This window comes from Daphnia pulicaria, chromosome 8 (genome assembly GCF_021234035.1).
Source record: "Daphnia pulicaria isolate SC F1-1A chromosome 8, SC_F0-13Bv2, whole genome shotgun sequence".
Taxonomy (NCBI): Eukaryota; Metazoa; Arthropoda; class Branchiopoda; order Diplostraca; family Daphniidae; genus Daphnia; species Daphnia pulicaria.
Window position 1 is genome coordinate 15,529,316 of NC_060920.1, and position 69,934 is coordinate 15,599,249.

A 69,934-nucleotide genomic window follows, 5' to 3' on the forward strand; every position below is an offset into this window, starting at 1 on the left:
CGAATTCTACCACGCTATGGAGTGAATACTCGGTACTCCTTACATCGGATCAAATACACCGGATGGACCTCAAAACCTCAAAGAACTCAATGAAACAAAATATCGAGTTCGATTTTAATTCTCGATTTTGATGATGGCACCATCTGCTTTTAAGAAGATGAAATAAAAAGTGCCATCTATTATATAATCGACACAGTTTCACAAAATCTCCAATAAAAAATCCGGTTTCCTCAAATTCCAATGTTAGATAGTAATTTGAATTAAATTTATTAAATTATATATTTTACGGTATGCCTAGTTCCTTTGATACATCATGATATAGAAATTATGAGCATTGGAATTTACTTATAAAACTACTGCATGATTTCCGTGCTATCCGTCAAAACTAATTTTGAGGACCGACATAATTTTTCACTCCTTATTGGATTTCAAGAAATTCAAACAGTAACTCTAGAAGTGGACGTTGGGTTAAAAAGAGGCTTTTTTTAAAAGACTACCGCAGCCAGCAAATCGCAACAGATTGCCAAAATGTGAAATACAGATTAAAAAAATCGGAAATACTACCATTCATACCGATACCGTAAGGTCGGAATGCGATGCATCAAAATGTAATGTGAAAGTGGGTTAAAGTAGACCTCAAATTCAAGTTAGAAATTGTTACGGGAATTCAGCAATGAGCTCTGCTAAATTGGATACATTACATTAATCACGACTTACCGAAAAGGAAAATTGATCCCAGCACAGTCCGCGAAGTTAGAGCTTGATTTGAAGTAACATCCTCCGTCCATGGTATAGTGAACTCAGTTCACCCGAATGTTTACACACTCCACCCAACATACAAGGAAGCAGTAAGAATGCACTCACTGATTTTACTACCGCAATTTAAAAAACACTTGCAAAATTCAAAAGGTAATCATTTACGAATGATGCTTTTTGGAGAGATAAACTTGCACCGCTGCACGCACTAGATTACGAGACAAACTGATGGATTTGTTTTTCAAACTTTTAATGTACTTTTCTCTTTTCTATTCCCTTTCCCAAATTTTTTCTTTTTTGCCAACCTTTGTGATTACTTTTTCTTCATTACACAAGGAAATAACAACGCCCATCATAATGGAGGGGTGGCAGGAAACCGTTGGCGCCCTATACTTTTACCCTTGCTTTTACCTTGCTTTAATTTAATCGACTTAAAGGTAATTCCGTAGCGAATTCGACCACAGCACTTGCTTTATTTAAACTGAATTTGAGAATTCTACCAGCAACCAGAAGATTTACCTGATCATTTCCCGAAAACTAAGACTTAAAATGATCTTGTATATCCAATTTCTTCTCTATTTTCTTCTTCCAAATTCTTTTTCGAATCGCGCAACTATCAAGCAATCCTTAACGCTAATACAAAATCACCGTTTGATTGTTATCAGACCTATAGCGGATATGGGGAAACGCGGCAACTACTGCTGGACTCTGGGAGAACACAATATACGTTATGTTCCGTATTTTCTTTTTCCGTTCCCTAACTATTTATAAGCACAGGAAGTATTACACGTAGTAATTTTATTGACACACTTCATATGATGCCATTCAACCCACATGAACCCCAGTTTCCATATGTATATTCTTATTCTCCCATATATTTGAAGTTACAATAATTGGCAGTAGCATCAAGAATAACGCAACTCAGCCACAATTAATAGCATGAAATAAATTAAAGTCATTTGCAAAACTGTTCAAAGTATTTTGGCGTAGGATGGAAAACGAGAGTTTATGATCGCGATATTTCAGTTTTCAGACTTCCTACGGTAGCCATAGTATACTGGTGCCATGGCGTTCAAATAATATTTCAGATACTTTGTTCGATCGAGAAAGTGTTCAAAAACTTTGTCATCGACATCTTCAGCTTCAACACTGATTGACTTGGTAGCATCGATCTCTTTGGGATAATGATCGCTATTGATCCTGTGGCCAACTGCCGCTATAGCGTCTTCAATTTCGTAGTGCCATTTCAGTTCCATGAAAAAGACGAAGACCTCGAAGAATTCCCCAAAATGACTCGGCAGTAGGTTCCTCCAACTGTTGACCGAGTTGTTGGAATTCGTCGAAGAAGTGTACGCTCTGTTGGATACATGTGCTTCAGTCACCGCAATAAAAAAAAAAGAAAAGATTAATGATTATGGAATTTTTAATTATGAAGAATCTTGTGTACCTTCAGGGGAAGTCTCCTTGTCCGAATTGTTATTTTCCGTTTTATCAGATGGAGTTTCAGATATTGCGGGATGTGATGCAACAGAGCTGCTCAAAATCAAGATAACCAACATGAAAGTCGATAGATAATTTATCGACAGTATCATCTTATTCAGCATCATGCCTGAAAGGAGGTTACATATATAAATAACATTAATAATTTTCTTCACGGAAAGTTGACAACTGAAAATTGGAAGATTATGAAGCTGTTGTCGAGTATACCTGTTATCTGAGTTCCAGTATCCGTCAGGTCAAGAACTGTCGTGCAAAGAAGTGTGCGTACTGGCGTTGCCTTCAGCTTATATAACCAGCGGACCGCGAGAATTATTTATAAATGAATAACGCGGCAATACCAAAGGTGTAAAACACTAATCGCTATTCACATTTCCCTTAGTTGTAAAACCAACGATTACAACACAGATTTGAACAGACTCTCAACTTTTACGCAAATAGCCAATAATAGTGTTCCTTAAATAGCCATTCCTTCGTCTTGGAAGTTCAGAAACTTCCGGTGTTCTTAACGGTGTAAATTTCAAATTGTTCCGTTCGTAACGAGAATGTCAGATTTTAGAAAATGGGGATTTCTTATGTTTTGTTTCCGCAGGGTTCTGTTGCAAACAATAACTGCCACACTTAACAATCAGCCTCTTCACCTTGCGTCTATCACTAACCGTTGAACAGTGAACTACTCTTTACAATTGCGAACAAAAATCAAAACGAAACGGTACACGAAATATTTTGGGTTTGTTACTTTACATGCCAGGTGGATTTTCCCGCATTTCCGTTATTGAACCGAAACCATCGACCAAGCAAACATAAATTCCCTCGCTAGATGGAACATTCGTTCACTACTCACAAAAGCTTGAGAACTAGAGAGCACATCTAAAGTTCACTCCCGAATTTTCACGCGGAAAAATTACATGAATCTCAAGAAAAATCAGTTTTTAAATTGCACTTTACTAAATTTAATCGACACAAAAGATGGATGATAAAGAAAAACCCAAAGTAAACTCACGATGCTCACAAATGCATTTGGCATGAAGGTAAAACTCGATTTCAGTATCGGATGGATGCTGTTCGACATTATTAGGCAAAAAGCCCTGGAATCCCTATAGATTGTTAGTAAGCCAACATAAACCTTATCCAACTAGAAGAGAATACATGTATACTTGTATAGTCAGAGATAATGAGCTAAAATAGAAAAGAACGCCTTGATTAATGGCTCGGGGTCCTGGAATGCTCGGTGGTAAGACTGTGCATATTTCGAATTGTCGGGAAATGGGAAACGGCACGAGTTCCGACTGCTGGTTGATCGATTTCCGATCCTGGATCACGTGCGAGTTCCTTCCGGTGTGTTTTTAGTGAGAGCGTGCATTAGTACACAGCGCCGTAAGGGCGAAGAAACCATTTGAAGAATCCAGACGGGAAGACAAAGCGACGCGGATGAAAAGAGTCGCAAGTCAGCCAGCAAGTTGCCGTTCAGCATCCGCACGGCGGGGTGTCGCTCGCTACTCTTCTTGGTCCGTCTGGGCCTCCGTTTCACTCGATTTCGTCACGAAGAATAACCTGCACTTGGCGAAAACATTCCAAACATCGGCGTAAGCGAAACACAACATGACGAAAAAACAGTCCTGGTGTCGCTCAAAGCGGAAGCGATGCCTCTTGGTGACGACGGCGTGCGTCTCTAGCGAATACCACAAACAGCACAGCCAACCGAGGCAAGCGATTTCAACCCACGAAATAGACTTCCAATCGGTGCTCCTGGCCGATGGATCATCTTCGACTGACAGATCGCTACCGGAAGCTGCGTATGACGAGTTCAAATTGAACGCCAACAAAATTGGAATACCGACGCTCAGCGCAGCGTAAACGACGCCGTAAAGTCCGTGGTAGAGCAACCAGGGATTCATGAAGAAGAGCGCGTGACCCGAGTGGAAGATTCCCAACGAACCGTTCAGCAGCAAAACATCGACGAGCTGAATCTGCAATCAGGACCAAAAGTAATGCAGATGAGTGATGGGTTTATCATTCACGAAAGTATGATAATCCATTTATTAAATGTTACGCTGTTTGAGTGGTAAAGATTGGAAGCGGCTCCGGCACAAACCAGACCTTCCATGACGTTTAAGGCGATGAATCGTTTCTGATTGGACGGCTTGTCCGGTCCCAAACGGTCCGATAGCGATGTGTAACCCGATAGAATGAACTGAATTAACCAGATCATGAAGATGACAACTCCGCCGCCGGATCCCGAAAAGAAGGAACTGATTGATTCGTCGTAGATGGCGAAGCACTCTATCACCGTCAAGCACAAGATACGCAACGACAGCAAGCAGTACACCTTTCTGTGAGGAGAACCAATGCCTTGTAAGATCGTTTGAATGGCTGCGAGATATTCTAATCAGAATCTTTTGAATGAAGTCGAACCAAAAATGAAACAAACAGAAACCTGATCAACTGGGCCGTCTCTTTTCGACCGTCTTCTTCATCGACGGATAAGGATAGCAACCGGTCCTCGTTGGAGTCGTTCGTTTCGATTGCTACACTAGTCGACACTGATTAACACTCGGAAAACCGACATATGCAAATGATTCACTGTATTGATAGACGTAGTGAGCGTCTAGTTCGATACGTACCTATCCATTCTCTTGTTATTGTTTTCGTGAAATCTGTCATAGCAAAGGAATCCTCGAGTGACAAGGAACGATCAAGGGTTCACACAGAAATGACAGTTGCAAGTGTCAGTATAAAAGATTAAGACGAACGATCTGGTCGACTTCAAAACCATCAGTATTATGTACATGTATAATACATAGTCGAAAAGAGAGAATAGAGAGAAAGATAACCCTTTGGTTGCCATGGCTATTCACCGAACCTGTTGTCATCTTTCTTCTTATCGCGGTTTTAGATTTCGTTTTCACAAGATGTGGGGTCGCTCGCCAGATCTAGCAACACATAACAGATGGCTTCTGACACGGGAACTAAATATTTATCTCTACCATCTATCGGTGTAAGCCTAAATCTAATTTCAAATCTCACAATTAACCCGCGTACGTCGTATGTTATCCTTGTAGTACAGGATTAAGTTGGATTTTTCCAGTAAAAAAAAAATTTCAAACAAACTTCAAACTGGTTTCTGTACTTGCTGTTGGTTTGTTGTCAAGTGTTTTTTGTTTGAAAGTTTACGAAGAGGATGACTGCGGGAAACGACGGACGATGACGCCGCACGCGCCGCTGTTTGTCGCTCATACACAAGGAAACATGTAGCCATAACTTTCTAGTGCTCGTTGTAAGCGCGCTATTCAAACGCGGGACACTATAAGAATAACAGCAGTCATCCTCTTCAGCAGTAGCGGACAAGTAAAACTTTTTTTTTAACCCCTAGTCTTCTCGAGGATTTCGAAGACGGCCAAACTGAGTCGCTGCCGAGTCATATGTGTCGATGAATTCAGACATAACTCATGGATTATTATACAGTAAACAAGGAATTTTTCCTTACGCTAAAAACGATTGGAAGAGAACGCAGTTGGTGTCGCACAAGACCCCACGAAACTCGATGTTAAGCCGAAAATAAGTAACAGGCATGTGGTTGCAGAAAATAAAATAAAAAGCGAGCGAAAAAGAAAAAAAAGAAGGAAAAAGGAAAGATAAAAGAGTCAGATTTCCAGAGATGGAACTGGAGGAGCTATTTTTTCCCCCCTTGGAGTCTCGTCCCCTCTCTTCTTTCTTTCTGCGCCTGTTGCTATTTGTGCTGTCGCGTTTTCGCCATTTGCTGGAATAAAGAAATTGGGTCCGCTTCCGTCCGTCATGTCGTCCGACAGATTCTTTGTCAAGAATCGGACAAAATCAAGAGTGGAAGATCTCATCTGAGCACCTGATACAGGTCGGTGAGGAGACCAACACAGAAGAATCTGATGAGAGAAACGACAGGAAACTCGTCGGATGGCGTCTGTTTCTTGTCGTTTTCTTTCTCGCTGTCTTTCAGTTTGTTTATCTCCTGCATCTTTTTTCTTCTTTCTCTCTTCTCGTCTCTTTATAACATCGCTCGCCAGCCTTATTCCCTCTCTATCGGGGACTTGCGTCACGATGGAAAACTGCCATACGCGCTCTCCTATCTTCGCTTCTGTCACTCTCCACCACCTTATCTCCTTAAAAAAAGTAGAAGTCTGGACTTATAGGCTACCTGGAGTCCTCCTGTCTCGCTTCTACACAGCCGCTGTCCCATATGTATATTTACACTTTTCTGAGTTTTGACTCTCTCTCTCTCTCTGTCGTTAAGAGAATGACAAGTCCTTCAGGAGTCTCTATACACCTCTGCGCTCTTTTATATTCTCCATGATTCTGTTTTTGGACGTTTCTTTTTTCCCCTTTTTTTTGTAACAGTCTGCGCATAGATCTGCAGTGCAACGGGTTCTCTCTTGTTTTTCTACGAATATACACCACTGTGGATGATTATCATACAAAGGAGATACAATGTAAGACCTTGTCGACGACTTTGGTTATTTTTTGACGGTGTCACATAAAATGACGGATGGTGCAAACTCTTACGGGGAAAAAAAGAAAAGGAAAATGAACAACGGCGTCTTATTCTGTTTTCTTTTCGGTGGGCAGAATGAATAAGAAGAAAACATAAACTGCTGCGCTGAAACAGCTGATGAACCCGCAGACATTTGATCGTTTCTCAACTTTTTGACCCCCGGCCCCGCTGGGGGGGGGGGGGACCACGGTGGCGACGACTGGGGTTGCGTTTGGCAAACTTGGCAAGAAGTGTGATTGGCAAAAAAGAAAACAGATGATGAGAGAAAACAGCTGAATCCGTAACGGAATTCTTCTTCCAGTATTTTCTGCTTCTGTAATTTGTTGGCTATGCCTCGTATTTCTTTTCACTTTTTGTTTGTCCTTTTCTTTGTTTTGTACGGATTGTTGTCTGGCGTCACGATTGCAACCGAAATTTCGGTTCCAAATGAAAAGGAGGCGTTCCTCGATCCTTTTTTTCCCCTAAGAATGCTGTTGTTGTTGTTGTTGCTGTATGTCCATTTAGAGATTGTGCAAAGCAACGACAGCCGAAGAAGTTCTTTAAAAGAGTTACGCCGAACATTTGTCCGGCATCTACAAAAGAAGCTCTAACCTGTTGATCAAAGACTCGATGGCATCGGGTCGGCGGCTGTGAACGGACCCCTAACGATACCTGTACATGGTCGAAACCTCTAAATGCATCGGTCATGGACGTGAAATCGTACAAATGCAAATTAGGTTTTTTCTCTTTATCTTCCCGTCTCTGATTTTGTGCTCCAGAGAGAGAGAGGAATTGCGCCGTTTTTGTTTTCTTTCCAAAAATCTATCGTCGACGTCTAAAAAGCAATTGCAAGTCATTTTCCAGTGCTGCTGCTGCTGCTGCTGTTGGGTCCTCGACAGAAAAGAAAAACTATTCGACTCTTCTATACTTTTGTGGAAGCGCATCCGTTTTCTCGTCATGCTGCACTTCATTTGATTTGCTTTTCTATCAGCTCCGACACTTGCCTGACTTTTCTATTCAGACGGAACAAACAAACCAACCGAGAGACTATATGCTGACCTGTCCAGATGACGCCACACCAGCAGCAGCCACCACAAATTCAACCGTCACTGCTGCCGAGCACTGCGCGTTCCCTTCAAAGGATTATACAAGAGTATTTGTTTTGCTTTATTTGGTTTTCTAAAAAAGAAAAAGATGAAATGGAATTTTTTAAAAAACAATTTTTTTTTCTTCCCCTCCTGCTGTTCTAACCATCGTAAAGAAATGGGTGGCTGTCAGTTCCAGTTAAGATAAAAATCGACTCTCTAATCAGTTGAACAATCCAATCCATTCGTTCTGGGTCGGCTTGGCCGTAGCGGAGCGCGTGTCCGCGTCCATATCTGCGGCTCTAGTTCTTCTTCTTTCCTGCGTTCCCCGACATTTTCTTCATCTCTTATTCTTTCTATTCAAATGCTGCTCTACATATAAATATTTCGTTTCCCCTTTTGAGATGGTACCACCACAATCCGATCGGTGTAAACAAAACGCACAAGAAAAGATGATGGATTAATCTTACACGGAGAGAAGAATAAATAAAGATGAGAAGTGTCTTTCTTCCTGTTTACAAGAAATGAGAATGAAGAATGAATAAACCCGTTCCCAAGTGCAATTCTATACACACCATGGTCCATTCACTCTTTAAACATTCCGATCGGTCACCACCGATAGAACCCCAAGCCCAGGCCTTTGATGCACTCGTCATTCACTTAAAAAAATCAAAAGGATTTTTCCATTTGACGACTAACAGGATCAGACGACTAATAGAATCAAAAGAAAAGATTCATCATCTTGCCATCAGTCAAACCTCACTCCTACATCCAAGAAATCAACGTTGGCACGTCGCCATTGCAAAGCCAAACTCACAAACGAGCCCAATCTGCAATCCTGGTGGATCAACACCAGAGCCACCGCAGCATCGTCGCTGAAACACGCTAGCTTTTTAAAAAAATTGCTTAGTGATTTTCATTATGTGTTTAGGTGAGCAATCACATTCCGAAAGAGGCCTCTGGAGAATCACGACAAGACAAAAAAAAAAAAAAAAAAAGAATTCCATGGAAGAGAAATAATAAGGGCAAATGGATTATTTAAAAAAATCGGGATTTGAAATAATGGCTATACCTCGAGCAAAATGAGAACTGGAGAGTCGAAATTCTAATAATAATTTCCCAATTTGATTTACGTGAGCGAAGGCCCTCGAACCCGTCCGGCCGGATAGAGACACTTGTCTCGGTGAACTGCAAGTTGTCAGCTGCAGGGCTGCTCGATTCACACGCATCACGTCGTTACGTATAACGAATAATGGAGGGCGGATAAAAAAGAAATAAAAGTTTTTTGTTATTTCTTGTGCGTCTTGTATACAGCACGTATATACTGACAGACAAGCTCAGCAATTTTCGTCTCAATTATATACTTGTACACAACTTTGCTCTGCTCTAATACATACGCTGGGATGCGAAAGCCTGCAAGGTGGGTGGCTCCGCTATAAACACGCTATATATTGTGTGAGGAGGAAACGAGAGCGAACACACACAAACACACGGGGGCAAAAAAACAAAACACGAAAGGAAATTTGTTTTTTAAGAAAAAAAGAAGAAAATGGAGCCAGAAAGGAGACGAAAGACATTCGGTGTTATATACAGTCGGCTCTATCGGGGCCGCTGGAATAAACACACGGCTTCGAGTTCATATTGGGAGAAAAAAGGAGGTAATAATATAAGCCAAGAAAAGAAAGAGGAGAGACTATATAGGACGTTATAAAGCGCCCAGGCCATGAAACAATAAACACACAAGTTTGAGGGACGGTGCCGAGTCAAACTTGGCGCAGCAAAGTCTTATCGTTCCGGCGCTCGGCACAAACATGTGTGTGTGTGTGTGTGCTGTTGCTGTCCGTTCCGACTGGGGGTTAAAAAAACCACAGCCCCAGCAGCAACACGGCCATGCAAACACCCGATCTATGTGTTGCACTCGGTAACAAGGATGCTGCTGCTGCTGGGCCCTGGAAAAGGAAAGAGAACCACCACAACACGCTATATAATAGCTAGAAGCTTTTTTCGGCTGGGGTGTACAACAGCAGCTCTAGATGCTAGCCGCGTGTAAGAGAATCCCCGCTGTCTTCGCCTGCGTGTAAACAACGAAACGCATCGGTGCTGGCCGACACGTCAACAGTTCAGCAACACACTCCATATCCTGAGCAGTCGAGCAAACCTTATAATGTACACAGTCCTCATACAAGTCTCTCGGACATTCAAATCGAGAGAAAACACGAACGAGTTCAGTTATCTAGTGAACTGTCTGTTGTGTTCCGGATCATTTTGGGTTTTCCCAATCGAGTGGGGGAGAAAAAAAAACAATTTCAAGGCAGATGCTGAATGACCAGCGTTTTCATCTGGCATAGAGAAGAGAGCCGAAGACAGAATCGACTCAATTCGAGTCGAAAGGAGCGAGAAAAAGTTGTCTAAAAATATATAAGCCAGCGAGAGGCTCACGCTGAGCGAGTCCGCGTTTTGTTATTCTATTTGCTTGTGTTAACATCAACAAACGCCAACGACGTCAAGGTGGTGCTGGTGGAATCACACACACAGAGAGGTTATTTAGACAAGCCCTTGCCCATATCACAGACCACTGAAATTGCCTTGCCACTCTCCTCTTCCCAAGTTAAGATCTCGAACCAAAAACAGCAGATAAAGTCATTCGAGAGAAGAAAAAAAAACAAGAAAAATATTGAGTCGTCAACCATAAAGTTCTCCTGTGTATAAATATATGACCAGAACCATATAGACCTAGACCGGAATAAATCCTGTTTCTTGGGGTTCAACGGCCACACAGAAAACACATTCAACTGGGCGTCGGACCGTATGACCAAAAGGATCGGGTTGCATTTTACATTATTCCCTGGACTAGAGCAATTGAGAAATGTATAACCCCCTCCGTTGCTGTCTCTCAACGTATTTTGTTTTTTTATTAAGGCACACAACAGAAAACAGACTGAGTACACATTCAGAACAATACAGGTTTGTTAAGTGTCGTCTCTCCTTATAGCCCCAGCTCGCATTTGGATGTGTGTGTTTCTGTGGTCCGTATGTTCCCCTCGTCTGTTTGGCCTCGTCATGTCGAAACATCCCGCGGTTTCGGATTTCCCAGCGCCCAAAAACCTCAAGACCAGTTCTAATAATAATAAAATTGCGCCTTAAATAATTCCCCTGAATCAAACCAGAATAACAAGTGAGCAAGAGACTTTACGAAGAAGAGAGATGAACACAGCGGTTATTGTATAGACGCGGATGACTATAAATAACCGTCGAACGCGCGAAACATGGCCGACTATAGCTGCTACTCGGATTGACATAAACAATCGCGCGCTCGGGGGATTAGACGACGACGTCTCTTCTTTTTTAACTTTTTTCTTTTTTTTTGTTGCTCCCACCGTCGATTTATCACACGGCCGGGTTGTGCATTCATCATTTCAGCCGCGTACCCACTGCACACACTGGGCCGTTGATGCTGGGCAGTCAGATCCATCTTCGTAGACCTCTACGCGGCGGACCGGCGACCGACTATCCGCCTGTCTATTGCAGTACATGTTTTGTACACATACTTATGCAGCGCATGTGTGATGTATAAATATATTTATGTACATACATCCTACGTATATAGAGGCGAGTGTGTGTGTCTGTGTGTGCCGTGCATATCTATGGCGCATGATGGATCCGTGTGTCACAGCGATGGATGCAGCGGAGCTTACACACTTTCCAAAATGTCTTGCGCGTTTTCTCTTTCTTGTGTGTGTGTGTGTGTGTGTCATTCGATACCGCGTCTCTCGACGTCCACATCCATTCACGTGGTGAACATTTTTTGGCTTGGAACTCTTCCTTGTACATCAGCCTCGTTCACTACATTCAAATCTAGGCCGGCCGACACTCGAGAAAGACACTGGGGGAAACCTTATTATTTCTCTGTTGGGTTGCAGCTATCGCACTCTTTTCATTCTCGCCGTTTTTTAAAGGAATTCCGGCAACACAAAAAGAAGAAAAGATCCAAACTGGATCGTTTGATGATCCCGTCTCCAGGAATGCCAAAGGTGCAAGGCAAAGAAGGAGCCTATCTAGGAGAGAAAGATTCTACTAGTTTGTTGCCGATGGAACTGCGATAGAGAGAGAGGACTGCAGTACAGTGAAATCTTTCGAGTAATTCGAAACCTTATAAATACTCGCGATCGGTTCGTCTAAAATAGCGTCGATATTAGAAATATTTCCCCCTTTTCGTTTTTATTTTTTCCTGTTTTTCTTCTTCCTAGCTCGGAGAAATCGTTGGCATTCTCATCGCTTTTTTTTCCCTCTCCGCCATCCAAAAAAGATGTGATGCCATACCACAACATTTTCATGTGGATTGTGAATGCTTCTGACGAAAGAATTTTCCTTTTTTTTTTCTTCTTTCCCTCCACATTTTCTTTTTTTTTGTATTTGTCTACATACGCGTTCTGCTGGCGTCGTCTGTCCGTCCGTCCGTCCGTCCTTGTCAGCGTTGCATCATTTTATTCAAATATACGCATAAGATGTAGTCACATAAATAGGCTCGCTATATAGGTTCGTCGGGTAGTACACACACATCACCATTACAGTATATATTAAAATCTATAAATTTTGACATTAGGGTCGCGGCCGTGAGACGTCGCCGCCGGAGAGAATCATTCAAAAAGTCCATGCGGATCTGTTTGCATGTTATTAAAAAGAAAAAAAAAAGAAAAAAGGGTTGGAGCGTGTGCACACGAGAGCTACGGTAGGTTATTACTTTCGTACGTTATTATTTACAGTAGTAAGGGACCTATGACGATTCAGTTTGGGACCTATCTTATATTCGTTTCAAAGCAGAACGTGTCCAATGATTCAAACAAGTTTGAAAAAAAAAAAAAAGTTCTCTTCGGTCTCCGGGTCCAAGTTGACCGTAAAAGCTCGGAGAGGAGATTTCGTGCCTTGGCGGAACTTTTTGATTTGGACTTTTTTTGGGGGGTGTTTTTCGTTTTGTTATTTTTCGAGGCTGGACGTGCTAGTGGGAGAGTTCAGCGACGCCGACGGTCCTGCAAAAGCGGATCGGTTTATTTTTAGGCTTTTTCTTTCTTCCACCCCTAACACAAAACTGTATAGGGAGGGAGGAAAGCAAAAGACGATCGTGTGCTTTAACGTTGTTTACCGGCGTCCAACGCTCCATCGGACCGAGAAGGCCAGAACCGACACGGAAGATTTCAAAGCAGCGAAAAAGAAGAAATTAAGAAAATGAAAGAAAAGAAAAAAGAAAAAAGAAAAGGAAAAAGAAGTCAAAAACATTGACTTGTTTTCGTCGTCCTCCCACTTTATATCATCCCCGACACGCCTATTTTCTATCAACTTCTATTATCATTTCCAGCGGGGATTTCTGTCTTGTGTGATGCGTCCGCCTTGTGTTATACACAACTCAAAAATAATCTTCGCAGCGGCAACATTCGTCTCTTCTTCTCCAAAAATCGACCAAGCTGGAACACATCCAGAATGAGGACGGCCATTCTTCCTTTGCCATTTGACTTCTTCCGCTTGTATGACATGAAAGCGCCCAATTGCCGATGTTTCCGCTACTTGAATTTCCGCAGGAAACAAAAAATAACATCGCAAAAAAAAAAAACCAATCGTGCAAACTGGAAGTCTTGTAGATTTTTAAATTCCGCTCACGGTAGATGGCGTCTAACTCCTTGACGCTCCCCCCCTCGACTACTATAAGGAATGTTCAGTTCCGGAGTTCATAACATAACAAGGACAATAATCATAATCGTAACAGTAAATAGAATTTGTGTGACAAAATGACGCAGCCGACCGAAATAAATAAAAATAAAAATTCAAGAGAAAGAACGCGCGGTGGGGGCAGCCTGGAGGAGAGCCTGGGACGACTACGAAATGAGTTCGGAACTGAGAGAGAGAGAGAGAGTGGGTGGGCAGTGGGAGTGATTGAAGTGTTAGCTGCACTGCCACAGTGGCAGCGTCGAAATAAATTTTTGAGCTTGGTAGCGTTCAAAATCTATCGCGACGTCGAGGCGCCACAGTATTACTACTACACGAAACGAGCTGCTGCTGCTACTGCTGCTCCCTTCATTTCATTTTTGGCCATCGACTCACGCGAAAGTCGTCACACATGTTGTTGTTCACGGTTGTTATAAAAATGTCTGGCGGCGAGAAGTAGGAAATGAGAACCTGGCGAAGATCAGTCCAAGTTGTTTTTTTTCCCCTCGAACTGTTTGTTCACGTTAATTTTTTACATTAAAATAACAACCAAACCCACACACAAAAACCAAAAAAAAATTGGGTTGGATAACCCGGTGGACGTGGGTTGTTTTGTTTTTTTGCAGGGTCGTGAGCAAAACTCGGCTGGGCAGGTTTTTATTTAGACTGGGAGATTGTAGGCAGCTTGGCTGCTTGGCCCGTTGCTTTGTGTGTATAAACACACACACACACACACACAGCAGATGATGTTGATGCGTATAACGATGGCACAAGGAGTTTTGTTTACCATCAGAGGGCAGTTAACCGCCACACCAGTTGCCTGTGCAGCGCAAGACCCGTCATCAGCCAGCAACATTAAAAATGCGGCGATCGATTTTTAATTGCCTTTCTCATCATTTCTCTCTCTCTCTCTCTGCTGGATGTTTGGTACCGGTGGTTCCGCGTTAAGAAACAACAACTCAAAAGAAAAAGAAAAAGAACCAGAAAAAAATGAGATTGCGTGAACGAAATCAGCGTGTCGATGCGCGCCGGGCTGGTTATAATCGATGGAATTTCGAACTCATTCCAGTCACTTGCGCGCGTCTATAAATCTCGTCCATTTCTCTCTCCGTGTGCGTGGGAATTCAAGATGGCGTAAAAAGAGAGAGAGAGAAATAGAATCGAATTTGATTGTGCGTAGAAAATAAGGAGGATAGAACATTTGTTCACCCGGTGGGAGAGAATTGTCGGGTGGCGTACACACAGCGGACGCGAACGAGCGCACAGACATGAAGGATTGTTTTTCACGGACGAGAAAGGGTCGAGAGAAGCTGCACACACTGATGGGCTGTAATTTGTTTATTGTTAGCCATCAGTGCGAGAGAGAGAGAGAGAGAGAGAGAGTTGTGCCGGAGCGAAAGAAGTACACACAAGAGCAGCAGCAGCAACAGGAGGAGGAAGTAGAGCAGCGAGCACAAAAACTCCCTCGCATCTCCTATTCCCCCCGGTGTTTATAAATACACCGCCCGGCGCTCTCCTCCTTCCTGTATATGTCTTCATTGCGCCCACCAACATCACATCAGGCAGCCTCCAAAAAATAGTCGATGTTGTAATGTCATAAGCGAAGAAGAAAAAGAATAAGAAGAAAAGAAAAACCCAATCGGATATGACCCGAGTCCCTTTTTGAATGTCTTCAGCACTCGTGTCCAGAGTGCTGGTGACCCTCATCCGAATGAGAGACAAGTCGGACTGGAGGAGCCGTCTAAAGTGCTTTGGCTTGTACGAGCCATCCATGGGAGTCGATAACACTGGAAGGAGGTACGACGAAGAAAAATCCGTTGCTCAGCTTCTCTCGAGAGAGAGTCTCGACTGCCCCGATAAAAGGCCATCAGCGAGTATATATGCGCGTCCGCTCGTTGGTGAAGCTTTCTCCCGCGGCCAGTCGAATCAAAATTCCTTTCATTGGAAAAATAAAACTTTTCCTTTTTTATTTTCTTCTCCATTTTACCAGGAAACGGACCGAACGGCGCGACAAATCGGCGACGGCAGAGAAAATAAGCAAATAACAAAAACAGCGCAGTCCTTTTTTTCTTTCTTTCTTTTCTTCCCCCCCAGAAAGTAGTCATGTCATCATCATCTCTCTCTGTTCGGCCTATAGAATTTCATTGGCTTTCATCTTTTGCGTCTCTAATTTCGGCTCTTGTTTGTCTTGTTATTCTTCTGTTTTGAAATTCTAGCCGGTTTGTCTTTCTTTTTTCCGAAGATGATGTGTGTGTGTGCTGGCTGGCTTATTGACCTGCATAGAACATTAGATTGTGCTAGGCCCTCAGCCGAACTAAATACCACCTCGCAGTCAACTACAGCAGCCGAGGAACAACGAGCAAACAACAAGCAAAGAACAAAAACAAAAAACAAAAAAAACAACAATCGAAGAGAAATACCGTAATAGATTAGAATTTTATGCGGGCGTTATTTTCATGATGAAGGTCACACCGCAAATAACAACGGGCCAACAACAACACAAAAAGCAGTGGACAACTTCTGAGCCAAGCGAGCGGCTCCGATGACTTCAAAGAGCTCCTTGTCTTGTCACTCGTCTTGTCGCCAAAAGAAAAAAACCTGTCCGTCACTGGCGATTTTGTCTCTTCTCTCTCTCTCTTTCTCGTGCTACTATTAGTCAGCACTATAGTGTAGTAGTCTACATTTTTTAAATACGGCTTAGACACAATAACCGTCTCACCTTAACGAGCAAAAAGATTGGGCCATTCGACGTGATTGTGGACAGCACGCCGCCGCCGAATGACAATCGCACAATTGCTGACAACAATATCGGATAGAAGCGCATAGAAGAAGAAAGAAAAAAAGGAAATGGCAGGCATCAGCATTTGCTCTTTTTCACCGGGAATCTAAACGCAGAGCGACCGCTTGTTTGTTGACTCACGCTAGCCGTTGGGAAACGCGACCAGAATAACCAACTATATACACACACACACACACACACACATCCACTCGTTTTGAGAGAGAGAGAGAGAGAGAGAGAACTGGCTCTCCCAAATCCCACGGCTAAGATTGTCGCCTGCGATACGATTTTGGTTTGAAGAAAAGAAAAGCGCACGGCGACGAAGCTTTTTGCTGGCTGAAATACGTCACTGGCCTCACAATATAATTTTATTCTTCTCCTTATTATTGCCAAACTGATGGCTGTGGTCAATCCTCTTTTTTTCTTTTTATCCGTTCCATTGTGTCCGGCATGTCTTCTTCTTCTTCTCTCTCTCTCCTTTTTTCTCTATGCTGGCTGGATAATCATCGAATAGTTGCCGTGCGCCGACAGTTTGCTCGCCGATGAACCTCGAGTATGATCGCAATGTGTTTTCTCTAGTTGCTATGCTGTCGCCATTTGGTGCGCGCCGTACATTACACAACCCCCACGCTGGCCAAGAACGCGCGCAGCTACGTAATGAAAACAACTTCGCATGACAAAAAGAAGTCTGATCTTCCAAGCAGCCGTAGAATAATAAATAGGACTCGAAACGAAAAAACAAAATCTAGTCTATGTGACCCAAGTTTCTACATCTTAGATGACTTTCAAAAGGTTCGGTCGCTGAACTTCCCCCATTCGCCAAATGCTTTCTTCTTCTTTTTTCAGACGACAAAAGAGAATAGCAGGCGAGACAGTGGCGGTGAATTTGAAATGACCGAATCTTATTATAAAAATATTAAGTCCTAGAAGTCTCAAGTTGCTAGAAGAATCATTTTTTTTTATAAGGAGAAACCGATTGCACGGTTCACCTGTTATATTCAGAGATATCCATAAATGATGTTATTTTTGTGGGCAAGGCGAAATCCAAATGTTGATACAGGAGGAGGCGGCCTATTTTCGGCTGATTCGCTTTCCTTATTGTGTTGGCCGTTGAATGGAAACTGTCGAATCAAGCGACGACCAAGAGAAAAATGGGAATTTTTTTAATTGCGTCACGCAGCTGCCATCTTTGGATTTCGGCGTCTTGTTTTGTTTATTCAAAGTAAAAGTCCACGGGATAAAAAAAAAATAGTATGTGGTGGAAAAGTGGAGAGACAAGATGAAAAGCCAAAAAGTGGGAGACAAAAAAAAAATACAAAAAATACAAAAATCTTCAGAGGCGACCAAGTGACTAAGCAAATTCATCGTCCATGTCTTTGTTTTCCTGAACCCCCCGCCGTTTATTTTCTTTTTCTCTTTTCTTAAAAAACAAGAGAAAAAACCAAATAAATAAAAGGGACCAGCAGACAGACGACACAGGTGCTGCTGTCGCCTATCAGAGACTTGAAAGGTCAAACATAATTTCACTTCAATGTGATCAATGGACCTCAAATGAGGCGCCGGACTGCTCGATAGTTTGGCCAACCAGGTCCACCACTCTGTTTTGTCTGCCCAGTGTCAACACAACTGACAAATTGCCGCACACAGTCGGCTGAGTGCTGCTGCTGCTGGATGGTCCAGCCGCGGAGATGTTTCACACCAGGAGAAAGAGAGAGACGTCACTCGCTCTCCCTTTTCTCCCTCAACAAATTGGCGAACAACAGTTAGCCGCCAAGAAAATGTAGGGGAAAGAACGGACGGACTGAGGCCAAAAAGTCAAAAAGGGAAACAAAACAAAAAAAAACTAACACGCCACAAAACGCCACAATAAAAACGTCATTGGCGCCCGAGGGGGAGAAATGTCGGTTGCGTTATTTTGGCAAATCGATCAGCTGTCGAGCTGACGTTTTCGGTCGTGCAAACTGCCAAAAGGGGGGCACCAGAAAAGTCAACATGTTATATTATACTGTAGAGAGTCTCTATCTACTACACTCCCGCTGTGTTCGGCCAACTGTTCTGTCTGCGTCTCTCCCAATTTTTTCGCTGCTTTGCAGATTAGCAGATGCAGTTGGCGTTGAAAGATGCCAGGAGACTTCAAATATATGGTGGCAAAGTAACAGACAAGAAGAAGAAGAACAAGTCCACAGCCAACAAAAAAAGAAAGAAAAAAAAAATAGACAGAGAGCTCTCAAATATCCCAACGACTTGGCGTGCGCGCGCTGGGCGGCAGAGACTTTCAGCTGTTTGCGCTCTTCTCTCTAGAAGAACTGTGGTAGACGTTTCCCCCTTTTTTATTTTTTAAAATATTTTATTCCGCGTCGTTTTTTTATGATTGCAGCTCGTATAGCAGTTGTAATGAAACAGCTACGCATACATGTGTGTATTCATTTAATGTACGTTTGTTGTTTTAATTTGCCTCGAAGAAAAGCAAATAAAAGAGTGAAACAAAAGCAGAGAAAATGATGGGGTTAGAAATTATCTATAGACATTTCCGTTCCCTTGTCGTACTTTTTTTTTACAAATGAAACACACAAGAGTCGAATGTCTATACTGTTGCTCATCCTTTCTGGGCTTTCTTTCTACGTCCCGAAAATCAGCATATGGCTGTGCATAGACGAATGAAATGGCGCTGTAAAAACGATCGTAAAATATGAAAGAAGACGGCGAGGGCGCCTTCATTAAATCTGCTGCATCGCGTAGCCTTATTTTATTTTTACGTTATTCATATAAATAATTTGACGAGCAGGAGAGGAGGAGGAGAAGTAGATAGACAGAAAATAAAATAATAAAAAAAAAGTGAAGAAGAAGGTGAATACCTAATAGTAGTAGACAAAAGACTGACAAGATGAGGACCGTCTTTCCGACCGGTCCCGTCCGGGATAAATATACAATGCGGCTTCGTTGGGGGGGAAAAAAAATAATGATAATAAAAAGGGAAAACGCGGTTAAAGGTTTTTTCTTTTTTTTTTTTTCTCCAGCGTTCGCAGGTATTCCCGACTGCTGCTGCGTTTGGGAGCTGACTCCGTGTGTGGGCAACGGTGTGTGCCGGTGCTTCTGTACACGGCGGTGGCGGCGGCAGCGGACGAATTAGCGGACGTGGAAAAGAGATAAAAATGAATCAAGGGAAACGACGAAGAGAACAAGAATATTCATGGGAGTCGCCTAGTAAAGGGTGGCCTGGCCTCAAGCGACACGTAATATATTTTCGAGACTTGTGTGGAGAGTTGGTTACACAACTTCTTGTTACGGAGAGACGAAAAAAAAGGCCTTTCGGAGTCAAGTGCTGGCCAAGAAGAAGAAGCAGAACAGCGACACGAACGCAATGGGAATTTCAATAAAAAAAGAAGGGGGGGGGGGAAGAAGCGAAAGAAGCGACTAATGTCTGAAAAAGAGTTTCTTCTAACCGAAACTTGGGATGAGGTGAAAAGAAACAGACGTCCTCCTCCTCCCCAACGCACAGTTCCAGCAGCAGCAGACCCTTTTCTTTTTCCAGGCTCACGCAGCAGCACCGGCCGTTCTTTTTCCTCCGTTTCCCATCATTCTTTTTCAATCTCTTTTTTTCTCCTTCTGTTTCTCTGACTCTCGTATATAATGTTTCTTAGTATTCTGGTGCTGGCCAGCTCGTGAGAGACTAGACGCAACTTTCTCGGCCTCCACGGGTCCGGGTTGTATAGGAAAAGCGCAAGTCGAAATGAATTAATCTTTCTGCTGGCCAAAAAAGGGCATAAAATGTCTCTTACTGAATACCGATTTTTCCATTTGCTGTCGATTGAAAAGAATAAGAAGAAGAAAAAGAAAAAAAAGAACGAACCGATCGTCGTGCAAAATTCATTGGCAACATTTCAAACATTCAGAAAAACAGCAACGGTGACAGTCCGTCTGACGCCAGGCCAAAGTTTAGACGGTCGGTGCATCATCGCATTTAAAATATCTTCTTCTTCCTTCTTTTATTTATTTTTTTTTTTTTTCAAAAACTTCTTTCCTCGATTGAGCGAGTCAACACTTCGCCTTGCAGTAAGATTTGGTCACGTTTTGTGTGTGTGTGTGTGACAAGGATGTAGCTAGCTAGAAGAGAGTCCCTAATTCCGTTTGTACAACGACAAAAGACGACGTGACTGGAAATGGCAAATCTTATCAATCCCAAACTGTGCGTAACAGCCAATTTATACGGAATTTTTCCTTCGACTCGCCCGTTTCCCAGTTCGGAAGTCGACGAGTCGGTTCCCGTTGAATGGACGCCGGACAGACAGAAAGTCCCTCTGCCCGTCTCGCTCGATTACAAGAAACAACATCCACAGTCTACAACGCTCCAAAACGAAATCCGGAGAAGAGAGAGCTGGTCGCATCGCTAAATAGAATCGGAATCTTTTAAAAAGAAAAATGGAGGTCATCAAGAAATAAGAAGAAGAAATACAAGACACAGACCCCAAAATAAAAAAAAAGTCTCCACATCGACCTAGAAATTCGAAACTCCATTTTCTTTTATTTTCCCTTGGAAAAAAAAATCCTCCACCCTTCAGAAGACTTGACCGTTTCTTCTTGTTATCATGCGTGCTGTTTTTCCTTGGCACTATGTATCTGAAGAGAGAGAGAGAGGCAACTTGTGTCTGTTTGGCTAGTACCCACTTTGTAGTACAAACGCGTGGGTTGGTTGTGTGCTGGCTGTTGTTGTCTTGGGGGGGGAAATAATGATAATAATAAAAAAGGCCACTTGCTCAAGACGCTTGCGATTGTAGAACCCATCGGCATTGTTGTGTTGGGCTGGAGCTCGTGGAAAAATCGGCGCGTAACGTCACCTCCCTAAAACGATTGAAAACATTTTTCGATTGGCGATCGATGTGTCGCCCATTTCACGTTTATCGCCCATCTACCGCCGCCACCGTCGCATTTTGTGGCTCCGCTTTTATCCCGCGTATCGCCACAAACACTTAAAACAAAAACACAAATCCCGGCCCAAGTTGAAAAGAAAAAAGAGAATCTGTGAGAGAATCTATCCATATAGTCACACATAGTCCTGTCCACGTCTGAGAGGAACAAAAGAGGCGAAGTCAATAACAACAACAAGCGAAAACAAAAGGGAAAAGAGACGGTGTTCAATTTGGATGTGTTGTGTCCCTCTTACCAGATTCCCATAACGAGGAGATGCCGGTGTGGCGGCAGGTCCCTCTTGGGGTCATAAAATTTCCTAGCTTTGCACTTTGCATAAAGTGTTTAAAAGTTCAAATATTTTTGAATTTTATTGTTTACTCACAGACAAAGTTGTGCTGAGTTAAAAACAAGCCTGATCTAAAGTCGTTCTACAAATGAGTTATTGAGTAAAACCTGACTGAGTGAACAAAAACGGCGAGAGAAAATCAGAAAACGGTTCCAGTCAACCGCCTAGCTCAGGAATAATCGTACTCCGTACTTTAGACGATTTTTAATCAACGCCACTAAATAGTCAAAAAGGAAGAATGGAGAATGGATATTTTTCCTACCTTTAAGCCTGGGAAATACGGCCAGGCATCCACAAGTGTTCCATCCGCAGAAAAGTTGAGTCCAATAGGCAGGATAGGAAAAAAAAGGGTCCTCGTGAATACACCCATATGCGAAGAAGAGATCTGTAACTCGACCAACATCAGTAGTTGCTCAGATTGAGTGGGATGATGTTTATCTAAATAACAAATAAAAAATGGGTTACGAAAAAGATTTACAGAACCATTGAACATGTAAGGAAAAGTTGAAAATTAGACAGTGGGTAAACCCTAATTGATAATAAACAGGAGAATTCAAGGAGTCCATGTAAATTGTAATAAGGCACTGCATGTATACAAGTCATGCATAATTTCAATATCTAACAGGTCACAGTAATAGAAGTAACGAAATGCATTACCCAAGTGATGATACTGAGATTGATGCTGATGACAGCACAAGCAAAACTTGCACGTCTTGTGGAACATGATGGCTGGCTCTGACCTGAAATCTGCACAAGGGAAAATGTTACATAATGCAAACATACTGCCATGCATCTCGACAGATAACCATACATCATGATAAATGCTAGTCAAGAAATAACATTTCACAGATTTGCAACAGGTTTCTCTTCTACTTAAGCTTCCATAATCATTCCATTTGTATTCTTTGTTAATTATTCACCTGTAAAAAGCATGTCCAGAGTGTGTACTAAGCTACAGAGCCACAACCAGAGTTCACACGATAACCACATTTAAGTAATTTGATATTTTGTGCTTTTGCGGGGTAACCACGTTTCCAAAAAACGTGATCGTTTGGTTCCCCATAGTTATCAATCAATATCATTTTCTTTAGATCAACTCTTTTTCGAAACTCGTAACAAAACGAGGTGAGCAGACGACCTTTTTCTAATCTTTTTTTCATTTTTAAGAAATCGATATAGACCATTAAAAATCGACTGCATAAAAACGATCAAAATAGTTTTCTCATCCCCGGTCGAAATTCGCTGAACGGATTGGGATTACTATCTTTATAATCAATAATTCGTTTTATCAAGTTACACTGAGTCCCCCTCCCCTACCACAGTCAAAATAAAAGAAAACAATTGCACAAAACCCCACCGATAATCACTTTAAGCGACTTAAAGAACGAAACCGCCGTCACAATAAGAGGACCCTCTCGGCTTAAGCCAATAGGGAATATAAGTGCATCCCTTTTGGCGATTGATTTAGTGTTGGCGACCAAAGCCAATAGGCAATAGCAGACCATCGAGCTGGGGTGATTCAGCAGCAGCAACTTAAAGCAAAGGCTTTTAAGAGCTCTAAGCTGCTGGGCAGCCAAACGGAGATAAAGGCAGACAGACACAGAGAGAGAGAGCTGGAAATCTACATATCCAACTGGAAACCACACGGCATTGCTTATATAGCAAGAGACACACAAGAGTCTATCCAGCTAAAGAGAAAGATATCTAGAAAAAGAAAAAGGGATATGAGATGAGGACCTTGGGAGTTTGTTTTTCGAAATCCGCGCGCTGGACGGGAGAGGGGTGGGGAATGATAAAAAACCCCGTGCGCTCGCGCGCGTGCTTCGCCTAAAAATAGTCGAAATTAAAAAAATACAAAATAAAAATAAGAGTCGGACACACACACAACAGATGACGTGGGACTTGGATGTGTGTGTGTGTGTGACGAGGATGATTTTCAAGTGCGTCGCCTTGCGGGCGCCAGCACCGACGATCCTTCCGCCTATCCTATATACTACACTGTATCTCCTCTCTTCGCTCACAACATATACTTCAATCCCCCCCATAATGTGCTTCTGTTATATTCATAGCCCGTCCTTCCGTCGGTCCTCCTATATCCTTGAGCAATCAAAAGTTCGAGTGTGCTGCCCAATTTTCCTTGGCCGACAGCCATGTGTGAATGTAACTATAATATTGATTATACATGATTGCCGGCAATTGTTTAGTCCAGTCGCCGCCGATGATGGAAATCTTTTAAAAACAAAAAGAAATTGAAAACAAAAAAAACAGAGAATCATCATTTATAAGATGATGTGGAACAGTTTGTTTGGTTGACTCTCTCTCATTATTACCACCGGTCGTCTGTTTCGTGTCCTTTGACTCGGCGCTAATGATCCAGGCGCCCAAATTCCAACCGGTCCGATCCGCATCGCTTCAAATGAACGGCGACGGGCCAGGGGAGAAAGAAAACAAAAAAGTTGTACCGGTTGTTCTTGTGTGTGCTGTCGCCCCCTGAAATGTCCATTTTCGTGATGATGATTCGCTTGCAGTCGACCACTTTCAAAACTACCACTGCGCACAACAGGAGCAGCAGCAGCAGGAGCCAGAAGGCGAAGAAGAAGCACGTCCAACAACAGTCGTCTTATAGCTCTGCAAGAGGCCAAGAGCATTAACATAAGGGTTGGAGGTTGATTAACGATAAGATTCCTCGAACCAGAACAGCATGCTGCTGCTGCAGTTGCTTGTTGTGTTTGTTCTCTCCCCCTTTATTCTGGCCGGGGCTCATCAGCACGCGACCGGATCGTGTTGGTTTTTCTCGAATGGAAATAAATGAAGAAAAAGAGCCTCAGAATTTTAAAAAACAATACAGTAAAATGCTGGCGTGACGAACTCTTTTCATTTCAACTGTTGTTCCAGCAAAAGAATCAAAAAAGAAAGAACAAGACGATCTGCTGGAGAAAGGGGGGAGAAATGTCGTCGATATAGGCCGAGGGTTATTCGAGAGTCCATCTGTCGCCACGGTTGATTCATTAGTCACAGCCGAGTCAGTCACAGTCACCACACAGCCGCAAGGATTTCAAAATAGTGCAGCTCCTCTCTGACAAAATTTTAAAAAAATAAAATAAAATAAAAGAATTTTGGGTTTTTTCTTCTTCTTTTGTTGTTGTTGTTGTTGTTTTCTTCAAATCTTTCACTCTGCTCCTCATACTCAGCTCGCTTTTAGCTTCTCTACACATTTACAAGGCCGTGCATAGACAAGTAGTCAGCTCCCTTATTTCTTTTTTGTCCTCGCCAGCAAATGCATTCTTCAGCTTATATGCAGCAGAGCCAGCCGAGTATGCTGTGCAGACGACGACGGCGACTGGTTTTGGTCACGCGGGAGTGTGCGGGTTTTTTTTATTTTTTTTTTTAATTTGAAAAACTTTGAAATGGGGAGACTAAATCGAGCCGACAGGGCCAGCCAGGTGCATTATTAATGAGGTGGCGGGCGGGTTCCCGATATGATGGAATATCCATTAGACGACGTGCGGTGGTGTAACAAGAACTACCAGCTCTACAATAAACATGAAAAATCGTCGAATTATTATTTTTAAAAAATAATAATTCAATAAAAAAAAAAGAGAGAAGATAACGACGACTTGTGCGCAAATAACAAAAAAAGAACTGGGGAAATGCAAATCCGTAAAACAAAGAATAAAATAGGACAATTATAATGAACGAAAGAAAAACAAAACAAGAAACAACCGGATTGAAAAAAATATATAAAAATACGTTCACGTCAGTTTGCGTGTGCGGTCCCTTTCAATCATTGCCCAACTGGGTTATATACAATGCTATATGATACGCTTGCCTAGTATATATCTGTAGCGCCGCATAATATTATTCAATATGGTTAGCATATTGATTATAGTGTAAGGCGCTAGATTTGCATGCGATGGAATTTACCTTTTTTTTTTTGCTTTGTATACAGGTGGGGGTCGGTCGGCGGCCATGACGTCATCCGTGGCCAAAAAAAAACAAAAAATTCGATCCAGTTGCGTTGGTGATGGACAAGGAAAGGAAGGAAAAAGGTTGTCTGTGTGCTTGTTCTCTTTTGATTTCGAATATGCAAAACGTATTATTCGAGTGGTGAAAAGCCGATTCCTGGCTGCTGCGCCCATATCCATCACTCGATTCGTAATTAGCTTCGATGCTATAGTCCGAAGCGGCCGTTCCGTCTGATTACCGCCACATCTTTTTTTAGGACCGGCCCATCACAGCTGGTGGTCGATTTTTCTTTTTCTTTTTGTTTTTTTCTGATCTAATAAATGAGAAGGTGAAAAGAAGAATTTCCTCCAATGTTCCTTCACCGGCCTATAACTACACCTCCACCGTCTATATTCCTTTTATCTTTTGTTTTTTTGTTTTTTCTTCTGGGAAACCGACGCCGTTCGGGGTCAGAGGGCGTGGCTTGACGAGTCGCAACTCATTACGAGGATTGTTGCGTTGTTGATGTTGCCCATTCGTAACAATGTGGACCACGCGCGTTCGCCTTGTTATTGTTGATGTTTTATGTAATTTCACTTGGCTCCCGCCGTATGGCAACGTGAAAAAAAATCTTAACTCCATTTTTTAAAATTTATCTTTCGGCTTTCCTTTTATTTTGTTTTGTTTTATTCATTTTATTTTTATTTTTATTTATTTTTTCCTTTTTGTTGTTATTGGGCGTGTACAGAGTGGAGAGATTTTTGGCGCCTTGCGGGTCCGGGCTGTTCTGTCCTGATGGCGTAATCACTTTGCCAGCAGTTTTGCCTCCCGTTTCATTACCGTGCGCCTGCTGCTGGCCCCGGCTCCTGCCTGTCCATTTCACGTCGAAATGGAAGCTTGGCCCCGCTCTCCAGCATTCGAAATTCATCGGAATTGTTGGGATGTTTCACAGGGCAAGAGAACCAAGGCTGCGGCAGGGCAAGAAAGATATATATATATATACCCCCGTAGTTTCTGGTTATTCCTTTCAAAGCGGGCGGGCCGACATGTTTCGGCGTCGTCCACCTACATTTATGCAGTCATTATTCCAGGTAAGAAAAAAGAAACAACTGAGAAATTGAAATAGAAAAATAAAATACGAAATGGAACAAACCAACTGACGGCAGTGTATTTCCCAACCTGACAACCACAGACAGAACAAAAGAAGAAGCGGCGCCGGAATGCTGCGATGCCAACGAACTTGGAGGCGCGCGTAATTTTCAATTTGAATTTTCCCCTCAAACGTGAAGTCATATTTTTTAAATAATAAATAATAATAATAATAATAATAAGAAAAAAAAAATACAAAAAACAAAAAAAACAGGCGGGAGCTCAACAACAGCAGCAACTGCTGACATCCCAACAACATTATAAGCTCCTTAGTCATGACGTAACGTTTAATCATAATTTAAAAAAAAAAACTGAAACCAAACCCCCTTTGAGAAGGAAGGTGTGATGGAACCTCCTCCATAAGAAAATTTTTCCCGGGAAATAAGTTTCGACACAAAGGAATTTAAATTCTTTTCTTTGGGAAATGATTGAAAGAAATTTTGAAAAAAAAAGTCAACTGTTGAAAGTATTCGGACGAAAGAAACGGTGGTGGCGGATGACTTACTTATAGCTCTGATGGACTCGAAACGCTGCCAAAAGAAAACGACGATGTCGTCGTCCAACTTGTCCGCCGTTCATGGAGCGGACGACGGGCTCGGCCAGCCCGTCAACCTCAAAGAATGCAGGTCAACTCTTCTTCTTCTTCTTTCTTCTCGGTTGGCTTGTCCATTTATTGCCACCGACCGTTTCGCTGCTCGCTATCGTCCATCAGTCGTCGCAAACCTTTATCTTCTGCCCGTCGCGTGTACACAGAACAGAATCAACCGGCACAAACAATTCAAGAGAAAAGGGGGCAGAGACAATCAGCGCCAAGCTGTCCAGTGTAATTAGTCAAAGTCTTTCAATCTTTCTCCTCGGCGTCCAAAATAGCCAAAGTGGCACGCGGACGAGAGTTCTTCTCTTTCGGCGGTTTCTGTCGGCTCGATCAAATAATACGTCATAACGCACTCGTGTGCGATATACTATAAATGCCCGCCTGATATGAAATGTGTGGATAAAACTTTCGTCCCCAACTTTGGATGGGTTAACGATTCCACTGATTTCTCGTTTCTCTCTCCACAAACACAATCCCAAAGTTCTTAGTCATCATTCTCCCACGGTCTCCCCCCCCCCCTTTTTTTTCTCTCGTGAGTTGTAGTGTAGTGTAGTGTAGTAGTACTATGTATGTACATACAAGCTTATCTCCGGGTCGTGATTCATTTTTTTTTGGCAGCAATAAAACGCCATATAAGCATTACAAGCTGCACACACATATCAGGTAAAAGGCGGAATATAAACTCTAATAACTGGATTCAGGTCGTCGTTCGTTGGTTCGTTTGCTATAAGGTCTTGTCGGTCGGCACCGCAGCAACACACAACAAAACTACCACGACACGAAACGCAAACGACGAAAAGAGAATTCTTGGCTATAGCTTGTTCTTATTATTATTCCATTCAGCGCCATCAGGTTGTTGTTGTGTGCTGGCGTAATGAGCCTATTTTCTTAAGACAATATATGTGTTGTGTGCTGTTGTTTCGTTTTGATAACGCGCCATGACTTGTGGCTTTGAAAGAGACAAACGAAACGGCTTCAAAAAAATAAAAATGTTGGACCGAAAAAGAAATATAACATTCTTGTTCTGGTTTTTATTTTTAAAATGGTTTTCTCTGGTGAAATGTTATTTAATACACCGAGGAGGGCCTTGCACGTAAAAGAGAAACCCATAAATATTACACATAAAAACGCGCTTGTTATATGCGCGTCTGTGTGTGTGTGTGTGTGTACATATGAGGTGGTGAGAGCTTTCACTGCTGCGCATCTAGTCTTTCACACCTGGAAAAGTTTATCACCGCGACTGTGTTTGCTGTTCAGCCTCGGTCGGTCGGTCGGAGACGATTGAAAATTCAAATCAGTTTTTTTCTTTTTCTTTCGTTGCTGTTGTTGTTGTTGTTTCCCCGAGGTTTTCATGTGTGCAGGAACGTTAAACTGTGGGCGGTTGTCCGAATATTTCCATCATCTCTCCTGAGAATGAAAATGTTTTTCGGTGTGTCGTTGTTCCTTTTTTCCTGCGGGATGAAATGAACGTCGAACCCAAGAGAATCCTGGAACCCCCCACTGGATCGTCTGCTGGAGGCAAAGATGAGCTACTGACGAAACGACCCAAATGTACTATTAAAAATAAAAATACAAGTCAGACACAAAAAAACAACAACAACGTCCATTCTATTCTATTCTTCCATTTTTAATAGTCCCTACTTTTTCTTTCTCTTTTCGGTGGGTATCAAAAAACTCAAATTTTCTTTTATTCCCCCAAAAGAAAATAATGCCGTACGCAAACGAGGCGCCCAAACGATGGGAAGATTCTTCTCCCATCGTTTTTTTGTTTTGTCTCGGCTCTGTTTTAGTTCGTTAAGGAGAAGAAGAAGATGAGAGAGGCGGATGAGAGCCGGCCATCCGAATCCCAAATATGCATATAGGGTGGTGGTTGGAGGACGAGCTGGGCGGATGGGCCTTCGCACACTGGGGCATCTCATCACGTAGTACCTATATTTATATAAGGTAGAAGATAGGTAGGTTGTTGTTGCTGTTGTTGATGGTGGTGGCACCCAGAGCTCCTTGTTAGGAGCCGCCGCGCCAGCGCCGAGCGACGCTACGGGCATAATAATCAGTGATCCTCGCCTGTGTGTGTGTGTGTGTGTGGCCAGTCTCCCTGTTTTTCTTTCTTCTTTCCTCCTGATGGTCTTGTGGGTGCCCCGTTCGCTTCTTCTTCTTGCGAGACGAGAGAAATGCAAATGAGGCCGCCCCTTGCACCACCACCACGTTTCCCTCCTCCTCCGTGTCTTTTTCCCTTTCTTTTTCTCTCTGGTTGATAAATGGCGACCGAGCCTCGGCAGACAAATATCAACAAACAAAACAAGACTGACTGGCCATGTAACTACTATCTTCAAGATTAATCGCCATTCCTTCACTGTGCATTTATCTGTCCGCCTCGGGCCCGAATCGTTTCTTCCAAGTTTTCTTCAACTTGCCTTATTCTCTTCCTCTAGACAACATTTCGGACGTGACGGGATTTCTTTTCTCTTTTTTTCTTCTTCTTCTGCGTCTACGCGAGAAAAGTCGTCGGGAGTCCCGATCGCGTAAAAAACAAACAAGGATCGATCGCTGCGAAATCCCGTACTACAAATTAAGGAGGAGATTTTGAAAATTTGAATATCACATGGCCCGGGGGGGCACGCCCAATGGAGTAATGGACAATGTCGATCCGTCCGCTTAAGATATGCCAATGCGAAAACGAAAAAAAAAAAAAACAGAAATAAAAATAAAATAAAAGGAAACCGAATCCGATGGCAGAGTCGCGCTCGAATGGACACGCGGCGGCGTAGACGGACATGGTCGCGACAAAGATCGAGCAGTGCCGAGGAGCGAATAAGGAGGCCAATCCATTCGTGAAACAAACAGCGGAATGTGTGTGCTGTTGTGTAGTGTGTATACCTTGTTATTGGCCCACTCGTCCGTTTATTTGCCCATTTCTCCCGCGTCTGCCATTTCAGCATTCCGCGCATTCTTTCTTCAACTTTCTCGATATCAGAATTTTTCAATTTATTTATTTTTTTTTTCAATTTGGTTTTTGAAATTTAATTTATTATTTTTTTTAAGGTAGTGTTTTTGATTCGTGTTATTTTAATGCCGGCATTTTCGAATATCGGATCGTTTTGGAGAAATCTCGAGAAATCTAAAAAAGGTCCGAGAAAATAAAATAAAAATGGCCGAGCCTCTAGACCCGGCGCAGTTTGACATTTGAATAATGCCACACGTACGCCGTTTCTATCAAATAAAACGAAACGAAAAATAACTAAAAAAATATAAAATAGATTTGGAGATACAGAAAGAGAAATGGAAAAAAAAGAAAGAGAGGGGGGTTCCGAAAAAGAAGAAGAACTATTTGAATATTCAAATCACGCGCCAGCGTAAACTTGTTGTTTTTGTGGGTATTTTCTCTCTTCTGAACCATTTCGCCCTAGGCTATGCTAATCTTTTCTATACGTTTATTTTTTTTTTTCGAATAATTTTTGGGTTTTAGCGTCCTGGTTTTTCCCCCTCCGACGCCACACAACAAGTGCGAACAAACAAATCATAAAAACGCGGACGCAATAACGGCCGTGATTATCTCCACAGCTGCGCAATTTGTTTCACAACTGAGCATTGTCGTAAGTGCAGCGTTACAGTAACTATGCAGTAGTCGAGAGACGGAGATTTTTTTTCAAGGATTTAATCAAATACAAAAAAAAATAAAAATAATAAAAAAAACACTTTTTGTAAGGATCTTATCTGACCGTGTTATTACGACCCACACCTTTCGCCCGTCCCAATCAATCACCCGTGTTTTGTAATCACACATGACCTAACTTTCGGAGCTTTATTTTTTTTTTCCTTCTCAAATCTCCTTTAGTGTGGGCAGCAGCACAGACGAGATTACAATCGACCATATAGCGTATAGTTTCCATAATTAATAATACGGTGTATACCTTATTCCCTTCTCTCCATTCCCATTGGTCGTTTCTAAATTGAAAAAAAAAAGAAAATGGTATACACGTAAGATGGAGGACTGTATTGGCCCTCATTTTTTTCGATTATCTACACCCCAAGCTAAAGCGAAAAAAGAAAGAAGAAAACAAAAGCAGTAGATCGTCCGTGTCAGAAATGGTCCGCCCAGGTGGTCTCCCTTACGTTAGATCGCTCCCGCCGCCACCACCAACCACCAACACCACCCATCTTTCAACCCGTTTTGCCCCTTCGAGAAAAGGAAGGGGGGCAAACCTACTAACTCCCTCCTCCTTAAAAAGAAAGAAAAGGTAAGACTAAAGAGAGAACTGATTTACAACGCCAGCACCTTTCGGTGATGGGGCTCTGCCTATATTATACGACGCGGCTGTGATTTATTAAGCCAGCATCTCTCCTGCTGCAGCATATATATGCACACACACAGACACTATATAAGACTTTAGACCATAACTGACTTGGATTCTAATAGGTTATTCTATTGATTACCTTTTTCAGATAGATTTCCTTTTTTTTTTTTTGGTTTGTGGACTTTTGGGTCTATAACCACCTCGGGTCGTTTGATGTTTTTCTTTTTTTTGCTTACCGTGCCCCCTTGACCGCTATTAACGTGAATAATTAAACAAAACCAAAAAATGAAGGGGGTTGGTTTCGTTTTAAGATGATGGGAGGGGGGATCTTTTTTTCTTCTTTTTACGACGGAATAATAATACTGCCCGCAGGTTTATTTTCTTAAAAAAGTTTTATTTTATTATTTTTAAGAGGGTGGTTTGATTTCGGGGTCGGCCTGTTGCTCGTTCGCATGTCGTTTGTTTGTTGTGCTGGCCAAAAATGAATTGTAAATGAGACCTACCCGCGCTAGAAAGTCTATCATCCCCGTGATAGGCCGTGAAACCTGATTACCAAATGTATGGGAACCGTCGATCCCTCCGCGTTTCTTTGTTGGTGGCCGCTAAAAGAGACAAAGTCGGCCTGAATTTTTCGATGGTGAACAACATCCAACATGGGCGGTTTTAGTTATGGACATATTTCGGTGACCGCTGGGTGCTCAATTCGAAAGTGAAAAACAGACGGAACCAACCGAAATTAGTTGGAAGGGAGCCCTAGATCCGGTCGAACAACTGGCTGCCACCTTTTTTTCCTCAACCCTGCCAAACCCACATGGTGATGGACAGGCGAGACAAAGCAAAAAGACAAGTTGAGAGAAGAAAAAAAAAGGTCATCATCAACTCATCCGACGGCGGATAAGAGGTCACAACCGGATCAACCCCGTCCAGCAGCTTCAAACATCAAAAGTAGTAAGTTCGTTTCGCCGCTTTTTCTTGTTTCTCCCTTTGGGTGTCACATACGTTTTGAGATAGGAATGAAATATACTCGGAAAAAAAGGGAAATCAACCGCAGTCACACGCACACATTTTCGCTGTTTCCAATTTCTATTTTCTTTCTTCTTTTTGCTTTTGCCGGTTGGGGTTGTTGGTAACCGGACACTCTCCCCCCCCCCCCATGTCCGTTGGACACACGTCGCCTATGGCGGGGATCTCTTCTTTTTTTATCTATTTTGTTCACTCTCCTGCTGCTCATTTGACTATATAGTATATACTATCTTGTGCAACTCAAAAAGCTTTGCGATTTCAACATTTGAACTCAAGTCATTTTTCGAATGTACGAAAAAAGATTGAAACTGACGATGGCGGTTGTTTGTTTGTTCAACAAAAAAATGACAGCCAGACAGAGAAAAAGATGATGATTCTTCTTCTTCTCCGTCGTTCTGGGTATAAAGTAAAATAAAGTTGGTTGTTTGTTTCTTTGCTTTTGTTCGCGCACACACTATCGCTTCATCCGTCCGTCTGTCTGGCTCCGTATAAATCACTTAACTCTTATGACGAGCCGTGGAGGACAGACGACGCGCAAAAGGGCGGCGACATGAGAGAGACTGAGAGAGACTGAGAGAGAGAGAAAAGATGTCTTATGTACAGCTCGGCTCGCATTTGAAACTCTCTCAGACATAGAGAAACTTAACGGCCGTCGTCCGGAGCTCTGTCCGGTGCGGAATGCAGCGGCCCCTGGGAGACGGTCGTTATTATTCACGCGGGACATGATGATGAACGAGAAGAGATGAGCGACGACCAGCACCAAGGTGAAATACACAACGTCACATTGGCGGATTTTTACTCCTCCTGGCCCGTCGCTGCTGCACAGCAGATGGCCATCATCGCCACCGAATGTGAACCCAAATAAAACGAGCCAGGGAAAATGCCGAGGTCCCAACAGAAAAATCGGGGGTGAAACTAAAAGGAAAAGAATTTTCTTTTGTCTCTGAGATTTACGCGACGAGTTTTTAACTGGGACGATGATGACGATCCGCACGTGTTTCTCTGACTTGTCTTTTTATCTTTTTATCTTTTTTTTTGTCTGTTTCGTTTGACTTATTTCTTCTTTGGAAATGTCCACCAACAGCAGCAGCAGCAGCTGGACTGTGCCCCTTTTCAATTGATTGTTATAGCCCCAAACGAGTGCGCTGCGTGGCGTATAATCTTCTGCGAGGCCTTTTTCTTCAGTTTCTTTTTACTTTTTCTTTTTTCGCCAGTAAATTTACGATCCGTTTCTATCGTCTCTGGAAGTTTATCTCGTGAGCCAAAGATTTATCTGCTCGCGGTTATTCCCTTGATTTTTTGTTTCTCTCTTTCTTGATTCCGATGGCCAGCGAATTTAGCTGTTTTTTTTTTTTTTTTAATTCGCGATTCTTCTTCTTGTAATTTTCTTCCGAATTTAACAGTAAGGAGATGGCGTAGATTTTTCTTATTTCTTTTTTAAATCTCCGGTGGCATCCGTGTAATAATCGTCGTTCATCAGTGGCCAGCAGCCTCTTTATCATTCACCGCTTAATGCTCTTTATTATTCCCTTTGTCTTGTTCTGACTTCTTCTTTTGTTGATATCCTCGGCACAGCAGCAGACCAGCAGCTAAGGGTGGTCCACTCTTGTTATTTCCCATCGTCCTTGGTGGCTTATATTTACTCCCGACAGTACCAGCCAGCCAGCCCAGCCAGCTAGTCCCGACCGCCAACGTTCTTCTTCCCAGCAGCTCTCTCCCCACCGTTCTTTTTTTCTTTTAATCATTTTATATCTTCGTGTTTTATTGTTCGCCGTGTGTGTGCTAATTTAATTCGTCTCTCTCTCTCTCTCTCTCTCTTATTCTCTCTGCAGCAGCATTCGTTACACGTAGGCTTTATACATGTACATAATATCGTGTTGCCCAGGTCGGCCCGAATTCCGCAAGGAGAAATCCATTTGACTTTCGAAAAAAGACAAAAGAGCTCGAAAGAAAATGTTTTTTTTTTCAAAAATTTTTGGTTAGTTGCTAAGGAATTTCCCAAATAGTTGAGAAGAAATATATAATGGCGGACGCCGACATTCCCGACACCTTACTCTTTGGGCATGCAATCCCGGAGTAACACCGCAACAACTTTTTCTCGAGCCCCGGCGCCACTCTACAGCACCCAAAAGAAAAAAAAGAAAAATAAATAAAATAAAATAAAAAAATATTGGGACGGATAAAAACGCAGGAACCTTGACACTAAATTCAGTCGCTCCTATACTTGGGTTATAAAGGCCGGACCGGCTGCCTCCTGGTGTCCCACATTTGCCACATATTTGCTCCTCTCGCAGCTCTTAATTGGCACGAAAAATTTCAGCTTCAAGTGAAGTCATCCGGTCTGTCCGGGTTGGCACCCGAAAAACGGCAAGTTGAAATGAGTTCCTCCTTCCACCACCGCCGAATAAAAACAAAAACAAAAATACCAATTCCAGGAAGTTCAAATTGACGTTTATAAGAGTTGTACACAGTTATTGCGTGTCGTAATTGCTCTTTTGCGTAATGTATTTGACTTTCTTTTTTTTTCTTCTTCAAATGATTTGGTGGATAACGAATGCCTCATTATTTTCGGGGTCCGTCATACTACTACAAATGCAAAAGCGATACGAAGGAAAAGAAACCATGGCGAGTGCGCTGGGCACGACTCGAAGGGAGAAGAAGAGAAGAAAAAACAAACAAATGAAAACCACATGGTTGACGTTTTGGGCCGCATTTCGTAGCTTAGACAATATTATATAAGGAGAGACTCGTTTAGATTGTTTTAATTCTCCTTTTGAGTCAAAACTTTCTTGCGCGCAGACGAAAAACGTCATTCCATCTTTTCTCTAATCTCGTCCAGATCTCGGCTAGCTGTCGAGTTAACTGTATTAACTCTCTTGACGAGTTCAAAACAGGGAGGAGAAGAAGAAGAAGAAGAAAAAAACTTGAATTTTCGTTTGGGGGGAATTTTTTGGGTGGGAGAAACAAAATTTTAAAAAAATATGGCGACACGTACGTGATGGTTCAAAGTTTTTGGAAATTGAAGAAGTAGATCGCGTGTTGGCTATCTCCGACAGTTGGTCAACACGACCATTGCGCCATTTTTTGGGAGTTTTTCTTTTTTCCCTTTTTCTTTATTTTCTCAATTAATTACGGGTCAGCTCCATCGATGCCAAGCCTTGTAGAACGATGATGATAAATCAGACAATTAGGGGATCCCTAAAATGGACGGCGGTCATTTTGGAATGAAATGTTGTGAAAAATAAATTGATGAGGCGAATATTTCTCACGGAACTCTCTCTACGGAGGCTGGATTCATCATTTTGTCCTTTTTGAATTTCGGATCACCAGCATCGCAGTCCAATCACGTAGCCAAAAATTTCAAACGGCGCGCGGTTTGAATCTAGAGAAGATCGAGGTGAATAATTGATTCCAATCATCGACTGCGATCACGCCAATGGAATTCCAGACGAGTTTGTCTTCTGTTTTTAATGTCGTAAATCAGTTTGGCTTTTTTATTCAGCTTTGGGACCGTCTCCTGTCCATTACCAAAAACGGTCGAATCTATTTAGAATAAGAAAGAAAACGTCAGGCAGATAAATTTCGCTTAATTCAATTCAATTGAATTTTCGCCAAATGTATATTTTTTTTTAAAATTACAATCGTCTGTCATCTGCTGCGTCCGGCGCGAAAAACCTCAAATGAAAACCGAAAAAAAAAACCTTCTGGAAAGAAGACAAGTAAAGCGGATGAAAGGCAAACAGATGACCGGATGTTGGGCAAAATTCACTGTTTTTTTTTCCGCTCTCCTTCCGGTCTCTCGCCCAGCAGTTCTCCGAAAGAAAGGGCACGGCGCGATGAAATGATGATTTCATCAACATCGTCTTTCCTTCACACACACCACACGGCGCCTGTCTGCTACATATTTGCCGAGTCGTCCCTTGGTCGCTCCGCCGCCGTTTATTTGCACGGCTTCTTCTTTCTTTTTTCCTTTTTCCCAAATAGTCTGTAGTAGTACGCACCGGAAGATCTTGATCGCACGGGCCATCTGGCGCTATCTGTCGTCTTTGCCTTTTTTTCTGTGTGTTTGTGTGTCGCCTTTTTTCTTCTTTTTCTCCCTCTCTCGGTTGATGCGCCATCGAGATTGTGTTCTCCTTTGCAGACTCTGTGTAGTGTTGCGACGCCGCTACACTACACAGCAGTTCCGCTCTATACGCACGATAAAACATTTGCCGCGTTTAATTTCTGCTGGAGACAGGGGGGAAAAAAGAATCAAAGAGGGTCCTTGGTGCTGAGCGCGTACGTTCGTTTTATTTTATTTTATTTTCTCTCTTGATTCGTTGCGAAGAAAACGAATCTGAAGGCCGTTTTCCCATTCCAGTGGAAATATAGCGCTATTACGCTAATAAATGGCGATCGTCGTGAATGGGTCGTGAATCCTTCGTCCCTTTTTTTTTCTTTTACTCCCGACGCCACTGGAGACCCAAAATGAAATTCCCCTTCCTTTTCTTTTGATTTGGCAGCGCAGCTCGGCGCGGCTATTTATTGGGCGCATCGACGGAGTTAGCGGCCTACATGTTCCATCCGCAATGGCTTCCATGATAGAAATAAATGGGCTCCTTCCAGCTATTTTTATTGATCAAGCAGCGCTCGCCATTTAGCCTACTATAGACCTTCGCCTTTTTTTTCTGATTGTTATTCAACTTTATTTATTTTTTAAAAAACATTTTCAAGCAGTGGAAATGCCTTTTCACGTTCATTTCGTTTGCGATTTGTAGGTTCCAACAAACTACTCGAAATGCCTGCGCATTCCTCCGCCGCGTAGTATATAAAACTTAACGGGAAAAAAATAAAACGAAAAATATCATCCCAGTAGAATGTGTGTAGGAGGTCATATAGGCAGCGGCCCGGGGCTGGCCATCAGCAAACCCAAAAAGAATTTATGGTATTTTCTTTTCTTTTTATTCCAAGGGGATATGCGACATCGGATCTGATCGGATTAATACGCGGATTTAACCGCTTAAAGAAAAGAAAAATGCCGGTACATCCTGCGCTCCTTATATTGCCGTGTCTAGCGATTATTTTCGTCTTCTTCATTCTTCTTTTACTATTACATAAACGATGCAATAGATTTACGGAGCTGGGGGTCGTATGAACGTGCGCATGAATAATCCTGGCCCCGTGATTTGTTGTCCTCCTTTTTTTCCCCAACTATTACGACACACACATGTCTGATTATATTTAAAAGGCGTCGTCTTCATCTATTGTAATGTGACTCGAATAACACGGATAGAATATTTAGCCATGCAGTCGGCCTATTGAAATGTTGTGGGAATATAAGTTTTAGGCTGTCGCATAGGCCCAGAAAATGAACAAACGGAGAAGCCTTTTGGATATTTGTAAATAATAAAAGGGAGTAGTAGGCATAAGGGGGGAAGGAATGAGGATATGATTGGGTTGCAAGCCGAAAATAATGCGGGAACTGATATTATTATTATCATTCGGCAAGACATACACACGTACACAAGAGAGCAAAGGACACGTATATATAGAGCAGCAGCAGCAGCAGAATGTGTAAGTCTAACCGACGAGCTACAAAAACTGGAAGAAGAAAAAGTGCTCGGGTGTCACTTTGCCGGATCATCTTGTGTCCCAGTGTGACTCAAAAATGGCGGAACCCAGTGAGAGAGAGAAGGGGGAGGTAAGGAGGAGGAGGCGGAGGAACCGGATAACGTTTCCAGCAGCAGTAGCGGTATCGCTCTCTCTTCTTCTTCTTTATATTTCTTTTTCTGGAAAACATGGAAGGGAAAAATGACCGTTTGCACTTTGGTGGTGCGCTAGTGTGTCCGGGTGTTGTCTGTGGATGGACGGGCGAACGCTCCACGGCCGACAACACATTGTCTCCGTCCTTTTTTTTATTTTATTTTTCTTTTTGGCCCGTCCCCGCGGCGTGAAATGGACACACATGCGACCAACACATGGAACATGAGGGTATAAGGGGGGGCTGGAATCATTTGGTCGCCATCGACTCTCTTTCTCTCTATACTTTTCGTCTCCGTTTCATCTGTCCACGATGGATGGGATGGATGGATGTCCAGGTTTCTCTCTCTCTCTCTTGGCATCATCATCAGTTGTATGAGGGATATAATGACTGAGAAAAGTTCATCAACATCAGAATCCATGAGAAAAAAGATATTTGAGAACCCGGAGAAGAAGAAAAAAAAAGAAATTTTTAAATTTCCCCAAAAAATTCGTGGAAAAATGAGGAGGGGCGAAACATTTGCTCCGGGGATGATGATGATGATGAATATCGGACAGGAGAGGGCACATGTAGGCTACATATAAAGAAAGTTTGCGATTTTTCTGATGGGTTTGACCGATCTCAATAATAATATTTGAGAGCTAGCGCCCTTGGAAAAAAATAGAAAAGAAAATGGCCAGCCCTTTTGTGTGCAATTTCCTTCTAATTCTGAAATTTCAAAAATGTAAATATGTACCTACATGTATGAAGGATGTGGCTATACAGGAGATAATCTATGGGGCAGCAGACACCTTTTTTCCCTTGCCAAAAAGAAGCCTATTCTTATTATGCCTTTTGAGTTGTCCGTCAACGACTGCTGCTCTTTTTTAAGAAATGTGGAGCATCGGAAATCATTTGCTTTTCTATTCGCCACTATTGAAAAGGTGTCGGTGGGGTGGAGCCTTTCGCGATTCTATTTTCCTTTTCCCGAGCGGTCAAATGGCCACTATACGTGTGTGCACACACACAACTGGTCCAACAACAGGACGTACGGTGCACCACCAACCTAGCTACATGGTGGTGGTGGTGGCTGGTAGGGACACACAAATATTCATCCATCATAATCGGCTTGTACGATCCATCATTTTCGCTATCGCTATTCGTCCGCTCTTTTTTCTTCTTCTTCTTTTGCCTTTTTGAAATTTCTTTTTCTTCTTTTCTTCTTCAAAAGAGAAAAGAGAAAAGAGAGACCCTCCTCTTATTTTCGAATGTGTGCGCGTGTGCTGTCACTCTCGCGCGCCCGCGTCTCCGCTTTGAATCTTTTTATGGACTCGGCGACGCGCTATTGGTTCTATATTCCTTGGAGTTGTGCTTCTATCGCTTGTGCGCTCGCTCCGGACGTCAGCTGTACCAACACACACACAGGAAGGAAAACGGAGACGAGATACGAGAGTGTGGCCTCTTTTTTTCTTTCAAAAAGGTGCCATTCAAAACGGAAATGATCTGAGAGCAGAAGAAGAAGAAGCGCAAAATGTTTCAACGCCGGGGCAAGTCCGTCCGAGGGTAAAATATAGACGAAGGATTATTATATGGATGGGAATAGATATAGCTCTATATTCTCCGGGTGGGTTTTGGCGTTGATGAGCCTGGCAGTCTCGTCATCTATAATAGCCCCATAGATTTCTTAAGCTGTCCTTTGGTTTTTGGGTTTTTTTTTTTTTTGGTTTCTTTTTGAAAAATTTTATGATAGGCCTATATAAATTTCAAGTGTCTTTTAATGGGTGGGGGCCCCCCTATTTATGACGCTGGTGAGGACTCTACTGACGAGAGACGAAAAGGGGCATTTGCATCTCAACAGATCTATCGCTGGAGCTAGAGAGACAAGCGGACCTTCTTCTTTCCACCTCTTGTGTCTTTGGGTTTTCAGGAGAGGGGGTTTAATGGCCGATTGGCTATTTGCCTTGGTTCTGGCTAGCTATGAAAACACGTTTGTAGGGGGGGGGGGGGTAGTACAGCAACCAGTGCAGCAGCAGGCCCGTAAGGAAAGAAGAGATATTTATATGGAATATATAGTCTTGTATATAGTATAGCCTGTGCTATATGGAGAGACGACGACGCCCCATTGGGATCTCTCTGCTGGTGGGGATCTGCCCGGCGCGCCTGAATGTAATTTAAAAAAGTAGAAACAAGAAGAATCTTTTTTTTTTTCCTTTTTCAGGATGATATACCTAGCGACGCGAGCGCTGCTCCACCCTGTAACACTAAAACACTATGGCAAGTTCATCATCTGATGTGTCCGGTTACTCTCCGCTGAGACGATCCTCCAGCGCTCCCTCCCTCCTTCCGGCTCCTCGCGCGCGCACAGTTCAAAGAACACATGGATAGCACCCGCGACGAGAGAGAATTTCCGTTGCAACTTGAAGACTTAGAAAAGAAGCTAGAAAAATGGTTGTCACTGTGTTAACCCATGTTTCCATTCAAATGGTAATGTCTCCTATGGAATAAAATAAGAAAATTTCATCCGGGCCATCCGGTTTTCCCTCCCCCACAACAACAACACCGTTCGATCAAAATCATCGACCAAAACAAATCGATGGGAAATATGTTACGGAAATGTTTTTATTTTCTTGTGTTGGCGCGCGGAATCGGCGGGATCCCTTTGAGTTTTTCGGCGAATCTGTCGATCGGCGGAAAATCTTCTTTGGCCTTTCGATGATGGAAAACATTTTTTTCTTTTTTGAAGAGGAGGGGTGGGGAGTGCACCTTAAGCAATTGCAAATGTTGGCCCCTCTCGGGAATCAAAACTCCTTTTGTGTGTCGCCGCCAAAATTGTCGCGCTGGACGGCGAAAATAAAATAAAAAAAGGAATTTTGCGATCAAATTTTTTTCCGATGCCGCTCATAGATTCGTCTCGTCCCACTCCCCGGAGTGTTGTGTATCTATAAAACGCTGCCTCTGGTCTGGGTGAAATCGGATGGAAACGGAAAGTGCGACTTTTCATAAGAAAAATCACCAACAAAAATCCCAGCTACCAGAAAAAGGGCGCCACATTTTTTTAAAACGATACAATTTCAATAATGCTAAACACTTATACATACTGTACAATAGAACTAGACATATGGTTTGTGTAACATCGGAATGAAAGCGAAAAAATTCGAGCAGCCGATCATGGAATTCAACCCGATCGCATCGCTCAATTGAGTTCCCAACATCTCAATTTCTTCTTCTTCATTCCCCCCAGCAGCAGCAGCAGCAGCACTTGGCCCGTCAATTTCTTTTGATCAAAGCCTTTTTTTTATTTATGTCTCTCCTACAGGAATGCTTTTTTTATTTTTCCATCGAGTGTGATGTTACGTTTTTTAAATCGAAGGGGGGTTCTTTAAATCCCACATCATTTTTTGGAGGGTCTACTCGGTCGGCTGCGAATGACGTAATTCAATCCGAGTAAAAGGGGGGCAGCCTTATGGCGCAGACATTGTACAGTTTGGCCGTACAGAAAGTTGGGAGAGACTCCCACATATCTCAACATTCCATCCCAATAAATACTGGGTGAAAAAAAAATTAGAAAAAAACGTGCGGTTATATTAAGCGGGTCAAATGGAGCATCGTGAGAGCGCCAGCCGATCGCTCCTGAGGGCACCAGCAGAAGGGCCAACACAAAAAACACACACAAACAAAACGCGTTCACGAAATATCAGAGAAGAGAAGTAAAAAAACACAAAAATGACTGTCTGTCTCTGCTTTATATATTTCTCGACTACTACTGCTCTCCAATGTGTGTTTGTGTGTGTGTGTGTGTGTGTGTGTGTCAATAGCATTAAGTCTGTCAGTGCAGTGCCATCCACGTTGTGGTAGCGCATGAAATTTTATGCCTTTCTCGGCTCCTCTGCGCGTTTCCATGTTGTTGGATCTTCATCTGAAGATGTTGGGCTTCTTCTCTCTCTCTCTCTGCCCATTTATTCATGAGTTATAGGTGAGCATATATACATACACACTCACTCAAACACACGGTATATACACCGTCTCCTCTCGTCTGCTGCTCCTGCTGCTCCGAGTTATTTTTGAAATAAAAATGTTCCTGGCTGGTTGGTTGGTTGGTTGGCTGCTCCTTCTGCTTCTGTTTTCATCCCCCTATACCACCACATCTACACAGAGTGTAAAGACTACGGTTCTTCTTCTTCTTCTTTTCCACGGAAACAAACGAAAAAAGAAAAGAAAAAGGCTCTAGGAAAATATCTCGGATGCCTATTTGTTTAATGGCGCGGACGTTTATGACTCGCCACTTTCTTAATGGACTTCGGGGCTCTTCTTCTTCTTTTCCACTTGTATTCTTCTCTCTCTCCCTCTCGGTTTGTACGGTGGAAAATGCAATGACGATGACGACCGAAAGAAACAAAACAAAAGAAGATGGGGATGAAGAAAAAAGAATCCTTCATTATTGGCTTGGATGTGTTTTTTAATGACTTTATTGACCGTGTTATTCCTCCTCAGCAGCAGCGCATTTGAGAACGTTGACCGCGCGCGCTAAAAATTCGCCATGCTCGTTTCACACATGATCGAGGGTTAAGAAAGAAAGAAAGACAAAAAAGTCGTTATTCTCTGTCGCCCAGTTTCTCTTGTGATGTGTGTACATCATTTGTTTCTTTTTGGCTTTTTGTCTTTCTGGGAAAAAGTAGAAGCATCGATCAGAGGATGTGCTTTTTTAGCCCCCCCGTCAAAAGTTTTCCTTTCTCTCCTTTCCATTTTGAACTGAATTTATCAAAATGATGAGCGCGTTTTCTATTTTCAACCGGCGACCTTTATTTCTTTTGCCCTCCATAGTTTCACATTGGGTTAACTGTTAGAGTTACCTAATAACCGACCAGATGTCAATTTATTTATAACCGTCATTGCTTCTCTAGTAAATTTGACATCATCATTGGACGTCTCATCTGTTTAAGAATCGGTTCAAACTTCTGTTGGGAGGGGAGTTGTCGATCCTCAATCGTTAGGTTGCAGAATGTTACCACAGTTTTGGGCTTAAGCGAGAGGCTTTAGCGTTCGTAAAAGGAGCGGCAGTTCAAAAAGGTTGAAACTTTGTTTTCAGTCCACAGCCTCGGAGAGAGCGAGCCGCAGTCAAATAAAATAGAAGACGGAGAACGGAGCCGTGGGGCTATGTACAAGGGAGGATGTGTGTTTTGCGCACGTGTGTGTCGCCTGTGTGTTGCGGAGGAGTCGTCCTCGGGAGCTCCTGTAAAGGAGGTGGACGCGAGGGAGGGACGAGGAGGAGTTCAAAAAGACCCAACAAGACATGGCAACTGCCGCCGTTATTTCCTTGAGCTCCAACGAAATGCCATGTGCGTTCCAGCAGCCGCAGTTCAAAACTCCCCCCCCCCCCTCCCAACAGCAGCCAAGAAAGAAACTAAAAAACTCTTGGAACATTCAGAGACGAATTATTAGGCATCCGTAGAGAAGACAGAATAAGGAGAAATAAGAAGGGGAGCAAGTTCGTTTACTTCTTCTTCTTCTTCTTCCACCCTCGCTCTTTACCAGTCAAAAAACACGAGCGCACTGGTACACTTTTTCACTTTTGATTGGGGACTGTGCACACACAGTTGTTGGGTTGAGGAGGGTGAAAGCGCTTTTTTTTTCCCTTTGAGGGGGTGGTTTCCAGCCAAGATCCTTCCGCCGGAAACGGGTACTACTATATACCTTGAAGAAAAAAGACGCGCCCCTGATGGGATGGTGGAAATTTGCATAGCCAACTGTCAACAAAAGAGAAAAAACTTGAAACGGACAACATCGGAGGAACAATAATAATACGGAAAGTGTTGGGCACACCATTTCACGCGCTGGGCAAGCAAACGGGCGATGGATAATGTACGTAGAAGACATTGGAGATGGGCAGAGCCTCGAAGCGCAGCTAATCCAATTGCAATAATCGCGTTACAACCCTTTAACTCTTGTATGCGCGTCAATGGCCATCGCGCGCACAGGCCGTTATAATTTTCAAATCCAACAACAACCGCCACCTCCCTTTTGTGTTGTGTCCACCTTTTTTTGTTGGGGGTTTTGACGTTTCCAGTTTCAAACAGTCTTTTATATTCGTTAATCAAATTAGTCGTCTTCAATAATAGCAAGACACTCGAGCACATTTTTCCATATCTTTAATTCTATACAAGGGAGGAGAAAGAAAGAAAAAAAAGGAAAAATCTATCTTAGATGGTAGGAGATGATAATAATCATAATTTCTAAGAGCCATTCAAGCGTATCATCGTGTGGAACTATGTGTGATCCTATCAACGGTCGAAATCTGTTGAATATTCAAGTGGCTCCTTTTAAAGAAATTTGGGAATTTGATTTAAGCTTATAACATCTGATATGTGTTTATCCCATCGCGAGAGATGATGGAGAACACGCATAAAGAGCGGTCAACTTCACATCACGCGGCAAACCCAGTGCTGCAAACTCGTATTATTATTACATTAATTTTTCTTTAAAAAACAAAAAAACAAAAAACAAAAAAACATTAAATTGTTACGTGTGTTTTCTTTTTTTGTTTGTTTTTATGGCGTCAAAAAAGTTCTTGCACACGGAATGGCACATTGCCAGTACGTCATGGCTTTACCTCCGTCTGTTGGCCGGCATCCATATTTCAGTTTTTTCTCTTTTTTTCTCCCCTTCGTTCACTCTGTCGTCATTCGATTTACGCACACGTTAGTCGTTTTTTCTTCTTCCCCATTTTACTCCTTTTCGTTCTGAAATTAGAAATAATGAGATTTTTTTTTTCATCTCTCCATGGTTCTCCCCCTTTTTTCAGCCCAGCTCAAAAAAGGGGAAAATGTCGTTTTCAAAAAATTGGAAAATGGCTCTAGCTCACTAATGAAGACGTGCTCCGGCCGCTGTGACCGTGATCAACAATCAAAGATCGAATTCGTCGTGAACAATAATAATAGTAGTTTAAGGGGGTGACGCATATATTATCTGACTAGGCTATACATGTCGTTGGAGTGCCTATACGTGTGCACTATAAAAAGAACATGATTTATATAGGGGACTTTCAAGATGTCGGGATCACGTTTCTGGTATAGAGATCTATCTGTGCTGCTGGCCAGTATTATTTTTCTGTGTTATACTCAATTGTGGGATGCCCAAGTGGCTGTATCGGATGATGATGGAAGCAAAGCAGGAAAGGAACTGTGGGAAAATGAGAAGCAAAGTCCCTCCATCACGTTTCGTCCAAGGAAAAAATAAAGTTTCTGGGATCATCAAGGAGCTATAGTACATTGCCGGGCAAAAAGGCTATATGGTCTAGTCCCCTTCTCTTGCAAGGAGGAAGTCTTTATATTATGTTGTGCCGTGTTTTGATTCGCCTATCAAGAAGACGGCAGGGACTGTGGATCCTCATCGGTGCTGGTCTTATTTGTCCATCGGATATCTATGAGGGCGGATATACACAATAATGGTTAGTTCGCTGACGTCTAGAACCTTATTCTTACATTCTTAATGTACGGTAGTAGTAGTACATGCATGATGGGGCCTACTATGAGGGATTGTTCTCTTGTTTTCCAACGGGGGGGATGAAAAACGAAGGAATAAGAAAAATAGAAAATCAAAAGAGCTGCGCCGCGATGGCCCGTCTCCTGTTACAGGCGGATACACTCCGCCGTGTAGCCTCCATGCGCTGCGCCGCTCTTTTTTGGCCCAGCTCTCTCTCCTTCGTCGTCGTCGTCGTCCGTTTGTTCAATCTATTCACCAACATGAAGAGGGCGTGTTTCTTTATATCTCTCCGTGTGTGCGCACTACTACTGTGTACACTCCTCTGTCTCCTGGCGAGCCAGCGACCTTTTAAATTCGAGAGCGCCCTATAGAAAAACTGGAGGGGACCGTTGTAATATTAACGTGCAACAGCCTCTTAACGATCCCCACAAAAATGAAATGAAACAAGATCTTCTTCTTCTTCTTCTTCTTCAGGAACCAAGCCAAAGACTTCCTTCCTCTTTTTCTCTCGCCAACAGTTTGCTATTTAGCTTAAGCTCTTCTGTACTCCATATTTTACTTCATCCGGCAGTTCATCCGGACCCCCAAAATCATCCACTGTAGCAGAGCGAAGCTGAGAGTTAGCTAGCAGCTATAGCTAGGGGTGGAATTGTTTGTTTCCTTGGTGAACTTTTGAACCTGGATGGCGGCAATGAGAACATGTTTCCGTTTCTTCTTCATCATCTCCTGATGGAGAGAAATGGAAAGCAAAACGATATGATGAGGAGCGTCTGATGTCAGGTCCCCAAGATTTCTCTCCCAGTGCTCTTCTTCCTTCCACGAGTTTAACAGATGACTGGGGAATATATCTAGAAACCGGTCCGGCATGTCATAATAATATTTCATAGTCAAACAGGCGCCGTGTGTGCTGGTGTGTGGCGAGTGCGACGCCAGCACCGGCTACCAACCCGCCCAGCGCGTTTCAATTTAATGTCACAGTGTCATTGAATAGCGAAAGAAGAAACTCGAAGAAAAAGTATATAAGCAAATTGTGTATGCGATATGATGTTTGTATACAGTCTCAGTATAAACTACTTTATTCAGTTTTGTGAGCTTTTTGATAACAACCAGAAGCAGTTTCAGTCTGGCATGATAGCATATGTACATTAAAAATGGAAAAATGATTCATTTCTTATTGTCTCGGCTGACATTAGTCACGATTCTATCAGGCTGGCAGTCAGTTTTCCCAACTGACTTTCTGACTGCTGTTCTGATTTTCTGAGAAATCACCGTGTGCCACTATATAGTCTCTTGTTGTTTGATATGTGTAAAAGGCACTTGGTGTGTGTGTCTGTGTGTGTGTGTCGTCAAACAAGTCGACATGCAAGCCGTTCAGGATTCCCGTCGAGATTCAACCTGTTCTACTTATGCCAGTTAAACATTTTGATTGAAAAAAAAGAAATAGAAAAGAAAAACCAGACGTAATAATAAGAGAAAGGAAGAAAATAAAAACACTTTAACGGTCGGACACGGTTACACAGCACAAACTAACGAGAAATAAGAAAGAAAAAGAGACTTGGACAATTACAAATCTACTTATCTGGCAGAGGCATGTAAACGGTTGGCGCGGGCGACCTACCTACTTAGCCAACTCTCTCTCTCTCGTCTCCTCTCACACAGGCCATCAAGTCATGTATACCTGAGAGACCTTCCCAGTCCGGGACAGACGGACCAGCAAACTAATGCGCATCAGCGGGGAAGACGATTCTGATAGGCCTATCGAGTAAGAGAAATAAATGGCTGTCCATTTGTCTTCTCTTTTTTGCTTTTTTTTACCTTTCTCGATAAAGGTGTATGATGGGAATCCTTATAGCGGATGGTATAAGGTACGTACGCATATATGCAGACACTATATGGGTCTAAAAAAAGAAAAGACCTCCAAAGAAGAAGAAGAAGAAGTTGAGACTGGAGAAAAGACAAAACGGTAGGTGGAGACTCTTTTTCTTTCTTGTTTTGTTACTCTCTGCTGTATAAACTTTGGCATCCCATAATTCCCCATCCAACTCGGCAGACAGGACCGTTCACGTCATTTGCATACGCATCTTTCAAGGAGGAGCACAGGGCATTATGTATACTGTAGAGAGAATTGATGTGTAGGTTTGTTTAAACCTTTTCCCCCCTTATAGTTTCTAGCACTCACTCAATATAGGTAATATCTAGCTACCAAAAAGACTGTGGAATATACCTCTTTTCTCTAGCTCGCTATTGGAATTGCATAGGCAATGAAACGTTGGGGAGAGTAGATGTAACAGGCCAAAGAATTTGATGATGGCCATCTTCTACTCTCTCTCTCTCCCCTTAGTCTATCTACATACTAGAGTGTGTAAATTATATAGCCCCTTTTGTGTCTTGAAAAAGGGAGTGAAAATGATCGATGATGAAAGGTGTATATCGGACGGGCGCGAAGAAGTCAAAAGAAAGAAGAAAGAATTTGAAACAATCATCAAAGGTAATCGCAGGCAACGTCATTAGAGATCATTTTCTTTCAGTTCTTTTTCGTTCCGTGTTTTGTTATTTTTTTCCTTTTTTTTTTTTTCATTCTCTCTCGAGATAATTTGATTATTCAAAATGAAAAAAAGAAAAAGAAAAAAAAGCTGAAATGAAAATTGAGGGTGTCTTGCGGCGGAATCATCCACCCCGGTCCAGTTTTCTCAAGTGGACGAGAGTCTGAGAAATGATCTGAACATCTTGTAAATGTATATCAGAGGTCGTTTGGATGATTTATAATCTCGTGCAATTGAAGAAGAAGAAAAAGAAGAAGAAGAAGAAAGAAAGGAAAGAAATGAAAAGAACAAGAAATATTATGTTAATTAAGCGAACTGGAAGAGAAAAGAAAGGCCACCAGAAAAGGTAACAGATCGAGATTGATCCATGACATTGATTAGAGGGGGATGTAGCGGACGTCTCCTTTGATTAATGAAGTTTCAATTTGAAATAGTTTATCTTTTCTCCCACAGTTTTAACGGTGATGAATTTACCGAAAGATTCGATCTGAGAGATCAAATCTTCTCAAATAATAATTGAAGGGGCAGATTTGGTAATGCAACTACGTAACAGTTTAGTTTTCTTTTTTCTTTTTTTTTAAAAAAAAAAGAACAAAGAAAACTGTCCTTACGTTGACCTTCATTTACATGAAAATGTTGCCTCGTGCGCATTTACCCTTTCTAAGCTTTTAGCATTTTCCTAAAATTTTTCTATCGTATTTTTGGCCTCAAGTATTTAATATTTACCTTTTTTGGGTTGTAACAAAAGATTTTGGGGAGGTTTTGGGGTTATCGCATTTATCTTTTTTTTTCAAGCCCCCCCCCCCCCCCTTCAAGTCTGGGTCACTCTACCTCTACTAGAGAGTTGACTGCTATATCTACCCGAACTCTGCTGATTGTCGAGTTTTTGTTTATTAAAGTCGAGAAAAACTGACCGACTTGGCCCGCGACTTGGCTGTTTCAGTTGTCAAGGGGCTGCCCGTAATATCCTCTCTCGAAAACGTTGTTGTTCTAGCGTATACACCAGCGTACCAGTTCGTTCAACACACGCAGATAACATACACTAACCTGTCTTATCTTCAATATTTTTGTTCTTTATGCCGCTCTTATTTACTATTGTGATTCTATACGATCGTACAGAGCGCTATAGATAAAACCCCAGTATAAGTCTCTCTCTCTCTCTCGCCATGATGATAACAAAACAGGCCTAGGTACGGTTGGTTACTAAAACGACGTGACAGTTTGTAGGGATATCACGTTCAAAGTTCATTTTGATTGTACCATCACGATAGCTTCTCAAAGACTCAAAGATCTCGGGTTGTTTGGATGTACTAGATGCAGTTCTACTTTTTATGATTTGTTTGTTTGCTTGGCTGCTGCTGCCGGGAGAAACAATTGAAACAAACCGCTACAGGTCGAAACGACTTGCACGAAACTAAAGAGAAGTGATTACACACAACAGTGGAGAAAGAGAAAGAAAGTCAAGCTTCCTTTTTGTTTTATATATGTTGCGACGCTCGACGAGGAAACGCCGAGGACATTCTTCTTGTTTTACTCCAGACTGTCTGGAAATAGAATTGGTTGCCTATTTCTTCCTTTTTTCTTTTTCTTTCTAGGAGCCCTGCAGATGATATTCGCCTATAGGTGGCTCTGTGCTTTGATCATTTCTCTACAAATTGAATCCAGCAACCAATGGCGGAATAAAAAATAAAACACAATCGAATCGAATCAAAGATTTTAAGTGTTTCCATCAAATGGTGAATTTCAATATCTAAATATAGGTAGAGAGAGCAAGGAAGCAATATGATTGGTTGGTCGCCAAGGAAAGGAGGGGGGGAGACAGGGGTTTCCGCCAGAGGGCCATGATGAGCCCCAGCATCTTGTCTCGTGGTAAAGGCGAGAGTTGGTTCAGTCTGCGTCGAGATCGCGTACAGTACGGACACACATCGATTCCATTTCTCTTCACATTTTTCCCCACCGTCTTCTATCTTTAGATTGACAAATAGAAAACATTTGGAAAAAAGACGAGTAGAAGAAAATTAAAAAAGTTCTATGTGTGTGTGTGTGTGAATTGACCCCCTTTTTTCGTGCGTGGCAAGTTGTGAGTGTGACGAGTTGGTCGACATTGTAAGTGAACGTGTTGAGAGACATCAGCAGACAGAAAAAGTGTTTGGGAAATATTGGAAGAACCTGCTGACCTTATTGTTACTTTCCATTTTCGTACGGATATTTCTTTTTTTGAACCTCCGAGACTTGCAAATCCTCGCGGCGACAAGAGAAGTTGACGCTGCATCATCAAATGACAACTGTCCGTGATCAAGCACATCAGGTGAGATTTATTCTATTCGCTTTCTAGTGGTTGTAGCAATCCGGGAGCGTGAGAAACTACTAGTCTTTTATTTTTATTTTCCCGTTTTTGATGATTGTCGGGGAGGTTCGCAACATTGGCTGAATAGGTCGCATGTAGAAAAAAAGATTGAACGTTTGTGGAATGTCATCATTAAAAGTCATTCGTCATCTCTCGGCAAAAAGGCTTTTTGTGTGTATCATGATTACAGGGGCTCTGGCTAGTCGAGACCCTATTGTTGTCGCCATCTTGAAGGAGTCGTATTGAATGTAGTTTTGTGCCGTTTCATTTCGATAGTCGCATTTTATTTTTCTCTTGGTCACATGCCGGGAAATGCAATTCGAGTCTACACACACACACACACACACCCCAGCGCGAATCCGTTTCGGTTTTCCTGTTGTTTTGTCGGTAAAATTTTCTGGGTCGACCGAGCGTAACACGAGTCTTTTTTTATTATTGGTTCAATAAGAAGAGCCCACCAATTTTCCCGTTTAAAAAATATATATAGATTTTTTTTTTATTCTGTCGGTATCTATATGGGTTTTGACCCATTGTCCAGTCGGAGATTGTTGGCCTCCCGATTTTGTGGTTCAATGGCGCCATATAGTTCGACCCCCACGGCCCCCATATCAACCCCCACCTCCCATCTCAAGAAAACCGTTTTTAGCTTTTTCTTTTAGGCCTTAACTTGTAGTGTGGGTAGAGGAGGGGATGAGCAAAAGTTTGAAAATGAGAAACACTTGTTGTAAAAAAAAGAAAAGAAAAAAGAAATTTGTTGTTTGAAACAAACATTTTTTGGGGGGCATAATGAATCGTGTGCGCAGTTTTGAAAGAGAAAAAGTTAATCCCCCCTCGGTCGAAATTGTAGAGTTGATTGGATTTTCAACAGGAGAGAAAACAAAAGCGAAAAGAAAAAGATGAAAAGAAACCCTTGGCGAAAAGGGCACCTGTCCATCCGTCTGACACGAGCCATGCGTCTCATTTGCATAGGATTTGGATTTATAACTAGCATCGGCCGTCAGGTGGGACAACAATCAAAAACTCCAGCCGAGCGTTATTTATTTATTTTTAATTTTTTCCTTTTGGCTCGTTGTGCAAGTGAACGTTTCTACTTCCATTTTTCTGACGGTTGGATAGATATCAAGGGCAATTGCTTCAAGTTTTTGATAGAAGACAAGAAGGTAAAAAATGAAATAAGAGGGCCTTGTAGTTTTATCCCGAGCTCGACATCCATCATGTTATTTTTTTGTTTCACTTGACTCGCTAGTTTTATTCATATGCGCAACATTCTCCTGTTATCACGTCATTTTCTATTGCAATCGCGCATTGCCAAACATTTTTATTCCAAAGTTGAGGATTTGTCGGTTAATTCTTTTTCTAATTTTGTTGTGGTAAATGGGGTGTTGGGGGGGGGGGGAGAAAAGTGCCGATTTTCTCTTGTTTTACGACGACCATCTTTTTCTTTTGAAGAAAAAAGAAGTCGGTCAAGATGAGAAGAAGAAAAGAAGAGGGCGGGCGATTTGAAATGATTGGGTAGGAGGGAAGAAGAAGAAGAAGAGAAACTATAACCTCAGTGGGGTTGTATATGAGAGGCACCTTTGACCTGACCGGCCATCGGTCTTCTTCTTCTTGTACTTCAATCTTTTTTCTTTTTCTTTTTAACTTTCCGAGAGCTGAAGATGCGTCTGACTTTCTCAAGTCTCCTCCCCCGCCCTGCCCCTGCTATTATTTCCAATCGACACCCAAATATGATTATGACTATGATTATCAATTTCTGTTTTTCTTCCTTTTCAACTCTTGAGCAAAAGAAGAAATTGTTATAATTTTGTTTCTTTTGTTTTTACGGTCTTTTGCCTACCCTGTGATTTCTATTCCTAGTTTTTCCTCTTTTTCCCCATGGCGTAACCCGACACGAAGCGGAGAATCTGCTGGCACTTGTCCGTGTTTGTCTAAAAATACATTCGGGGATCATCCCATCTTCCTCATCTTTTTTTTGTTAAAAAACAGAAAAAAAAGTCCCTTAAAAATATGAGAAATAGAGATTGATCTCGTCCTTGTGACCAAAAAAAGATGCTGAACTTTTTGATACGCCGCGGTGCAATCAACTTTCGATTGCATATAGCCGTCCTCGTCTTTCCGACACGTTAGATGGTGTGGGGCACGCGCTCTCGAATTTGTTTGTGTGTCTCTTTTGTTCATTTTCACCGTCAAAAGAAAAATCTCTGACCAGAAAAACCCCTTTAGTTTTATTGCTGTTAAAAGAAGATGGGCCTACCAGTGCAGAGACTTTTTTGGCTGTGGTAAAGTACCGAGGGGTGGGGCGTCTAGCCACTGATTTATTTATAGGGGTCAGGTGGATCTCCTTACCTGTTGGAAATGGTAAGAGTCTGGGGGCCCCCCTGATTTTCTGACCTGTACCTTTTCTTTTTCTTTCGGGTTCCATCCAGTCGCGGCATTGTACATTTAAAGCATTTCATATTTATACGTAGACTCTGTGTGTGTGTATATAGAAAACGTATTTTTGATTTTAAAAATAATATAAATTGTGTGCTTCCCCCCGCAGATGTTTTGATTGGAGGCAGCGCGTCGCGCCCTTTTGGATTTTTTCCTTTTATCTTTTCATCCCGACTTGTTTTGCTGCTGCTTCTTCCACCCCTTGGATTTCTGATTGCCCCTGAAGAAGGCCGCGCCGTACCCAAAAGAAGATGGACCGGATACTCTTGTTGTCTGCCTTGATCCTGTTTGCCGCCTCAGTCAATCGCGCCGCACCGACACAGCAGCGACGTAAGTTTTCTTCAACTTGATTATTGTTCTTATTTTGATGTGAAACATCCTGACTTGATTCCTGCGGAAATTGAGTGTATTTGGTTGACAGTTTGACGTGTCTTTCCTATTTTCAAGCCTGAATGAGCAATTAGTCGGTGTCAATCAAGTTGGTTCTTTTCCAATCGTCTTCAAGGGCCCCGACTGTCTGCTGCGGTAGAAAGTGGCGAGGGGATTTTGTTTGCGAGGGAAATGATCGATTCCGACGCTGTCTGACATGCGGAATAGCCCAGCAGAACGGAAATAATGAGGGACTGTGGTCGAGGAGCGTGTTGCACGAAGGCGTTATCGCCATTTGCCAACGTCTTGCAGAGGAGGAATGTTTTTGATTGATTCTCATCAAAGAGAAAACGGACGCCAACAATAGAAAAGAAATGAAGAAAGAAACGAGAAAAATGACTAGGATGATGATGATGATGATTCTGGTGGGTGACGCCCCGTCACGGACGGCTGGTCCGGCTGAGGGACAACATGCGTATAATTCCACAGTGCCACTGTTGCATGGGATTGGATTTTTAGGTTCTCGAATCTGAATGGCCGAGTCCGTCTGTTTTGATCCTTCCACCTTGTGTCTCCTATCAAATTGTAATCGCCAGGGATTCATCGGAATGTTTTCTGGGCGCTAGGAGATGTCATACGGCCGTCGCCATGTTTTGAACAACTCGTATATAAAAAAAACAGCGGGACGTCGGGAATGTATTCGAAAGAAAAACTTGATCGTAACCTAGTCGTTATTCAAATAGCCAAAAAATCTTTTTTCTTGCCTTTCACGATTGTACTGTGTGTGTGTGTTGGTGGGTCTGGATGTTTGTTGTTGTTGTTGTTGTTGGGATTTTTTTCCCCCTTTTTTTTCTTCTTTCGGCTTGACATGTGAAATGTCTGCGCTCCTCTCTCTTTCTCTTTGCTGGATGGAAATCAAAATATGAGAGATGGGTGAAGTATGTGTCGCCCAGGGGCCATCTAGTGATCAAAAACTTTGATCCACCTAGTTTAAACCGGCCCCTAGTCTAGTCGAGAGAGAGAAGAAAAGAAATAATAGCGACAACTAACCAATCGAGAGAAAAAAAAACCGCATTCTTAAGTATAGGGTTAGCAGTGGAGAGAGAAAAATGGCAACGGGAACCTGTGGGTGCTGTAAAAGAAGAAAAAATAAAGTTTCCCGTTTCCCTACAGCAGCAGCAGGCTCCACCAGCAGGTCTGAAATATTTCCCAGAGGGCGCTGATGGACGCCATTAAATATAGACGCGCCGAGGGTTTCGGATGAGGGGAGAATATGTGGAGACACTGGGTGCTTTGGCTTTTTGTGCGCTAATGAGTTGCAGGCGGAGCTCGACTACTCCATCGCGAGGTTTGTTGCACTTGGACAGCAGCAAAAGTGGGGGAGAGAGAAAACGAGCAAAAGGAGATAGAAATGATGAATAATAAAAAGCCACCACTGGAAAAGATTCTAATTCAATTACCGGCTGCTGGGTGTATCTTCTTCTCTGAATTTCTCTGGTGATTCATTACCAGCAGACTTTGGCTGGCAGCCATTTCGCTCGTTTAGGCAGTTGATGGCGATTTAAAGGGACCAGCGTCCGCCTCATTCTGGAACATATTACTATAAAACGGCGACGTTTGATGGTCAAAAAGAAGGATCCTCTCCACTAAAATAGGAAAATAATAAACAACAGCAGGAACTCTTGAAGGCAGCAGCGGAGATTTCGCCAAGAGTTGACATCTTTTTGGATCCGTGTGTTTTGAAAAATTCATTTTACTGCCAAGTAAATGTCGGTATCGGTCGTAAAAAAATAGAAAACCACCGTCTTTTTTTTTATTTTGATAGGATCCGGTACTGTGTCACTCGACGTTATCCCCAAAACTTTGGTGACATCTAAATGTTTTGTGTGTTTTTCGTCTGCATATTTTAATAAAAGAAATAGGAATGACGAATGTAAAAGCGTTTTTGAGAAAGTACCAGGATGCGCGTTTGTCTTTTGCCGATAGATATTTTTCTTTTTATCCTTGACGGCACGAAAATGTCGTGATGGATCACGAGTATGGATAGGCTATTTTTCATCGGAATAAATATTGCGACTCTCTCTGACTTGTCCTGTTCTATCGATTCACGATGCGGATCACTTTACTCGAAGTTGCGCGATGTTTAAGTGTCGACCTACTTTCTCGACCTGACTCGTGAACGCGCGTGATCAGGTGCAGGTTTTGCACTCTGAAGGTTTTGCCGCTTTCGTCTTATCTCGACTGGCGGAAAGCTGGAGCCCCCCGAAGAAATAAAACAAAAAATTCCTGCAGGAGAAACAGACAGCAAAAAGAAAATATTGAAAACTCAAAACAAAAATATATAGCGAAAGTATATAAATATCTTGGCGAACGATGCTGGCATTTGCTCGGTCGTCTTTCTTCTGGCGTCGGACGCCAGAAGGTCGGGATCACACGGGGACGTTTGAGGGTTTTGTCTTGTTCCACGATTGAGCTATTTAGATGACGGGGCAGATTCGCTTGCTACTCTCTTCCTTAATATATACTTAACTTGCATCAGTGGGTTGACGGGATTGAGTCGCCGTTCCAGCAAAGTCATTTCAAGGACCCCATCGCACAATCATTTCGAAAAGTAAAGAAATATCTGATTTTGCATGACAAATTTCGTGTTTAATTTATTCATTTTTAGATTTTTCGGGGTTTTTCTTGTCTGACGTACCGTCATGGTTGGATTTTTTGTTGTTGTTGGCTGCCGTGCCGGTCGAGGTGTCTTTCTAATTTGCTGGAAATGGCTCCCAGGTGTCAGTCGTGTGTGCACTGTGCGGTGTTGCATACACACACACACACATATGCCCATTTGAATAAATCCTCTTGTTAGATTCTCTTTTCTTTTGTTATCGAGTTCCCTCGAATCCTTTCCTAGCCGCCCAAGTCACGTGATTCAGCAAAGCTCTTGGCTCCTCTTCCTTTCTGACGGCTATGACGCCATCACAATTTTAAAATCTTTTCTTCTTCTTTTTTAAATTTACCGAGTCTTCTTTTCTTGTTATTTATTTGGGGATGATGTAATGAAAATCTTTCTCTTACCTGCTAACTGCGGTCGGGCCGATAGAAGAGGAGCCCCATCGGTTGAAATTGACCATTGTCTATTCTTTTTTTCCATTCCTTTCGGGCTTCCCTACCTTTCGTGTGCTATCTCTTCTATTGTCTCTTGTGAGAAGAGAAAAGAAACTCTTTTTATTTTTAAATTTACAACACCCTTTTTTCTTTTTATTTTTCCGTGTTTAACCTCTGGTTAAGAAATGCTGATGATTTTTTCTCTTGTTTGGGGGGGAAATTGACAGAATGGGGGGCTCATTCTTTCCCACAGAATAAGACAGACCACAACGTTGATTGGTTGCCCCGAAATCCCTCCTTAAAACATGATGAGCAAAATACCGAGACTTGGTCGAATACTTGGAATTGACATACTGTTTGAGAAACTCTTATTAGTCGGTCTTTCTGCAACAAAAAGGGAAGATCAAAAGAATCATTTTTAATCTCTCTCCCCCCCAGTCTCCCCACCTCGACATGACAAGGCTTTGTGCTCGGAAATTGTTAAATAATAAGAGTCTCGAATTACCTATTATGAAAGGTAATAAGGTGGGCGCGCGAGGTTAACCGCTTTTCTTCATTGTGTTACTACCAGCCTCTTTTCTTTCTATTGTGTGGATTTTCTATCCGGCTCAACGGCCGCTCGATGGTTATAACAAAAAGTTTTGTGTGTGTAGAATTCCAAAAATTTCATTTTGTGTTTTTGTTGTCTTTTTCTTTTTTGCCGACTCGCAGATGAAGAAGTGGAAGTCTACGAAGGAGACACGGTCAAGTACGATTGTCCGTCTGGACTAACTCAACTGGCTGGCCATGGTGTCGAATGGTACCACAACGACGTCCGAGTGGATCCCCGCCAGCACTCACGCATTCGATATGCCAAAAAGAAGTACGTCCATTTGAATTTCTTATCGACAAAAGAAAAAGGAGACATTTTTAAAAGAAAATTGCTAAAATTGGTATTTTTATTTCTTCCAGGAATTCAATCACCATAACGTTCGTCGAGTCTAGCGATGGAGGAGCCTGGTCTATCCGCCCCAAAAGCGTCCGATTGATGGATCCAGCTCCTAAAATGACCCCTTGGTGTAACTTCACCGTCATCGTCAAGATGGACGATGATGATGTCGATGCCGCAGCCGCCGAAGAGTTGCAGAGCGACCAGGCCGATGACGACTACCATCCGCACTTGTTTAGCACGCCATCGCTTCATCCCGAAGAGGAAGAAAGTGATTTCCCAATGGCTGACGACGACGTCTCGGGTTCCACCACTTTGGCCGCTGACGGTAAGCCTCAGTCTCCGAGTTTCATCCGCATCAAGAAAATGGAAGCCTTCATGTCTCAAGTGAAGCCTGCCGGATCCACCGTCACTTACAAGTGCCCAGCTGATGGTATGTGTTATATTGGCTCGTTTGCCTTTAAATATATTCACGTTCCTCGAGTTTCACGTCGACCTCTTGTGTGCCCTCCCGCAACAGGATACCCCAAACCGGAGATAGTGTGGACGAAGGACGGCGGTCCGATCAAACGCCACCTGGGCTCGGCCAAGTTGCAAAAATGGTCGCTGGAGCTGGAGGAGGCCACCACCTACGATTCGGGAAACTACACTTGCACCGTGTCCAACTCGCACGGCTCCGTCTCGTTTACTTTCAAACTTCTCATTCAAGGTAAATTGTGTTTTTATCAAATTGTTTATTGCTTGATATACACACAGCTGGTGGCGGTAGGGGGAAAAGGTTAACTATCTTGTATATGCAGAGGGGGGAAGGGACGGGTTTTACCATACAAATGTGTTTTAATGCCATAATACGTTGTGTCGTTTTGGGCGGAAGGTGAGTCTACTAACAGCTGTGCACGTAACATTGGGGCCGGTCGCATGTGCAAAGGCCGTTCTTAACACTAACCGCATCGGCTTTGGAGCTTCGTGATGGTACCGACGGCATTGTTGGAACTTGTTCAATTATTCAATTATTTCCTGGGAGTTGTTGGTTGGTTGTCCATTTTCCAACAGCAAAGCAAAAAATTTCCTGCCTCAACCCACGTGAGAATAAATCACGCTCTCTGGACAATCAACCAACCCTTTCCTCGTACGATGATGGCGTTACTTTTTTTTTTTTTTAAATAATAATAAACAACCACCGCCTCGTTTGCAAGTTGACGAATCAATAACGCCCGTCACGAAGAGCATGATGAAAAAAAAAGAACACGATAGTTTTTTTTTCCTCTCCCTACACTTGATATGTGTTTGAGCCTGGTTGCATGGAATGACTTGACTGATGCATGTTTTTCTCGGTATTTTGCCGTGCGTGCGCAGAACGTTTCCCGCACAAGCCGCTCATCATGGAAATGCACAATTCGACGGTGTCGATTGGCGGGACGGTGTCATTTGAATGCCGCGTCATTTCCGACTTGACACCGTACGTCCAATGGTACAGGCACTTCACGGACGACAACGGCTCCTTCGTCAACGACACGACAGGCACTCCTATCGGCAATGCTCTGCAGGTGAGTTTCCCATTTCATAATAGCCTGCGACTTAGCGCATGTTAAGAATGTGTGACAAACGAAAAGAAGCGGCGCAAAAAGTGTGTCACGTGAGTGCGGTCACTAGCAGGAATTTTATTTGATTTTAAAAAGCGGCTTCTCGACACGTTTTCGATTTAAAAACTCGAAAGGTAGGCTTTTTATTGGCTCTGGGATTCTCTTAATTTAACGGTGATGACGAAGCTGTCTAGATGAAAATGTTTTGTGTCACGCCCCTCGCTCCCAAACCACTTGACAAATGCTAAAAATCGACCCATTCGTCCCGCCACCTCAGAACGCTTCCATCACAAGCCGGTGATTAGCGACGAGCTGAAGAATACAACGGCCAAGGAAGGCGAAATAGTCACGCTGGTCTGCCGCGTCACGTCGGAATTGCATCCTCATTTCATCTGGATTAAACACTACCAAGTGAATGGCTCCTGGGAAGACGAGGAAAAGAAGCCTTATTACCGGCGCATCTACCCAACTCAGGTTTCCATCCGCACGACAATCGCAACGCCTTGCGGAATGCCCCCGCCTGCCTCTCCTCTCTTCCTTCTCTTTGCTTCTCCTCCATTCAGGGAACTGTAAAAGAAAATTCTCAACGAATTCCATTTGCTCGTCTTTTTGGAATCAAGAATTAGTTTCCCAATCGAAATTCTCGGTCCTATTTTTATTTAGACGCTCTTCAAAGCGTTGCTCGAATCCACCGTTAGGTGTCTCTTGGTCCTTGCATCCACTAACATTCCCTTCCAACAACAACAAAAAAGTGGAGAAAAATGCACGGCGACTCCTTTTACAAACATAAAACAAAACAGCATGTGGAAATGAAATGAAAGATTGCACGTTTTACTTTTTAATTTGCACGACTTGGCACGTCATGCCATTGTGAGAAATTTGTTTTCTAAAAATAATTTCATTTTTGAACAAACACAGTTGGATGAAGACGGCGAGGTAAATAACGATCATCAAGTGCTGCGACTAGAGAACGTGACTAAAGAGGATGCCGGATGGTACACGTGCATGGCCGGCAACAGTTTGGGCATGTCATACCGCAGCGCTTGGCTCACTGTCGGTAAGTGGCGAAACGATTTTTCGGGGTTGACTGATGATGGTTAGAGGCCCCTCCAATTATAATATTTGCTTATTCTTATTCGCAGTGGATCCAGAAGAGGAATCACCGTCCATCGATCATTTATTGGAAGGAGGTCTCCATCATCTACAAGATCAGAAAGTAGTGATTATCTTGGCTTCCGTCCTCGGCTCAATCGTGCTGGCCTTTGTCGTTCTCTTTGCCATTGCTTTCCGCAAAAGATACAGGTATGATTAAATTGCCATTTCTTTTTCTGACCTGGTTTTCCTAACGAATGTTTTATTTTATTATCTGGGGCAGTCGTCAAAAACGTAACAAGTTCATGGCCCTGGAAACAGCTCACTGCATTGCGCCCTGTACCAAAAAAGTGATTATTGAGCAACGTTCGGCCGTCAATGGCGTAGGTGGGGGAATTCACGAGCCGCTGCTCTTTCCCGTCATCAAAATCGAGAAGCATCGTTCAAGGCTGGGCACGGACATTGGATCCGTTTCTGAATACGAACTACCTCTGGATACGCGATGGGAATTTCCGCGCCAAGACCTGCAATTGGGAAAATCGCTGGGCGAAGGAGCTTTCGGCCATGTGGTTCAGGCTCAGGCCAACGGAATTATTGAAAAGAACTCTGTCTCGACTGTCGCTGTCAAAATGCTCAAAGGCAAGTTTGATTTGTAATTGCTCTGCCGGACAATTCCGTCATGTTTCTCCTTTTTTTTTGTTCTTTGACAACAGAAGGCCACACGGACACGGAATTGATGGATCTCGTCTCCGAAATGGAGATGATGAAGATGATCGGTACACACGTCAATATTCTCAATCTGCTCGGTTGCTGCACCCAGGATGGTCCGCTATACGTCATCGTGGAATTTGCTCCGTACGGCAATTTGCGTGACTTTTTACGCCAACATCGCCCCAGTTCTGGATATGAGCGCGCCATTGGACAACTAGGATGTACGATCCACTTTTGATTTGTTTTATTACCCTCTTCAGTTGAAAAAAAAAAAGACGTTAGACTGATGATATTTTATGGTTCTCGTTTAGTAGGGAAGCTTGGTAATACGTCATACGAACACCCGATTGAGTTTAACAGCACTGGTCGAATGGGTCAGGACACTCTGACGCACAAAGATCTCATCTCGTTCGCTTACCAAGTGGCCCGTGGAATGGATTACCTTGAATCGAAAAAGGTATGATCTCTTGTCGCTGATGCTGTTTGGCAACTAAAATCATAACTAATTGCTGTGTTTCCCACGGATGTTTTTGCAGTGTATTCACCGCGACTTAGCCGCCAGGAACGTGTTGGTCAGCGAAGATTGCGTCCTGAAGATTGCCGATTTTGGTTTGGCCCGCGACGTGCACATGCACGAGTATTATCGCAAGACGACTGATGGCCGCCTGCCTGTCAAGTGGATGGCGCCAGAAGCTTTGTTTCAGCGCGTCTACACAAGCCAGTCGGACGTCTGGTCTTTCGGCATTCTCCTCTGGGAGATTATGACCCTGGGCGGCACGCCTTATCCGTCTGTACCCAATATCGAGCGACTCTTCCAGCTCTTGCGCGATGGCCATCGCATGGAGAAGCCAGTATCTTGCTCACTTGAAGTGTAAGTTCTGAAATTGTTGTCTTGTTTTCCTCTTTTGGGAGCTTTTGCACAAAATGCTAACTTCCTTTTCCGTTTGAATCAATGTAGGTATTTGCTGATGCGTGAATGCTGGCAATACAATCCCATGGAGCGGCCCACTTTCAGCGAATTGGTTGAAGATTTAGAAAGAATCTTGAAACTCACTTCAAATGAGGTACGTTTCCCCCCCCCCTCATTTAGCCTTGGCAGACACAGAAAATTAAACGATTTCGTCTATTTCTTTTGATAATTTCAGGAATATTTGGAGTTGGGTTTTGAATCTCCCGAGACACCGCCCAGCAGTCGCGAAAATTCAGACTGTCGAACGCAGTTTGTCGTCTCGACGGTCTGATTACCCTTTCTTCCTTCCTTCTAAAAGAAATCAGCCTTCCCTTTCCAACTTTCTTTTGCTTGGCCTATTCCGCCACCGTCTTCTCCAGCCTTTTTCTGCCGATTAGGGCGGTCTATGGATGAGACCCCCTGAACTCCGACGCCAAATGAGAAGGAGGAAGCAAAGAAGAGGAAGAAGAGGACGCCAACATCGATATAAAAAAAATGCAGAGAAACGGCGTGACCACCTATGACCTGCAGAAATCGTTACCACCATCAGGTTGAGCACTCACTCGACTGTCTGCGATCAAATCAATTTCCGGCGTACTACGCCCCCTAACCTTCAAGGAGCACAGCTTCACTTAAAAGTGTGTCGCGTTCTACGGATGTGCGCCTACCAACTTAGTAAAAAATAACGTTCCAAGTTGGGCGTGCCATGTGGAAACGTGCCTTGCATGATGAACAAAAGTTGCAAATCGAAAAGGCTCGAGTGGTTTAGTCTCAGGAAAGGAAGAAAGAAGATAGGGAAGGTTAAAAACGAAGAAAGGAAAAGTAAAAGAGTAATTTTTGTGCTGTGACCAACTGCTTGCTGGATTCAAAGTTTTGCCCGGATTCGACGAGAACCATCTAGCGTCCAATCTATTCTCTACTCAATTTCCAAACAAATTTGGAAGAAGATGGAAAATGAAAAAAAAAAAAAGAAGAATTCTCTCGTGCCTTCTCAATACGCAATTAATGTGTATGTGGTGATCCCGTTCTCAAATCGCGCGCGGTGGACACGCATTCATTCAGTGCGTTGATTTTAGTTGTTTGATTTTGTTTTTTCCCCATTTTTTTTTTTTGCAACTCCTAGTCACACGTTTGTTCATTTATGAGAGCCTGATTGATTCGATTAAAGAAATGGGAGGGAAAAAAACCGCATTCGAGTCAGCATTCGTTCGATGTCTGAACTTGGGCTTTTTGTTGCATCAACATACATTACATAAACATAGAAATTTCGATTGTCAATTGAATCATCATTTTATATTATACATAAAAACTCTGGCCTCGAAAAAGGTCCGTCGACCGTTTATTCTTGTGTGCCTTCTGTTTGTTTATTTTTCAATGTCATGTACAGTTTTCGTCTGTTTGTATATGTAGAAGACCCAGTCGTATCCCCTGTTTCTGGTGATTCCTCTCTCTCTTCAGCTGGCCACTTTGTCTCTTTCTTGCCCCTTGAAAACAAACGACAAAAAAGAAGAAGAAAGGGAAACGTGTGAATAACATTTATCAAAAAAAGATACTTTAATAATTCGATTATCCAACATTATCCAATCAAGTCGCACGTTTGCCTGTTAGCCTAAAGCTGGAATACCCAATATTCAATTTAAAAATAACTAAGAAATAACAAAACTCATTTTTCTCCTTATTTTTCTCCGCTGTATCGTTTTCCATTTGTGTGTCGATTCCATCGCCATATGCCCAACATCTATTTCGTCAATTAACTTATTATGCCCCACACATAATCCCATTTCCCCCGTTTTTTCTTTGGTTTATCTGTGTTTGCGTTTGTTTCTTCTTCTCGGTTGATCCACATGTTTTTCTTCCGACACATATGTGCGGACAATCGTCCAATTCGCCAACATTACAAAGAAATACAATTACAAATTTACTTCTCTGCAGAGAATCAGAAAAGAAAAGCTTGTTTTTTTCATGTCCTGGTCTTGGGTAAGAATACATAAGATGTCCCATTTGGTGGGACGGTGTAACAGTATAGCTTGATATTATTAAATTACGTTTCATCAATACTCTATAGGTTACGTGCTGTACAGTATTTTCTCAACGGAATACTTCATTACTACTGGGATGGCGCAACCTCAAAGTTTTTTGGGGGAGAAACTTGAGGCGATTAAATGTTATGTAGTATAAAAATGATGTTATAACGTAGCTAACGCTTAATTGCTTTCAATATTCTTTTTGTGTAGTTTCTTATTATATTTTTTTGCGGGTTGGGTTACATTTTATTGCTACACTTTGGGACGGGGATTTATTAAGAACATCCTGGGCTTTTCAAAGTGTCAAGGTTTCCGTCCCTATCCTCTTATTTTTCTTTCTTTCTTTTTTTTTGACGTTTCCTAACCCTTCCCCTTTTTATTGCATCACCAAATGTGCAATATCCACCACCAGAATGAAATTGAACCGTAGCATCAGTTTGACTCGTGGTTGAGTGAGTGCAGGTACGTTTCTCTACGGCTTGTAACTTCTTTTTTATGGGAATTTGAAATTACCTGTGCCAACTGTACGTAAATTATGGTGTTAATATCGGCGGCTAGTTAACTCTGGTGCTGTATATCATTGGCGTGAGTGTTTAAATGACCGTGTGAACCGGGTAAACTATACGATGCGTCAAAGTTGTGTGTGACGGCGTGCCGGGTTTGAATTTCGCGGACAACTATTAGACCTGGATCGATTTCGTTTTCGGTAAGTCACCATTAATTTAATTATTAGATGGGCCGGTGTTTGCTTTTTGATCCGTTCTTCCGGAAAAAACTCCGCCTCAAAATTGAATCGGTTTATGATGATCGTTTACGTGGGCTGCGTGCGTCAGATCGATAAATTTCTTTCCACTAAAAAGTAGGTTTTTGTTTCTAGGTCGGCCTTTTCTTTTCCTTGTTGTGTAAATGTGGTAATTGTATTTTAAAATTTATTCGTATTTCACGTTCCCCAATAATACGAAATAGAAACGATCTGTCTCGCCATTGACGTTCAATCCTTTTACCCCATTTTTGTGTTTGTTTTCTTTCTTTTTTTGTTTTTGTTTTCTTTTTTTTTATTGTGTGAAGTTATTGCAAAGTAGGGGAGGATTGGGGATGCGCGGATGTCAGGAAATATGGCCCATGTGTTTATTGTGCCGGATCCTTTCATCCGGTAGCGAACCAAGTGTATGAAGGAAGGAAGAAAGAAAAGATGGTTGAAGTAGTCTATACTACCAGAAACTAGAAAGAGTGCGAGAATCTTTTTTCCCCCTTTCAACTCTCGTGGATAGTGTATGAAAAGTAAACACTTAATATCCTTTCGTACTCTGGCGGATTGAAATAAAGTAGTGGAATAATAATAATAAAAAGGGAGAATGAATACGAAAGTGGGCAAATCCTTCTTCTTCGACGGTTCGGTTTAGTTTGCCGATAACTTTCCCAGCACCCAAAAAAAGAAATTCCAGTTTCACCCTCTCACTTTACTGTGTTGTCATATTCAGCCAACGAGGCTCTTCTGATATTAAATTGCAAATATCCTCTTTTGCTGTATATGCTGACCGAAAAATAGAGAGAACCGTCTGTGTGATAAGTTTTCTTTCGATGTATAGACGGGGTAGGAATAAGGCACCGGAAGGGGATGCCATCAGTCTTGTCCACTCTGGCCGTTCCAACGACTCGCAGAGAGCAGCAACAATAACAAACAATAGCGAAGAAAAACAATTTTCCAAAGCCGTCCATCTACAATTTCTCCAAGTGGAATCGTTGCGTGTAACTTTCAACCGCTGAACAATTTAGGATTTATTTTTTTTTTCGCATTTGGCTTCTGCGGAATATTATTCTGCGTCAGTGAAAATATAAAAGTTTTGAAATGTGGGGTATTATGAAATCCTTTAGCGGTTAAGAACCGACCAATCTCTTTGAAGTAGAGGTCTCGTTAAGCTCGTTTTTTTTGTTTTGTTATGCTATTTTTGATTTTTTGGTGGGGTGGTAAATCTAATTTGTTGCTGACGAAGAGGACGTCACAGACGTCGCCAAGTGGACAAAGTGGCGTCTTTCAGCGTCGTTGCGTGTCCGTTTGCTTCGACCTAATGCAACAAAAACACACAAAATTGTCAAGTAGAAATAGCAAGGGAGAGAAAATGGAAGTGATGAAAGGAAACAAGTGGGGGGGGAGTGTGTGGGAAAAGGAAAACAATCCCACCCGAAAAAAGAAAACTCGACGCTTTTTGTTTTTTTGTGGTCTGTGGTTTCTTTTGCTTCCATTGCGCATTGGACGCCTTTTTCGATTGACTTTCACTTCATCTCACTCGCTCAACGACGCTCCTTATTCTCCCTCACTTTTCCCATTGCGCCGCTCTGCCTTTTATTGAGTCAACGTGAGATATATAATGGTGGATATCGATTGCTGCCCGCCCCTCCCCACTACTCTCTCTCTCTTCCGTGAGTTTCAACAAAGGCTTTTGTGTTGGCTCTGCGAAAAGACGCTGGCGCAACGCTTCGTCTCGTTCTCCTTGTTTTTAGAGACTCACGCCGAGCGATATTGGATTCGATCGCCTCCAACTCGCTCTTGACAATAACGCCAGATCTTTATTATTATCCGATAATAAACGGTGCGCGGGCGAAAAATTCGATTGATTTTTTTGTTTTTGTTTTTCAACGGGGGCGTCTTTATTGTTTTTAGCAAGATGTCAATATAAAAGTAGGAGTCAGGCTGCAGCGTGCGAAATTTTTTCGACTTCAAAAGATGACATCGTCCTGCTCAAGGAGTTGAAATATCTTTCTTCCATGGCAAGAAGCATCTGCGACTTGATAATAACCCAACTTCACTTAACTAGAATTTCGTAAAAGTTTCAGCAGTAGGTTCCCACGAATCGGATGTTTTTGTGCCGTAAATTGCACTCGCTGCAAGTACTTTTTACGGGTGTTGGCAGAATTATCGTTTTCTTTGTGGTTGAAATCAAATAAACTTGGCAAGTGTTGCACAATGCGTGTTCTACTTCCAATGTAAAGGCACTTTTGCGGAACTTATGTGAGTATACACTCACTTCTATTGGATAAACCAACGTAGATTTTATGAGTAATTCTTGAAGCATAAGAAATTCACGGTGTTTACTTCCTAGTGAGTCGTGAGGCCAACCACGTACCGTAAATTTGGCACTTCTGTTGCGTGTAGCATGAATTTGTTAATGGATTAAAACATTCCCCCCCCCTAACCTCGACGTTGGATGTATTTAAATTGAATTCGAAATATTAGAGTTAAGAATACGACTATTATGTTATTTCTTTGTGTTTGTAGCCAAAAGAAATAATCCTCAAGTCTAATCGAGTGAAATCAAATTAAATCCTTCCTTCCCGTTTTCGATTTCCGAATCGTACCCTCTGCCCTCTTAATGCCAACATAATAGTACATAAGAAACAATAGCCGCAGAGCTATAGGCAACTTAACCTCACCTCATTCACTCTGGCAGAATCGGATAATGTTGCCTTGATGATGGCATTTGGCGTGAGAGAGGTGGATTTGGCATGGTGGCTGGATGGATTCAGTTGCATTTGAAGGAAATGAGGCGGAATGAGAGGCCGGGAGTTCTGACTCGCCATAGACGATAGATTCAGCCCCTGTCCTATTGGGGAAGGCAAAGTTCGTCCTGCTATAAATAAACACACACCACAATAAAGTCTCAAGAGAAAACAAAAGATGGTAAAGAAAAGCCACCGAATCAAAGAGGAAATTGGATCTCCCACTGATGAAGTGGTGACGATACACGATGAGTTAAGAAGAGAACGATTATTGCGTGATACCGACAAGAACATAATCATTCCCAGAGCGATAACAGACTGGCTGTTGAGATCTTATTTCTACATCTCCTTCGTGTCCTTGTCAACATGCTCCTTTCATTTACGAGAGCAGATGAAAACGATCCTAGTTCCCATAGTGTACATACACATTTGCTCTGTATAGAACAAAGATGGTCGGAATCAGGAACGAGCCCTGCTGGCCCCCTCTGCACGCTCTGTTTCTACACATTTATCGATTAGGTGCGGGGGCGCGCGTGTCTCCCGCTCGCTCCCGGAGAAAAAGAAAAAGGCCGCGCCGTCTTTTTCTGTCGTCTCTAAATTGGATGGGCCTATTCGCTGTGCCCCGAGATCGACGGCCAAAAAGAGAAGGGCACGCGCCTCGTCTTTTTGCTTCACGAAGAAAAAGAACCTTAGGGTATTTCTCAATGGATTCCCGAGTTGTCGTCCTTTTTTTTTTTCTTTTTCTCCTTCGTCTTTTTCCTCTTTTTCTTCTTCCTCTCCACTGAGATGAACAGAATCTGCTTGCAGGTCTACAAGTGTAGGTCCCTTAGATTGGCCTTTTTTTTTAAAAGAAAAAAGGGAAAAAAAGGCCTGAAATTGATCGTATTTTCTTTTTCTTTTTTGGGTTCTGGAAATAAATCAACTCGCGTGTTTCAGGCAATCACCGAAACCGACCTTCAGGCGTGTTGAGAGATTCAATTCCTTATTTTTCCTTAGGCCTATAAATAACGTGCTATAATAAGAAACCTGGCGGATTCTAATTGTACATTCTTTGTGTCGTAATGTTTCCGACGATTTGACAGGGTTAGATAACAAATAGCGAGAAATAGGAAGCATCCGATTTGATTAACACTGCCAGACCTTTGTTCTCCGACATGTTTACTGACGGATTAGGTTTTCGATCACACTGGGATTTCCGAACATATTGTCTTTCTATCTACCGTACATAACGAGAGTTGCACGTTTTATTTCGCCATGTCTAAATCTTCAGTAAACATTGTTCTTGTTTTGCTTTTAAAAATTGCCATTTTGTTTTGGAATCCGCCAGCCGACTGTTGTTCGCCATTTACCAAGAAAAATGGTGATCCCGTTACCATGCGGCAGTAATTCTCATAAATTTTCTATAAAGATTTGTTATGCTCCTACCGTACGGAGAAATGCAGCCATCTTGGCTCTCTCTTTTTTTTCCTTTTTTGCAGTGGCCGTAATAGACCTACAAAAGAAGACGAAAGAGAATCTATATATCCTTGCCGACTCTCCTTGGACTGCCTTTCTTGATACATGCTGTTCGATCGCTCCTTTATTTTTTGTTTCGAGAGATGGAGGGGAATAAAAGTTTTCTTCCCTTCCATAGCGTGCTCTGCTCTTTCTCTATTCCCTCTGCACTTGAGAGAAAGAGAGCGAGAGAGAGTTGGAACTCTTTGTTATACTGCCGTCCGAGCTGTCGCTTCCCGAATGGCGAATGTCGCCGTCTCTCATGGTTACATATATGCCAGTGGGAAATCTGATTCCATCTAGAAAACTCAACTATATCCTTGTCTCTCTCGGTCTCCGTCTCTTTGGCCTCTAGACTGTCCAATTCCTGTCTCTTTCCATCTCTCGCAGCATCTTCTCACAATCCAGCGCATAATAACATTTGACCTACATACGCAGTCCGACCGTACTCGCCGTAATACATCTTCCCGGCAAGTCAATTTTGTTTCAGAAAGCCACTGCCGATATTCCACCATCAAGTTGGAATAGGGATGGAGGGGGGCTGTATTCTGTCGAAATCCTTTGTCTCCTCCTTTCCCTTTATAAGGTTTCGGGATTACGCAATATCGCAGTAGTTTCTTGCGTAATAGTTTGTTCATTACAGGCCTTGTGTGTGTTTTATCTGTCGAGGGAGGAATTGAGCGACGATGAGTTATAAAAGGTCCCCGACAAGTGCCAAGGCGAGCGAGGATCGGTCTGGGCGCTCCCGAGTTGAGGAAGAAAGAATTTTTTTTGGGGAAGGATCTTGAGCGTCGGCGTCGACTCTGCTGCTCCCCTCCTTCCTTTGCTTGTAAAGCTGAAGGTCTGCCGGATAGGAGCGCTCAGTGATTGGCGAGGCTCCGGCCTCTTGTGTTGCGACCATTGTCGTCCGCTTACGTCTACAATGGTGCTTGTGCTGGTGAGGTGCTGTGACTCTACGACAATAAGATAGTGGGCCGTCATTACGGTGCAATTCGGTAGCGATGGTCCTGTTGATGTACTCGCCGACCGTGTACAATCAGAGTTGCCAATGGTCCAGCCTCCACGGTTCGGGCAAGTCGGCCATAAGCAA

General features: G+C 42.6%; 5 protein-coding genes and 1 long non-coding RNA gene across 9 annotated transcripts in view; 2 read left to right on the top strand and 4 right to left on the bottom strand.

Moving 5' to 3' along the window:
• Window positions 1-1,596: 1,596 nt before the first annotated feature.
• Window positions 1,597-2,872, bottom strand: LOC124312029. 2 transcript variants are annotated; one of them, XM_046776422.1, is made up of 3 exons: window positions 2,464-2,872; window positions 2,204-2,365; window positions 1,597-2,128 (listed from the first exon to the last, which is right to left on the bottom strand). In XM_046776422.1, exons 2-3 carry the CDS (start codon window positions 2,361-2,363, stop codon window positions 1,779-1,781), a joined length of 510 nt encoding a protein of 169 aa, XP_046632378.1. In that variant the 5' UTR covers window positions 2,364-2,365; window positions 2,464-2,872; the 3' UTR covers window positions 1,597-1,778. The 2 variants fall into 2 exon arrangements, with proteins under 2 accessions (XP_046632378.1, XP_046632379.1); XM_046776423.1 differs by having other exon boundaries at window positions 2,204-2,357; window positions 2,459-2,872.
• A 7-nt stretch (window positions 2,873-2,879) lies between these two features.
• LOC124312025 lies at window positions 2,880-5,743 on the bottom strand. Its single transcript, XM_046776419.1, has 4 exons — window positions 4,878-5,743; window positions 4,691-4,781; window positions 4,307-4,586; window positions 2,880-4,223 (listed from the first exon to the last, which is right to left on the bottom strand). The coding sequence occupies exons 1-4, from the start codon at window positions 4,915-4,917 to the stop codon at window positions 3,750-3,752; spliced, it is 885 nt and encodes a 294-aa protein (XP_046632375.1). The 5' UTR covers window positions 4,918-5,743; the 3' UTR covers window positions 2,880-3,749.
• A 3,143-nt stretch (window positions 5,744-8,886) lies between these two features.
• On the bottom strand, window positions 8,887-23,791 carry LOC124312030. The gene is made up of 4 exons (XM_046776425.1): window positions 22,493-23,791; window positions 22,230-22,319; window positions 21,835-22,010; window positions 8,887-9,052 (listed from the first exon to the last, which is right to left on the bottom strand). Exons 1-4 carry the CDS (start codon window positions 22,560-22,562, stop codon window positions 9,041-9,043), a joined length of 348 nt encoding a protein of 115 aa, XP_046632381.1. The 5' UTR covers window positions 22,563-23,791; the 3' UTR covers window positions 8,887-9,040.
• Window positions 23,792-25,969: 2,178 nt separating this feature from the next.
• On the bottom strand, window positions 25,970-27,443 carry LOC124352560. The gene is made up of 2 exons (XR_006921492.1): window positions 26,671-27,443; window positions 25,970-26,582 (listed from the first exon to the last, which is right to left on the bottom strand). It is a non-coding gene; the product is annotated as an uncharacterized LOC124352560 (long non-coding RNA).
• A 22,745-nt stretch (window positions 27,444-50,188) lies between these two features.
• On the top strand, window positions 50,189-63,851 carry LOC124312626 (fibroblast growth factor receptor 4-like). Of its 3 annotated transcripts, none has more exons than XM_046777108.1 (14): window positions 50,189-50,628; window positions 53,210-53,430; window positions 57,277-57,427; window positions 57,517-57,926; window positions 58,014-58,202; window positions 58,850-59,040; window positions 59,995-60,133; window positions 60,219-60,378; window positions 60,452-60,807; window positions 60,882-61,100; window positions 61,191-61,336; window positions 61,416-61,750; window positions 61,838-61,943; window positions 62,025-63,851. In XM_046777108.1, the coding sequence occupies exons 2-14, from the start codon at window positions 53,352-53,354 to the stop codon at window positions 62,118-62,120; spliced, it is 2,577 nt and encodes an 858-aa protein (XP_046633064.1). In that variant the 5' UTR covers window positions 50,189-50,628; window positions 53,210-53,351; the 3' UTR covers window positions 62,121-63,851. The 3 variants fall into 3 exon arrangements, with proteins under 3 accessions (XP_046633064.1, XP_046633062.1, XP_046633063.1); XM_046777106.1 differs by lacking the exon at window positions 58,850-59,040 and adding an exon at window positions 59,354-59,550; XM_046777107.1 differs by lacking the exon at window positions 58,850-59,040 and adding an exon at window positions 59,354-59,550 and having other exon boundaries at window positions 61,194-61,336.
• A 5,242-nt stretch (window positions 63,852-69,093) lies between these two features.
• The window catches only part of LOC124311789 (trace amine-associated receptor 9-like), a 6,323-nt gene continuing 5,482 nt past the window's right edge, over window positions 69,094-69,934 (top strand). The window contains exon 1 of the mRNA XM_046776130.1: window positions 69,094-69,934. This exon is cut by the window's right edge and continues 211 nt beyond it. Coding sequence (XP_046632086.1) covers window positions 69,846-69,934 — 89 coding nt within the window. The 5' untranslated portion in view covers window positions 69,094-69,845.

Coding starts and splice junctions, on each gene's coding strand:
- LOC124312029 (XM_046776422.1), bottom strand. CDS start 2,363: ATGATGCTGAATAAGATGATACTGTCGATAAATTATCTATCGACTTTC. Junction 2,129..2,203: donor CAAGGAGACTTCCCCTGAAG/GTACACAAGATT, acceptor CGGTGACTGAAG/CACATGTATCCAACAGAGCG.
- LOC124312025 (XM_046776419.1), bottom strand. CDS start 4,917: ATGACAGATTTCACGAAAACAATAACAAGAGAATGGATAG. Junction 4,782..4,877: donor AATAACAAGAGAATGGATAG/GTACGTATCGAA, acceptor CGACTAGTGTAG/CAATCGAAACGAACGACTCC. Junction 4,587..4,690: donor GAGACGGCCCAGTTGATCAG/GTTTCTGTTTGT, acceptor TTCTCCTCACAG/AAAGGTGTACTGCTTGCTGT.
- LOC124312030 (XM_046776425.1), bottom strand. CDS start 22,562: ATGTGGTTATCGTGTGAACTCTGGTTGTGGCTCTGTAGCTTAGTACAC. Junction 22,320..22,492: donor TCTGGACATGCTTTTTACAG/GTGAATAATTAA, acceptor TCCCTTGTGCAG/ATTTCAGGTCAGAGCCAGCC. Junction 22,011..22,229: donor ATCTCAGTATCATCACTTGG/GTAATGCATTTC, acceptor TTTGTTATTTAG/ATAAACATCATCCCACTCAA.
- LOC124312626 (XM_046777106.1), top strand. CDS start 53,352: ATGGACCGGATACTCTTGTTGTCTGCCTTGATCCTGTTTGCCGCCTCA. Junction 59,551..59,994: donor GGCGCATCTACCCAACTCAG/GTTTCCATCCGC, acceptor GAACAAACACAG/TTGGATGAAGACGGCGAGGT. Junction 61,944..62,024: donor TGAAACTCACTTCAAATGAG/GTACGTTTCCCC, acceptor TGATAATTTCAG/GAATATTTGGAGTTGGGTTT.